Here is a 72,089-nt window from a genome sequence, read left to right as displayed (position 1 = left end):
ACTTTTTACCAAGATTCAACGGCTGAATCGCAAGAAAACAGCAGAATTCTGCACGAAATCATCAAAATTCTTACAGAAAACCGCATTTTTCGATGCAAAACGTCGATTTCTCGCCGATTTTCGTTGTTTTCTGGCTTGAATTCACAAAGAAGAGCACGAAATCTACAAAATCATGACTTTTTACCAAGATTCAACGGCTGAATTGCAAGAAAACAGCAGAATTCTGCACGAAATCATCAAAATTCTCACAGAAAACCGCATATTTCGATGCAAAACAACGATTTCTCGCCAATTTTCGTTGTTTTCTGGCTTGAATTTGCAAAGAAGAGCACGAAATCTACAAAATCATCACTTTTTACCAAGATTCTACGGTGAATTGCAAGAAAACAGCAGAATTCTGCACGAAATCATCAAAATTCTTAGAGAAAACTGCATATTTCGATGCAAAACAACGATTTCTCGCCGATTTTCGTTGTTTTCTATCTTGAATTCGCCAAGAAGAGCACGAAATCTACAAAATCGTGCCTTTTAACCAAGATTCAACGGCTGAATTGCAAGAAAACAGCAGAATTCTGCACGAAATCGTCAAAATTCTTAGAGAAAACTGCATATTTCGATGCAAAACAACGATTTCTCGCCGATTTTCGTTGTTTTCTATTTTGAATTCGCAAAGAAGAGCACGAAATCTACAAAATCATCACTTTTTACCAAGATTCTACGGCTGAATTACAAGAAAACAGCAGAATTCTGCACGAAATCATCAAAATTCTTACAGAAAACCGCATATTTCGATGCAAAACGACGATTTCTCGCCGATTTTCGTTGTTTTCTGGCTTGAATTCGCAAAGAAGAGCACGAAATCTACAAAATCATGACTTTTTACCAAGATTCAACGGCTGAATTGCAAGAAAACAGCAGAATTCTGCACGAAATCATCAAAATTCTTACAGAAAACCGCATATTTCGATGCAAAACGACGATTTCTCGCCGATTTTCGTTGTTTTCTGGCATGAATTTGCAAAGAAGAGCACGAAATCTACAAAATCATCACTTTTTACCAAGATTCAACGGCTGAATTGCAAGAAAACAGCAGAATTCTGCACGAAATCATCAAAATTCTTGGAGAAAACCGCATATTTCGATGCAAATCGACGATTTCTCGCTGATTTTCGTTGTTTTCTATCTTGAATTCGCAAAGAAGAGCACGAAATCTACAAAATCATGACTTTTTACCAAGATTCAACGGCTGAATTGCAAGAAAACAGCAGAATTCTGCACGAAATCATCAAGATTCTTAGAGAAAACCGCATATTTCGATGCAAAACGACGATTTCTCGCCGATTTTCGTTGTTTTCTGACTTGAATTCGCAAAGAAGAGCACGAAATTTACAAAATCATGACTTTTTACCAAGATTCAACAGCTGAATTGCAAGAAAACAGCAGAATTCTGCACGAAATCATCAAAATTCTTACAGAATACCGCATATTTCGATGCAAAACGACGATTTCTCGCCGATTTTCGTTGTTTTCTGGCATGAATTCGCAAAGAAGAGCACGAAATCTACAAAATCATGACTTTTTACCAAGATTCAACGGCTGAATTGCAAGAAAACAGCAGAATTCTGCACGAAATCATCAAAATTCTTACTGAAAACCGCATATTTCGATGCAAAACGACGATTTCTCGCCGATTTTCGTTGTTTTCTGGCTTGAATTCGCAAAGAAGAGCACGAAATCTACAAAATCATGACTTTTTACCAAGATTCAACGGCTGAATTGCAAGAAAACAGCAGAATTCTGCACGAAATCATCAAAATTCTTACAGAAAACCGCATATTTCGATGCAAAACGACGATTTCTCGCCGATTTTCGTTGTTTTCTGGCATGAATTTGCAAAGAAGAGCACGAAATCTACAAAATCATCACTTTTTACCAAGATTCAACGGCTGAATTGCAAGAAAACAGCAGAATTCTGCACAAAATCATCAAAATTCTTAGAGAAAATTGCATATTTCGATGCAAATCGACGATTTCTCGCTGATTTTCGTTGTTTTCTATCTTGAATTCGCAAAGAAGAGCACGAAATCTACAAAATCATGACTTTTTACCAAGATTCAACGGCTGAATTGCAAGAAAACAGCGGAATTCTGCACGAAATCGTCAAAATTCTTAGAGAAAACCGCATATTTCGATGCAAAACGACAATTTCTCGCCGATTTTCGTTGTTTTCTGGCTTGAATTCGCAAAGAAGAGCACGAAATCTACAAAATCATCACTTTTTACCAAGATTCAACGGCTGAATGCAAGAAAACAGCAGAATTCTGCACGAAATCATCAAGATTCTTAGAGAAAACCGCATATTTCGATGCAAAACGACGATTTCTCGCCGATTTTCGTTGTTTTCTGGCTTGAATTCGCAAAGAAGAGCACGAAATCTACAAAATCATGACTTTTTACCAAGATTCAACGGCTGAATTGCAAGAAAACAGCAGAATTCTGCACGAAATCATCAAAATTCTTACAGAAAACCGCATATTTCGATGCAAAACGACGATTTCTCGCCGATTTTCGTTGTTTTCTGGCTTGAATTCGCAAAGAAGAGCACGAAATCTACAAAATCATGACTTTTTACCAAGATTCAACGGCTGAATCGCAAGAAAACAGCAGAATTCTGCACGAAATCATCAAAATTCTTACAGAAAACCGCATTTTTCGATGCAAAACGTCGATTTCTCGCCGATTTTCGTTGTTTTCTGGCTTGAATTCACAAAGAAGAGCACGAAATCAACAAAATCATCACTTTTTACCAAGATTCAACGGCTGAATTGCAAGAAAACAGCAGAATTCTGCACGAAATCATCAAAATTCTTAGAGAAAACCGCATATTTCGATGCAAAACGACGATTTCTCGCCGATTTTCGTGGTTTTCTGGCTTGAATTCGCAAAGAAGAGCACGAAATCTACAAAATCATGACTTTTTATTAAGATTCAACGGCTGAAAAAATTCTTACAGAAAACCGCATATTTCGATGCAAAACAACGATTTCTCGCCGATTTTCGTTGTTTTCTATCTTGAATTCGCCAAGAAGAGCACGAAATCTACAAAATCATGACTTTTTACCTAGATTCAACGGCTGAATTACAAGAAAACAGCAGAATTCTGCACGAAATCATCAAAATTCTTACAGAAAACCGCATATTTCGATGCAAAACGACGATTTCTCGCCGATTTTCGTTGTTTTCTGGCATGAATTCGCAAAGAAGAGCACGAAATCTACAAAATCATGACTTTTTACCAAGATTCAACGGCTGAATTGCAAGAAAACAGCAGAATTCTGCACGAAATCATCAAAATTCTTACAGAAAACCGCATATTTCGATGCAAAACCACGATTTCTCGCCGATTTTCGTTGTTTTCTGGCTTGAATTCGCAAAGAAGAGCACGAAATCAACAAAATCATGACTTTTTACCAAGATTCAACGGCTAAATTGCAAGAAAACAGCAGAATTCTGCACGAAATCATCAAAATTCTTACAGAAAACCGCATATTTCGATGGAAAACGACGATTTCTCGCCGATTTTCGTTGTTTTCTGGCATGAATTCGCAAAGAAGAGCACGAAATTTACAAAATCATGACTTTTTACCAAGATTCAACGGCTGAATTGCAAGAAAACAGCAGAATTCTGCACGAAATCGTCAAAATTCTTAGAGAAAACCGCTTATTTCGATGCAAAACGACGATTTCTCGCCGATTTTCGTTGTTTTCTGGCTTGAATTCGCAAAGAAGAGCACGAAATCTACAAAATCATGACTTTTTACCAAGATTCAACGGCTGAATTGCAAGAAAACAGCAGAATTCTGCACGAAATCATCAAAATTCTTACAGAAAACCGCATATTTCGATGCAAAACGACGATTTCTCGCCGATTTTCGTTGTTTTCTGGCTTGAATTCGCAAAGAGGAGCACGAAATCTACAAAATCATGACTTTTTACCAAGATTCAACGGCTGAATCGCAAGAAAACAGCAGAATTCTGCACGAAATCATCAAAATTCTTACAGAAAACCGCATTTTTCGATGCAAAACGTCGATTTCTCGCCGATTTTCGTTGTTTTCTGGCTTGAATTCGCAAAGAAGAGCACGAAATCTACAAAATCATGACTTTTTACCAAGATTCAACGGCTGAATTGCAAGAAAACAGCAGAATTCTGCACGAAATCATCAAAATTCTTACAGAAAACCGCATATTTCGATGCAAAACGACGATTTCTCGCCGATTTTCGTTGTTTTCTGGCATGAATTCGCAAAGAAGAGCACGAAATCTACAAAATCATGACTTTTTACCAAGATTCAACGGCTGAATTGCAAGAAAACAGCAGAATTCTGCACGAAATCATCAAAATTCTTAGAGAAAACCGCATATTTCGATGCAAAACCACGATTTCTCGCCGATTTTCGTTGTTTTCTGGCTTGAATTCGCAAAGAAGAGCACGAAATCAACAAAATCATGACTTTTTACCAAGATTCAACGGCTAAATTGCAAGAAAACAGCAGAATTCTGCACGAAATCATCAAAATTCTTACAGAAAACCGCATATTTCGATGGAAATCGACGATTTCTCGCCGATTTTCGTTGTTTTCTGGCATGAATTCGCAAAGAAGAGCACGAAATCTACAAAATCATGACTTTTTACCAAGATTCAACGGCTGAATTGCAAGAAAACAGCAGAATTCTGCACGAAATCGTCAAAATTCTTAGAGAAAACCGCTTATTTCGATGCAAAACGACGATTTCTCGCCGATTTTCGTTGTTTTCTGGCTTGAATTCGCAAAGAAGAGCACGAAATCTACAAAATCATGACTTTTTACCAAGATTCAACGGCTGAATTGCAAGAAAACAGCAGAATTCTGCACGAAATCATCAAAATTCTTACAGAAAACCGCATATTTCGATGCAAAACGACGATTTCTCGCCGATTTTCGTTGTTTTTTGGCTTGAATTCGCAAAGAAGAGCACGAAATCTACAAAATCATGACTTTTTACCAAGATTCAACGGCTGAATCGCAAGAAAACAACAGAATTCTGCACGAAATCATCAAAATTCTTACAGAAAACCGCATTTTTCGATGCAAAACGTCGATTTCTCGCCGATTTTCGTTGTTTTCTGGCTTGAATTCGCAAAGAAGAGCACGGAATCTACAAAATCATGACTTTTTACCAAGATTCAACGGCTGAATTGCAAGAAAACAGCAGAATTCTGCACGAAATCATCAAAATTCTTACAGAAAACCGCATTTTTCGATGCAAAACGTCGATTTCTCGCCGATTTTCGTTGTTTTCTGGCTTGAATTCGCAAAGAAGAGCACGAAATCTACAAAATCATGACTTTTTACCAAGATTCAACGGCTGAATTGCAAGAAAACAGCAGAATTCTGCACGAAATCATCAAAATTCTTACAGAAAACCGCATATTTCGATGCAAAACGACGATTTCTCGCCGATTTTCGTTGTTTTCTGGCATGAATTCGCAAAGAAGAGCACGAAATCTACAAAATCATGACTTTTTACCAAGATTCAACGGCTGAATTGCAAGAAAACAGCAGAATTCTGCACGAAATCATCAAAATTCTTACAGAAAACCGCATATTTCGATGCAAAACCACGATTTCTCGCCGATTTTCGTTGTTTTCTGGCTTGAATTCGCAAAGAAGAGCACGAAATCAACAAAATCATGACTTTTTACCAAGATTCAACGGCTAAATTGCAAGAAAACAGCAGAATTCTGCACGAAATCATCAAAATTCTTACAGAAAACCGCATATTTCGATGGAAAACGACGATTTCTCGCCGATTTTCGTTGTTTTCTGGCATGAATTCGCAAAGAAGAGCACGAAATCTACAAAATCATGACTTTTTACCAAGATTCAACGGCTGAATTGCAAGAAAACAGCAGAATTCTGCACGAAATCGTCAAAATTCTTAGAGAAAACCGCTTATTTCGATGCAAAACGACGATTTCTCGCCGATTTTCGTTGTTTTCTGGCTTGAATTCGCAAAGAAGAGCACGAAATCTACAAAATCATGACTTTTTACCAAGATTCAACGGCTGAATTGCAAGAAAACAGCAGAATTCTGCACAAAATCATCAAAATTCTTACAGAAAACCGCATATTTCGATGCAAAACGACGATTTCTCGCCGATTTTCGTTGTTTTCTGGCTTGAATTCGCAAAGAAGAGCACGAAATCTACAAAATCATGACTTTTTACCAAGATTCAACGGCTGAATCGCAAGAAAACAGCAGAATTCTGCACGAAATCATCAAAATTCTTACAGAAAACCGCATTTTTCGATGCAAAACGTCGATTTCTCGCCGATTTTCGTTGTTTTCTGGCTTGAATTCGCAAAGAAGAGCACGAAATCTACAAAATCATGACTTTTTACCAAGATTCAACGGCTGAATTGCAAGAAAACAGCAGAATTCTGCACGAAATCATCAAAATTCTTACAGAAAACCGCATATTTCGATGCAAAACAACGATTTCTCGCCAATTTTCGTTGTTTTCTGGCTTGAATTCGCAAAGAAGAGCACGAAATCTACAACACTTTTTACCAAAATTCTACGGCTGAATTGCAAGAAAACAGCAGAATTCTGCAAGAAATCATCAAAATTCTTACAGAAAACCGCATATTTCGATGCAAAACGACGATTTCTCGCCGATTTTCGTTGTTTTCTGGCTTGAATTCGCAAAGAAGAGCACGAAATCTACAAAATCATGACTTTTTACCAAGATTCAACGGCTGAATTGCAAGAAAACAGCAGAATTCTGCACGAAATCATCAATATTCTTACAGAAAACCGCATATTTCGATGCAAAACCACGATTTCTCGCCGATTTTCGTTGTTTTCTGGCTTGAATTCGCAAAGAAGAGCACGAAATCTACAAAATCATCACTTTTTACCAAGATTCTACGGCTGAATTGCAAGAAAACAGCAGAATTCTGCACGAAATCATCAAAATTCTTACAGAAAACCGCATATTTCGATGGAAAACGACGATTTCTCGCCGATTTTCGTTGTTTTCTATCTTGAATTCGCAAAGAAGAGCACGAAATCTACAAAATCATGACATTTTACCAAGATTCAACGGCTGAATTGCAAGAAAACAGCAGAATTCTGCACGAAATCATCAAAATTCTTAGAGAAAACTGCATATTTCGATGCAAAACAACGATTTCTCGCCGATTTTCGTTGTTTTCTATCTTGAATTCGCCAAGAAGAGCACGAAATCTACAAAATCATGACTTTTTACCAAGATTCAACGGCTGAATTGCAAGAAAACAGCAGAATTCTGCACGAAATCGTCAAAATTCTTAGAGAAAACCGCATATTTCGATGCAATACGACGATTTCTCGCCGATTTTCGTTGTTTTCTGGCTTGAATTCGCAAAGAAGAGCACGAAATCTACAAAATCATGACTTTTTATTAAGATTCAACGGCTGAAAAAATTCTTACAGAAAACCGCATATTTCGATGCAAAACAACGATTTCTCGCCGATTTTCGTTGTTTTCTATCTTGAATTCGCCAAGAAGAGCACGAAATCTACAAAATCATGACTTTTTACCTAGATTCAACGGCTGAATTACAAGAAAACAGCAGAATCCTGCACGAAATCATCAAAATTCTTACAGAAAACCGCATATTTCGATGCAAAACGACGATTTCTCGCCGATTTTCGTTGTTTTCTAGCTTGAATTCCCAAAGAAGAGAACGAAATCTACAAAATCATGACTTTTTACCAAGATTCAACGGCTGAATTGCAAGAAAACAGCAGAATTCTGCACAAAATCATCAAAATTCTTACAGAAAACCGCATATTTCGATGCAAAACGACGATTTCTCGCCGATCTTCGTTGTTTTCTGGCATGAATTTGCAAAGAGGAGCACGAAATCTACAAAATCATGACTTTTTACCAAGATTCAACGGCTGAATTGCAAGAAAACAGCAGAATTCTGCACGAAATCATCAAAATTCTTATAGAAAATCGCATATTTCGATGCAAAACGACGATTTCTCGCCGATTTTCGTTGTTTTCTGGCTTGAATTTGCAAAGAAGAGCACAAAATCTACAAAATCATGACTTTTTACCAAGATTCAACTGCTGAATTGCAAGAAAACAGCAGAATTCTGCACGAAATCATCAAAATTCTTAGAGAAAACCGCATATTTCGATGCAAAACGACGGTTTCTCGGCGATTTTTGTTGTTTTCTGGCATGAATTTGCAAAGAAGAGCACGAAATCTACAAAATCATGACTTTTTACTAAGATTCAACTGCTGAATTGCAAGAAAACAGCAGAATTCTGCACGAAATCATCAAAATTCTTAGAGAAAACCGCATATTTCGATGCAAAACGACGATTTCTCGCTGATTTTCGTTGTTTTCTATCTTGAATTCGCAAAGAAGAGCACGAAATCTACAAAATCATGACTTTTTACCAAGATTCAACGGCTGAATTGCAAGTAAACAGCAGAATTCTGCACGAAATCTTCAAAATTCTTACAGAAAACCGCATATTTCGATGCAAAACGACGATTTCTCGCCGATTTTCGTTGTTTTCTGGCTTGAATTCGCAAAGAAGAGCACGAAATCTACAAAATCATCACTTTTTACCAAGATTCAACGGCTGAATTGCAAGAAAACAGCAGAATTCTGCACGAAATCATCAAAATTCTTACAGAAAACCGCATATTTCGATGCAAAACGACGATTTCTCGCCGATTTTCGTTGTTTTCTGGCTTGAATTCGCAAAGAAGAGCACGAAATCTACAAAATCATGACTTTTTACCAAGATTCAACTGCTGAATTGCAAGAAAACAGCAGAATTCTGCACGAAATCATCAAAATTCTTAGAGAAAACCGCATATTTCGATGCAAAACGACGATTTCTCGCTGATTTTCGTTGTTTTCTATCTTGAATTCGCAAAGAAGAGCACGAAATCTACAAAATCATGACTTTTTACCAAGATTCAACGGCTGAATTGCAAGTAAACAGCAGAATCCTGCACGAAATCGTCAAAATTCTTAGAGAAAACCGCATATTTCGATGCAAAACGACGATTTCTCGCCGATTTTCGTTGTTTTCTGGCTTGAATTCGCAAAGAAGAGCACGAAATCTACAAAATCATCACTTTTTACCAAGATTCAACGGCTGAATTGCAAGAAAACAGCAGAATTCTGCACGAAATCATCAAAATTCTTAGAGAAAACCGCATATTTCGATGCAAAACGACGATATCTCGCCGATTTTCGTTGTTTTCTGGCTTGAATTCGCAAAGAAGAGCACGAAATCTACAAAATCATGACTTTTTACCAAGATTCAACGGCTGAATTGCAAGAAAACAGCAGAATTCTGCACGAAATCAACAAAATTCTTACAGAAAACCGCATTTGTCGATGCAAAACGACGATTTCTCGCCGATTTTCGTTGTTTTCTGGCTTGAATTCGCAAAGAAGAGCACGAAATCTACAAAATCATGACTTTTTACCAAGATTCAACGGCTGAATTGCAAGAAAACAGCAGAATTCTGCACGAAATCAACAAAATTCTTACAGAAAACCGCATATTTCGATGCAAAACGACGATTTCTCGCCGATTTTCGTTGTTTTCTGGCTTGAATTTGCAAAGAAGAGCACGAAATTTACAAAATCATCACTTTTTACCAAGATTCAACGGCTGAATTGCAAGAAAACAGCAGAATTCTGCACGAAATCATCAAAATTCTTAGAGAAAACCGCATATTTCGATGCAAAACGACGATTTCTCGCCGATTTTCGTTGTTTTCTATCTTGAATTCGCCAAGAAGAGCACGAAATCTACAAAATCATGACTTTTTACCTAGATTCAACGGCTGAATTGCAAGAAAACAGCAGAATTCTGCACGAAATCATCAAAATTCTTACAGAAAACCGCATATTTCGATGCAAAGCGACGATTTCTCGCCGATTTTCGTTGTTTTCTGGCTTGAATTCGCAAAGAAGAGCATGAAATCTACAAAATCATGACTTTTACCAAGATTCAACAGCTGAATTGCAAGAAAACAGCAGAATTCTGCACGAAATCATCAAAATTCTTACAGAAAACCGCATATTTCGATGCAAAACGACGATTTCTCGCCGATTTTCGTTGTTTTCTAGCATGAATTTGCAAAGAAGAGCACGAAATCTACAAAATCATGACTTTTTACCAAGATTCAACGGCTGAATTGCAAGAAAACAGCAGAATTCTGCACGAAATCATCAAAATTCTTAGAGAAAACCGCATATTTCGATGCAAAACGACGATTTCTCGCTGATTTTCGTTGTTTTCTAACTTGAATTCGCAAAGAAGAGCACAAAATCTACAAAATCATGACTTTTTACCAAGATTCAACGGCTGAATTGCAAGAAAACAGCAGAATTCTGCACGAAATCATCAAAATTCTTAGAGAAAACCGCATATTTCGATGCAAAACGACGATTTCTCGCCGATTTTCGTTGTTTTCTGGCTTGAATTCGCAAAGAAGAGCACGAAATCTACAAAATCATCACTTTTTACCAAGATTCAACGGCTGAATTGCAAGAAAACAGCAGAATTCTGCACGAAATCATCAAAATTCTTACAGAAAACCGCATATTTCGATGCAAAGCGACGATTTCTCGCCGATTTTCGTTGTTTTCTGGCTTGAATTCGCAAAGAAGAGCATGAAATCTACAAAATCATGACTTTTTACCAAGATTCAACGGCTGAATTGCAAGAAAACAGCAGAATTCTGCACGAAATCATCAAAATTTTTACAGAAAACCGCATATTTCGATGCAAAACGACGATTTCTCGCCGATTTTCGTTGTTTTCTAGCATGAATTTGCAAAGAAGAGCACGAAATCTACAAAATCATGACTTTTTACCAAGATTCAACGGCTGAATTGCAAGAAAACAGCAGAATTCTGCACGAAATCATCAAAATTCTTAGAGAAAACCGCATATTTCGATGCAAAACGACGATTTCTCGCTGATTTTCGTTGTTTTCTATCTTGAATTCGCAAAGAAGAGCACAAAATTTACAAAATCATGACTTTTTACCAAGATTCAACGGCTGAATTGCAAGAAAACAGCAGAATTCTGCACGAAATCATCAAAATTCTTAGAGAAAACCGCATATTTCGATGCAAAACGACGATTTCTCGCTGATTTTCGTTGTTTTCTATCTTGAATTCGCAAAGAAGAGCACGGAATCTACAAAATCATTACTTTTTACCAAGATTCAACGGCTGAATTGCAAGAAAACAGCAGAATTCTGCACGAAATCATCAAAATTCTTAGAGAAAACCGCATATTTCGATGCAAAACGACGATTTCTCGCTGATTTTCGTTGTTTTCTATCTTGAATTCGCAAAGAAGAGCACGGAATCTACAAAATCATCACTTTTTACCAAGATTCTACGGCTGAATTGCAAGAAAACAGCAGAATTCTGCACGAAATCATCAAAATTCTTACAGAAAACCGCATATTTCGATGCAAAACGACGATTTCTCGCCGATTTTCGTTGTTTTCTGGCTTGAATTCGCAAAGAAGAGCATGAAATCTACAAAATCATGACTTTTTACCAAGATTCAACGGCTGAATTGCAAGAAAACAGCAGAATTCTGCACGAAATCATCAAAATTCTTACAGAAAACCGCATATTTCGATGCAAAACGACGATTTCTCGCCGATTTTCGTTGTTTTCTAGCATGAATTTGCAAAGAAGAGCACGAAATCTACAAAATCATGACTTTTTACCAAGATTCAACGGCTGAATTCCAAGAAAACAGCAGAATTCTGCACGAAATCATCAAAATTCTTAGAGAAAACCGCATATTTCGATGCAAAACGACGATTTCTCGCTGATTTTCGTTGTTTTCTATCTTGAATTCGCAAAGAAGAGCACAAAATCTACAAAATCATGACTTTTTACCAAGATTCAACGGCTGAATTGCAAGAAAACAGCAGAATTCTGCACGAAATCTTCAAAATTCTTAGAGAAAACCGCATATTTCGATGCAAAACGACGATTTCTCGCTGATTTTCGTTGTTTTCTATCTTGAATTCGCAAAGAAGAGCACGGAATCTACAAAATCATTACTTTTTACCAAGATTCAACGGCTGAATTGCAAGAAAACAGCAGAATTCTGCACGAAATCATCAAAATTCTTAGAGAAAACCGCATATTTCGATGCAAAACGACGATTTCTCGCTGATTTTCGTTGTTTTCTATCTTGAATTCGCAAAGAAGAGCACGGAATCTACAAAATCATCACTTTTTACCAAGATTCTACGGCTGAATTGCAAGAAAACAGCAGAATTCTGCACGAAATCATCAAAATTCTTACAGAAAACCGCATATTTCGATGCAAAACGACGATTTCTCGCCGATTTTCGTTGTTTTCTGGCTTGAATTCGCAAAGAAGAGCACGAAATCTACAAAATCATCACTTTTTACCAAGATTCAACGGCTGAATTGTATGAAAACAGCAGAATTTTGCACGAAATCATCAAAATTCTTAGAGAAAACCGCATATTTCGATGCAAAACAACGATTTCTCGCTGATTTTCGTTGTTTTCTATCTTGAATTCGCAAAGAAGAGCACGGAATCTACAAAATCATCACTTTTTACCAAGATTCTACGGCTGAATTGCAAGAAAACAGCAGAATTCTGCACGAAATCATCAAAATTCTTACAGAAAACCGCATATTTCGATGCAAAACGACGATTTCTCGCCGATTTTCGTTGTTTTCTAGCATGAATTTGCAAAGAAGAGCACGAAATCTACAAAATCATGACTTTTTACCAAGATTCAACGGCTGAATTCCAAGAAAACAGCAGAATTCTGCACGAAATCATCAAAATTCTTAGAGAAAACCGCATATTTCGATGCAAAACGACGATTTCTCGCTGATTTTCGTTGTTTTCTATCTTGAATTCGCAAAGAAGAGCACAAAATCTACAAAATCATGACTTTTTACCAAGATTCAACGGCTGAATTGCAAGAAAACAGCAGAATTCTGCACGAAATCATCAAAATTCTTAGAGAAAACCGCATATTTCGATGCAAAACGACGATTTCTCGCTGATTTTCGTTGTTTTCTATCTTGAATTCGCAAAGAAGAGCACGGAATCTACAAAATCATTACTTTTTACCAAGATTCAACGGCTGAATTGCAAGAAAACAGCAGAATTCTGCACGAAATCATCAAAATTCTTAGAGAAAACCGCATATTTCGATGCAAAACGACGATTTCTCGCTGATTTTCGTTGTTTTCTATCTTGAATTCGCAAAGAAGAGCACGGAATCTACAAAATCATCACTTTTTACCAAGATTCTACAGCTGAATTGCAAGAAAACAGCAGAATTCTGCACGAAATCATCAAAATTCTTATAGAAAACCGCATATTTCGATGCAAAACGACGATTTCTCGCCGATTTTCGTTGTTTTCTGGCTTGAATTCGCAAAGAAGAGCACGAAATCTACAAAATCATCACTTTTTACCAAGATTCAACGGCTGAATTGTATGAAAACAGCAGAATTTTGCACGAAATCATCAAAATTCTTAGAGAAAACTGCATATTTCGATGCAAAACAACGATTTCTCGCCGATTTTCGTTGTTTTCTATCTTGAATTCGCCAAGAAGAGCACGAAATCTACAAAATCATGACTTTTTACCTAGATTCAACGGCTGAATTGCAAGAAAACAGCAGAATTCTGCACGAAATCATCAAAATTCTTACAGAAAACCGCATATTTCGATGCAAAACGACGATTTCTCGCCGATTTTCGTTGTTTTCTGGCTTGAATTCGCAAAGAAGAGCACGAAATCTTCAAAATCATGACTTTTTACCAAGATTCAACGGCTGAATTGCAAGAAAACAGCAGAATTCTGCACGAAATCATCAAAATTCTTACAGAAAACCGTATATTTCGATGCAAAACGACGATTTCTCGCTGATTTTCGTTGTTTTCTATCTTGAATTCGCAAAGAAGAGCACGGAATCTACAAAATCATTACTTTTTACCAAGATTCAACGGCTGAATTGCAAGAAAACAGCAGAATTCTGCACGAAATCATCAAAATTCTTAGAGAAAACCGCATATTTCGATGCAAAACGACGATTTCTCGCTGATTTTCGTTGTTTTCTATCTTGAATTCGCAAAGAAGAGCACGGAATCTACAAAATCACCACTTTTTACCAAGATTCTACGGATGAATTGCAAGAAAACAGCAGAATTCTGCACAAAATCATCAAAATTCTTACAGAAAACTGCATATTTCGATGCAAAACGACGATTTCTCGCCGATTTTCGTTGTTTTCTGGCTTGAATTCGCAAAGAAGAGCACGAAATCTACAAAATCATGACTTTTTACCAAGATTCAACGGTTGAATTGCAAGAAAACAGCAGAATTCTGCACGAAATCATCAAAATTCTTACAGAAAACCGCATATTTCGATGCAAAACGACGATTTCTCGCCGATTTTCGTTGTTTTCTGGCTTGAATTCGCAAAGAAGAGCATGAAATCTACAAGATCATGACTTTTTACCAAGATTCAACGGCTGAATTGCAAGAAAACAGCAGAATTCTGCACGAAATCATCAAAATTCTTACAGAAAACCGCATATTTCGATGCAAAGCGACGATTTCTCGCCGATTTTCGTTGTTTTCTGGCTTGAATTCGCAAAGAAGAGCATGAAATCTACAAAATCATGACTTTTTACCAAGATTCAACGGCTGAATTGCAAGAAAACAGCAGAATTCTGCACGAAATCATCAAAATTTTTACAGAAAACCGCATATTTCGATGCAAAACGACGATTTCTCGCCGATTTTCGTTGTTTTCTAGCATGAATTTGCAAAGAAGAGCACGAAATCTACAAAATCATGACTTTTTACCAAGATTCAACGGCTGAATTGCAAGAAAACAGCAGAATTCTGCACGAAATCATCAAAATTCTTAGAGAAAACCGCATATTTCGATGCAAAACGACGATTTCTCGCTGATTTTCGTTGTTTTCTATCTTGAATTCGCAAAGAAGAGCACAAAATTTACAAAATCATGACTTTTTACCAAGATTCAACGGCTGAATTGCAAGAAAACAGCAGAATTCTGCACGAAATCATCAAAATTCTTAGAGAAAACCGCATATTTCGATGCAAAACGACGATTTCTCGCTGATTTTCGTTGTTTTCTATCTTGAATTCGCAAAGAAGAGCACGGAATCTACAAAATCATTACTTTTTACCAAGATTCAACGGCTGAATTGCAAGAAAACAGCAGAATTCTGCACGAAATCATCAAAATTCTTAGAGAAAACCGCATATTTCGATGCAAAACGACGATTTCTCGCTGATTTTCGTTGTTTTCTATCTTGAATTCGCAAAGAAGAGCACGGAATCTACAAAATCATCACTTTTTACCAAGATTCTACGGCTGAATTGCAAGAAAACAGCAGAATTCTGCACGAAATCATCAAAATTCTTACAGAAAACCGCATATTTCGATGCAAAACGACGATTTCTCGCCGATTTTCGTTGTTTTCTGGCTTGAATTCGCAAAGAAGAGCATGAAATCTACAAAATCATGACTTTTTACCAAGATTCAACGGCTGAATTGCAAGAAAACAGCAGAATTCTGCACGAAATCATCAAAATTCTTACAGAAAACCGCATATTTCGATGCAAAACGACGATTTCTCGCCGATTTTCGTTGTTTTCTAGCATGAATTTGCAAAGAAGAGCACGAAATCTACAAAATCATGACTTTTTACCAAGATTCAACGGCTGAATTCCAAGAAAACAGCAGAATTCTGCACGAAATCATCAAAATTCTTAGAGAAAACCGCATATTTCGATGCAAAACGACGATTTCTCGCTGATTTTCGTTGTTTTCTATCTTGAATTCGCAAAGAAGAGCACAAAATCTACAAAATCATGACTTTTTACCAAGATTCAACGGCTGAATTGCAAGAAAACAGCAGAATTCTGCACGAAATCATCAAAATTCTTAGAGAAAACCGCATATTTCGATGCAAAGCGACGATTTCTCGCTGATTTTCGTTGTTTTCTATCTTGAATTCGCAAAGAAGAGCACGGAATCTACAAAATCATTACTTTTTACCAAGATTCAACGGCTGAATTGCAAGAAAACAGCAGAATTCTGCACGAAATCATCAAAATTCTTAGAGAAAACCGCATATTTCGATGCAAAACGACGATTTCTCGCTGATTTTCGTTGTTTTCTATCTTGAATTCGCAAAGAAGAGCACGGAATCTACAAAATCATCACTTTTTACCAAGATTCTACGGCTGAATTGCAAGAAAACAGCAGAATTCTGCACGAAATCATCAAAATTCTTACAGAAAACCGCATATTTCGATGCAAAACGACGATTTCTCGCCGATTTTCGTTGTTTTCTGGCTTGAATTCGCAAAGAAGAGCACGAAATCTACAAAATCATCACTTTTTACCAAGATTCAACGGCTGAATTGTATGAAAACAGCAGAATTTTGCACGAAATCATCAAAATTCTTAGAGAAAACCGCATATTTCGATGCAAAACAACGATTTCTCGCTGATTTTCGTTGTTTTCTATCTTGAATTCGCAAAGAAGAGCACGGAATCTACAAAATCATCACTTTTTACCAAGATTCTACGGCTGAATTGCAAGAAAACAGCAGAATTCTGCACGAAATCATCAAAATTCTTACAGAAAACCGCATATTTCGATGCAAAACGACGATTTCTCGCCGATTTTCGTTGTTTTCTAGCATGAATTTGCAAAGAAGAGCACGAAATCTACAAAATCATGACTTTTTACCAAGATTCAACGGCTGAATTCCAAGAAAACAGCAGAATTCTGCACGAAATCATCAAAATTCTTAGAGAAAACCGCATATTTCGATGCAAAACGACGATTTCTCGCTGATTTTCGTTGTTTTCTATCTTGAATTCGCAAAGAAGAGCACAAAATCTACAAAATCATGACTTTTTACCAAGATTCAACGGCTGAATTGCAAGAAAACAGCAGAATTCTGCACGAAATCATCAAAATTCTTAGAGAAAACCGCATATTTCGATGCAAAACGACGATTTCTCGCTGATTTTCGTTGTTATCTATCTTGAATTCGCAAAGAAGAGCACGGAATCTACAAAATCATTACTTTTTACCAAGATTCAACGGCTGAATTGCAAGAAAACAGCAGAATTCTGCACGAAATCATCAAAATTCTTAGAGAAAACCGCATATTTCGATGCAAAACGACGATTTCTCGCTGATTTTCGTTGTTTTCTATCTTGAATTCGCAAAGAAGAGCACGGAATCTACAAAATCATCACTTTTTACCAAGATTCTACGGCTGAATTGCAAGAAAACAGCAGAATTCTGCACGAAATCATCAAAATTCTTATAGAAAACCGCATATTTCGATGCAAAACGACGATTTCTCGCCGATTTTCGTTGTTTTCTGGCTTGAATTCGCAAAGAAGAGCACGAAATCTACAAAATCATCACTTTTTACCAAGATTCAACGGCTGAATTGTATGAAAACAGCAGAATTTTGCACGAAATCATCAAAATTCTTAGAGAAAACTGCATATTTCGATGCAAAACAACGATTTCTCGCCGATTTTCGTTGTTTTCTATCTTGAATTCGCCAAGAAGAGCACGAAATCTACAAAATCATGACTTTTTACCTAGATTCAACGGCTGAATTGCAAGAAAACAGCAGAATTCTGCACGAAATCATCAAAATTCTTACAGAAAACCGCATATTTCGATGCAAAACGACGATTTCTCGCCGATTTTCGTTGTTTTCTGGCTTGAATTCGCAAAGAAGAGCACGAAATCTACAAAATCATGACTTTTTACCAAGATTCAACGGCTGAATTGCAAGAAAACAGCAGAATTCTGCACGAAATCATCAAAATTCTTACAGAAAACCGTATATTTCGATGCAAATCGACGATTTCTCGCTGATTTTCGTTGTTTTCTATCTTGAATTCGCAAAGAAGAGCACGGAATCTACAAAATCATTACTTTTTACCAAGATTCAACGGCTGAATTGCAAGAAAACAGCAGAATTCTGCACGAAATCATCAAAATTCTTAGAGAAAACCGCATATTTCGATGCAAAACGACGATTTCTCGCTGATTTTCGTTGTTTTCTATCTTGAATTCGCAAAGAAGAGCACAAAATCTACAAAATCATGACTTTTTACCAAGATTCAACGGCTGAATTGCAAGAAAACAGCAGAATTCTGCACGAAATCATCAAAATTCTTAGAGAAAACCGCATATTTCGATGCAAAACGACGATTTCTCGCTGATTTTCGTTGTTATCTATCTTGAATTCGCAAAGAAGAGCACGGAATCTACAAAATCATTACTTTTTACCAAGATTCAACGGCTGAATTGCAAGAAAACAGCAGAATTCTGCACGAAATCATCAAAATTCTTAGAGAAAACCGCATATTTCGATGCAAAACGACGATTTCTCGCTGATTTTCGTTGTTTTCTATCTTGAATTCGCAAAGAAGAGCACGGAATCTACAAAATCATCACTTTTTACCAAGATTCTACGGCTGAATTGCAAGAAAACAGCAGAATTCTGCACGAAATCATCAAAATTCTTATAGAAAACCGCATATTTCGATACAAAACGACGATTTCTCGCCGATTTTCGTTGTTTTCTGGCTTGAATTCGCAAAGAAGAGCACGAAATCTACAAAATCATCACTTTTTACCAAGATTCAACGGCTGAATTGTATGAAAACAGCAGAATTTTGCACGAAATCATCAAAATTCTTAGAGAAAACTGCATATTTCGATGCAAAACAACGATTTCTCGCCGATTTTCGTTGTTTTCTATCTTGAATTCGCCAAGAAGAGCACGAAATCTACAAAATCATGACTTTTTACCTAGATTCAACGGCTGAATTGCAAGAAAACAGCAGAATTCTGCACGAAATCATCAAAATTCTTACAGAAAACCGCATATTTCGATGCAAAACGACGATTTCTCGCCGATTTTCGTTGTTTTCTGGCTTGAATTCGCAAAGAAGAGCACGAAATCTACAAAATCATGACTTTTTACCAAGATTCAACGGCTGAATTGCAAGAAAACAGCAGAATTCTGCACGAAATCATCAAAATTCTTACAGAAAACCGTATATTTCGATGCAAATCGACGATTTCTCGCTGATTTTCGTTGTTTTCTATCTTGAATTCGCAAAGAAGAGCACGGAATCTACAAAATCATTACTTTTTACCAAGATTCAACGGCTGAATTGCAAGAAAACAGCAGAATTCTGCACGAGATCATCAAAATTCTTAGAGAAAACCGCATATTTCGATGCAAAACGACGATTTCTCGCTGATTTTCGTTGTTTTCTATCTTGAATTCGCAAAGAAGAGCACGGAATCTACAAAATCATCACTTTTTACCAAGATTCTACGGATGAATTGCAAGAAAACAGCAGAATTCTGCACAAAATCATCAAAATTCTTACAGAAAACTGCATATTTCGATGCAAAACGACGATTTCTCGCCGATTTTCGTTGTTTTCTGGCTTGAATTCGCAAAGAAGAGCACGAAATCTACAAAATCATGACTTTTTACCAAGATTCAACGGTTGAATTGCAAGAAAACAGCAGAATTCTGCACGAAATCATCAAAATTCTTACAGAAAACCGCATATTTCGATGCAAAACAACGATTTCTCGCCGATTTTCGTTGTTTTCAATCTTGAATTCGCCAAGAAGAGCACGAAATCTACAAAATCATGACTTTTTACCTAGATTCAACAGCTGAATTGCAAGAAAACAGCAGAATTCTGCACGAAATCATCAAAATTCTTACAGAAAACCGCATATTTCGATGCAAAACGACGATTTCTCGCCGATTTTCGTTGTTTTCTGGCTTGAATTCGCAAAGAAGAGCACGAAATCTACAAAATCATCACTTTTTACCAAGATTCAACGGCTGAATTGCATGAAAACAGCAGAATTCTGCACGAAATCATCAAAATTCTTAGAGAAAACTGCATATTTCGATGCAAAACAACGATTTCTCGCCGATTTTCGTTGTTTTCTATCTTGAATTCGCCAAGAAGAGCATGAAATCTACAAAATCATGACTTTTTACCTAGATTCAACGGCTGAATTGCAAGAAAACAGCAGAATTCTGCACGAAATCATCAAAATTCTTACAGAAAACCGCATATTTCGATGCAAAGCGACGATTTCTCGCCGATTTTCGTTGTTTTCTGGCTTGAATTCGCAAAGAAGAGCATGAAATCTACAAAATCATGACTTTTTACCAAGATTCAACAGCTGAATTGCAAGAAAACAGCAGAATTCTGCACGAAATCATCAAAATTCTTACAGAAAACCGCATATTTCGATGCAAAACGACGATTTCTCGCCGATTTTCGTTGTTTTCTAGCATGAATTTGCAAAGAAGAGCACGAAATCTACAAAATCATGACTTTTTACCAAGATTCAACGGCTGAATTCCAAGAAAACAGCAGAATTCTGCACGAAATCATCAAAATTCTTAGAGAAAACCGCATATTTCGATGCAAAACGACGATTTCTCGCTGATTTTCGTTGTTTTCTATCTTGAATTCGCAAAGAAGAGCACAAAATCTACAAAATCATGACTTTTTACCAAGATTCAACGGCTGAATTGCAAGAAAACAGCAGAATTCTGCACGAAATCATCAAAATTCTTAGAGAAAACCGCATATTTCGATGCAAAACGACGATTTCTCGCTGATTTTCGTTGTTTTCTATCTTGAATTCGCAAAGAAGAGCACGGAATCTACAAAATCATTACTTTTTACCAAGATTCAACGGCTGAATTGCAAGAAAACAGCAGAATTCTGCACGAAATCATCAAAATTCTTAGAGAAAACCGCATATTTCGATGCAAAACGACGATTTCTCGCTGATTTTCGTTGTTTTCTATCTTGAATTCGCAAAGAAGAGCACGGAATCTACAAAATCATCACTTTTTACCAAGATTCTACGGCTGAATTGCAAGAAAACAGCAGAATTCTGCACGAAATCATCAAAATTCTTATAGAAAACCGCATATTTCGATGCAAAACGACGATTTCTCGCCGATTTTCGTTGTTTTCTGGCTTGAATTCGCAAAGAAGAGCACGAAATCTACAAAATCATCACTTTTTACTAAGATTCAACGGCTGAATTGTATGAAAACAGCAGAATTTTGCACGAAATCATCAAAATTCTTAGAGAAAACTGCATATTTCGATGCAAAACAACGATTTCTCGCCGATTTTCGTTGTTTTCTATCTTGAATTCGCCAAGAAGAGCACGAAATCTACAAAATCATGACTTTTTACCTAGATTCAACGGCTGAATTGCAAGAAAACAGCAGAATTCTGCACGAAATCATCAAAATTCTTACAGAAAACCGCATATTTCGATGCAAAACGACGATTTCTCGCCGATTTTCGTTGTTTTCTGGCTTGAATTCGCAAAGAAGAGCACGAAATCTACAAAATCATGACTTTTTACCAAGATTCAACGGCTGAATTGCAAGAAAACAGCAGAATTCTGCACGAAATCATCAAAATTCTTACAGAAAACCGTATATTTCGATGCAAAACGACGATTTCTCGCTGATTTTCGTTGTTTTCTATCTTGAATTCGCAAAGAAGAGCACGGAATCTACAAAATCATTACTTTTTACCAAGATTCAACGGCTGAATTGCAAGAAAACAGCAGAATTCTGCACGAAATCATCAAAATTCTTAGAGAAAACCGCATATTTCGATGCAAAACGACGATTTCTCGCTGATTTTCGTTGTTTTCTATCTTGAATTCGCAAAGAAGAGCACGGAATCTACAAAATCATCACTTTTTACCAAGATTCTACGGATGAATTGCAAGAAAACAGCAGAATTCTGCACAAAATCATCAAAATTCTTACAGAAAACTGCATATTTCGATGCAAAACGACGATTTCTCGCCGATTTTCGTTGTTTTCTGGCTTGAATTCGCAAAGAAGAGCACGAAATCTACAAAATCATGACTTTTTACCAAGATTCAACGGTTGAATTGCAAGAAAACAGCAGAATTCTGCACGAAATCATCAAAATTCTTACAGAAAACCGCATATTTCGATGCAAAACAACGATTTCTCGCCGATTTTCGTTGTTTTCAATCTTGAATTCGCCAAGAAGTGCACGAAATCTACAAAATCATGACTTTTTACCTAGATTCAACAGCTGAATTGCAAGAAAACAGCAGAATTCTGCACGAAATCATCAAAATTCTTACAGAAAACCGCATATTTCGATGCAAAACGACGATTTCTCGCCGATTTTCGTTGTTTTCTGGCTTGAATTCGCAAAGAAGAGCACGAAATCTACAAAATCATCACTTTTTACCAAGATTCAACGGCTGAATTGCATGAAAACAGCAGAATTCTGCACGAAATCATCAAAATTCTTAGAGAAAACTGCATATTTCGATGCAAAACAACGATTTCTCGCCGATTTTCGTTGTTTTCTATCTTGAATTCGCCAAGAAGAGCATGAAATCTACAAAATCATGACTTTTTACCTAGATTCAACGGCTGAATTGCAAGAAAACAGCAGAATTCTGCACGAAATCATCAAAATTCTTACAGAAAACCGCATATTTCGATGCAAAGCGACGATTTCTCGCCGATTTTCGTTGTTTTCTGGCTTGAATTCGCAAAGAAGAGCATGAAATCTACAAAATCATGACTTTTTACCAAGATTCAACAGCTGAATTGCAAGAAAACAGCAGAATTCTGCACGAAATCATCAAAATTCTTACAGAAAACCGCATATTTCGATGCAAAACGACGATTTCTCGCCGATTTTCGTTGTTTTCTAGCATGAATTTGCAAGGAAGAGCACGAAATCTACAAAATCATGACTTTTTACCAAGATTCAACGGCTGAATTGCAAGAAAACAGCAGAATTCTGCACGAAATCATCAAAATTCTTAGAGAAAACCGCATATTTCGATGCAAAACGACGATTTCTCGCTGATTTTCGTTGTTTTCTATCTTAAATTCGCAAAGAAGAGCACAAAATCTACAAAATCATGACTTTTTAACAAGATTCAACGGCTGAATTGCAAGAAAACAGCAGAATTCTGCACGAAATCATCAAAATTCTTAGAGAAAACCGCATATTTCGATGCAAAACGACGATTTCTCGCTGATTTTCGTTGTTTTCTATCTTGAATTCGCAAAGAAGAGCACGGAATCTACAAAATCATTACTTTTTACCAAGATTCAACGGCTGAATTGCAAGAAAACAGCAGAATTCTGCACGAAATCATCAAAATTCTTAGAGAAAACCGCATATTTCGATGCAAAACGACGATTTCTCGCTGATTTTCGTTGTTTTCTATCTTGAATTCGCAAAGAAGAGCACGGAATCTACAAAATCATCACTTTTTACCAAGATTCTACGGCTGAATTGCAAGAAAACAGCAGAATTCTGCACGAAATCATCAAAATTCTTACAGAAAACCGCATATTTCGATGCAAAACGACGATTTCTCGCCGATTTTCGTTGTTTTCTGGCTTGAATTCGCAAAGAAGAGCACGAAATCTACAAAATCATCACTTTTTACCAAGATTCAACGGCTGAATTGTATGAAAACAGCAGAATTTTGCACGAAATCATCAAAATTCTTAGAGAAAACTGCATATTTCGATGCAAAACAACGATTTCTCGCCGATTTTCGTTGTTTTCTATCTTGAATTCGCCAAGAAGAGCACGAAATCTACAAAATCATGACTTTTTACCTAGATTCAACGGCTGAATTGCAAGAAAACAGCAGAATTCTGCACGAAATCATCAAAATTCTTACAGAAAACCGCATATTTCGATGCAAAACGACGATTTCTCGCCGATTTTCGTTGTTTTCTGGCTTGAATTCGCAAAGAAGAGCACGAAATCTACAAAATCATGACTTTTTACCAAAATTCAACGGCTGAATTGCAAGAAAACAGAAGAATTCTGCACGAAATCATCAAAATTCTTACAGAAAACCGTATATTTCGATGCAAAACGACGATTTCTCGCTGATTTTCGTTGTTTTCTATCTTGAATTTGCAAAGAAGAGCACGGAATCTACAAAATCATTACTTTTTACCAAGATTCAACGGCTGAATTGCAAGAAAACAGCAGAATTCTGCACGAAATCATCAAAATTCTTACAGAAAACCGCATATCTCGATGCAAAACGACGATTTCTCGCCGATTTTCGTTGTTTTCTATCTTGAATTCGCCAAGAAGAGCACGAAATCTACAAAATCATGACTTTTTACCTAGATTCAACACTGAATTGCAAGAAAACAGCAGAATTCTGCACGAAATCATCAAAATTCTTACAGAAAACCGCATATCTCGATGCAAAACGACGATTTCTCGCCGATTTTCGTTGTTTTCTGGCTTGAATTCGCAAAGAAGAGCACGAAATCTACAAAATCATGACTTTTTACCTAGATTCAACGGCTGAATTGCAAGAAAACAGCAGAATTCTGCACGAAATCATCAAAATTCTTACAGAAAACCGCATATTTCGATGCAAAACGACGATTTCTCGCCGATTTTCGTTGTTTTCTGGCTTGAATTCGCAAAGAAGAGAACGAAATCTACAAAATCATGACTTTTTACCAAGATTCAACGGCTGAATTGCAAGAAAACAGCAGAATTCTGCACGAAATCATCAAAATTCTTACAGAAAACCGCATATTTCGATGCAAAACAACGATTTCTCGCCGATTTTCGTTGTTTTCTATCTTGAATTCGCCAAGAAGAGCACGAAATCTACAAAATTATGACTTTTTACCTAGATTCAACAGCTGAATTGCAAGAAAACAGCAGAATTCTGCACGAAATCATCAAAATTCTTACAGAAAACCGCATATCTCGATGCAAAACGACGATTTCTCGCCGATTTTCGTTGTTCTCTGGCTTGAATTCGCAAAGAAGAGCACGAAATCTACAAAATCATGACTTTTTACCAAGATTCAACGGCTGAATTGCAAGAAAACAGCAGAATTCTGCACGAAATCATCAAAATTCTTAGAGAAAACCGCATATTTCGATGCAAAACGACGATTCATCAAAATTCTTAGAGAAAACCGCATATTTCGATGCAAAACGACGATTTCTCGCTGATTTTCGTTGTTTTCTATCTTGAATTCGCAAAGAAGAGCACAAAATCTACAAAATCATGACTTTTTACCAAGATTCAACGGCTGAATTGCAAGAAAACAGCAGAATTCTGCACGAAATCGTCAAAATTCTTAGAGAAAACCGCATATTTCGATGCAAAACGACGATTTCTCGCCGACTTTCGTTGTTTTCTGGCTTGAATTCGCAAAGAAGAGCACGAAATCTACAAAATCATTACTTTTTACCAAGATTCAACGGCTGAATTGCAAGAAAACAGCAGAATTCTGCACGAAATCATCAAAATTCTTACAGAAAACCGCATTTTTCGATGCAAAACGACGATTTCTCGCCGATTTTCGTTGTTTTCTGGCTTGAATTCGCAAAGAAGAGCACGAAATCTACAAAATCATGACTTTTACCAAGATTCAACGGCTGAATTGCAAGAAAACAGCAGAATTCTGCACGAAATCATCAAAATTCTTACAGAAAACCGCATATTTCGATGCAAAACGACGATTTCTCGCCGATTTTCGTTGTTTTCTGGCTTGAAGTCGCAAAGAAGAGCACGAAATCTACAAAATCATGACTTTTTACCAAGACTCAACGGCAGAATTGCAAGAAAACAGCAGAATTCTGCACGAAATCATCAAAATTCTTACAGAAAACCGCATATTTCGATGCAAAACAACGATTTCTCGCCGATTTTCGTTGTTTTCTGGCTTGAATTCGCAAAGAAGAGCACGAAATCTACAAAATCATCACTTTTTACCAATATTCTACAACTGAATTGCAAGAAAACAGCAGAATTCTGCACGAAATCATCAAAATTCTTACAGAAAACCGCATATTTCGATGCAAAACGACGATTTCTCGCCGATTTTCGTTGTTTTCTGGCTTGAATTCGCAAAGAAGAGCACGAAATCTACAAAATCATGACTTTTTACCAAGATTCTACGGCTGAATTGCAAGAAAACAGCAGAATTCTGCACGAAATCATCAAAATTCTTACAGAAAACCGCATATTTCGATGCAAAACAACGATTTTTCGCCGATTTTCGTTGTTTTCTATCTTGAATTCGCCAAGAAGAGCACGAAATCTACAAAATCATGACTTTTTACCAAGATTCAACGGCTGAATTGCAAGAAAACAGCAGAATTCTGCACGAAATCATCAAAATTCTTAGAGAAAACTGCATATTTCGATACAAAACAACGATTTCTCGCCGATTTTCGTTGTTTTCTATCTTGAATTCGCCAAGAAGAGCACGAAATCTACAAAATCATGACTTTTTACATAGGTTCAACGGCTGAATTGCAAGAAAACAGCAGAATTCTGCACGAAATCATCAAAATTCTTACAGAAAACCGCATTTTTCGATGCAAAACGACGATTTCTCGCCGATTTTCGTTGTTTTCTGGCTTGAATTCGCAAAGAAGAGCACGAAATCTACAAAATCATGACTTTTTACCAAGATTCAACGGCTGAATTGCAAGAAAACAGCAGAATTCTGCACGAAATCATCAAAATTCTTACAGAAAACCGCATATTTCGATGCAAAACGACGATTCCTCGCCGATTTTCGTTGTTTTCTGGCTTGAATTCGCAAAGAAGAGCACGAAATCTACAAAATCATGACTTTTTACCAAGATTCAACGGCTGAATTGCAAGAAAACAGCAGAATTCTGCACGAAATCATCAAAATTCTTACAGAAAACCGCATATTTCGATGCAAAACAACGATTTCTCGCCGATTTTCGTTGTTTTCTCTCTTGAATTCGCAAAGAAGAGCACGAAATCTACAAAATCATCACTTTTTACCAAGATTCTACGGCTGAATTGCAAGAAAACAGCAGAATTCTGCACGAAATCATCAAAATTCTTACAGAAAACCGCATATTTCGATGCAAAACGACGATTTCTGGCCGATTTTTGTTGTTTTCTGGCTTGAATTCGCAAAGAAGAGCACGAAATCTACAAAATCATGACTTTTTACCAAGATTCAACGGCTGAATTGCAAGAGAACAGCAGAATTCTGCACGAAATCATCAAAATTCTTAGAGAAAACCGCATATTTCGATGCAAAACGACGATTTCTCGCTGATTTTCGTTGTTTTCTATCTTGAATTCGCAAAGATGAGCACAAAATCTACAAAATCATGACTTTTTACCAAGATTCAACGGCTGAATTGCAAGAAAACAGCAGAATTCTGCACGAAATCGTCAAAATTCTTAGAGAAAACCGCATATTTCGATGCAAAACGACGATTTCTCGCCGATTTTCGTTGTTTTCTGGCTTGAATTCGCAAAGAAGAGCACGAAATCTACAAAATCATTACTTTTTACCAAGATTCAAGGGCTGAATTGCAAGAAAACATCAGAATTCTGCACGAAATCATCAAAATTCTTACAGAAAACCGCATTTTTCGATGCAAAACGACGATTTCTCGCCGATTTTCGTTGTTTTCTGGCTTGAATTCGCAAAGAAGAGCACGAAATCTACAAAATCATGACTTTTTACCAAGATTCAACGGCTGAATTGCAAGAAAACAGCAGAATTCTGCACGAAATCATCAAAATTCTTACAGAAAACCGCATATTTCGATGCAAAACAACGATTTCTCGCCGATTTTCGTTGTTTTCTGGCTTGAATTCGCAAAGAAGAGCACGAAATCTACAAAATCATCACTTTTTACCAAGATTCTACGGCTGAATTGCAAGAAAACAGCAGAATTCTGCACGAAATCATCAAAATTCTTACAGAAAACCGCATATTTCGATGCAAAACGACGATTTCTCGCCGATTTTCGTTGTTTTCTGGCTTGAATTTGCCAAGAAGAGCACGAAATCTACAAAATCATGACTTTTTACATAGATTCAACGGCTGAATTGCAAGAAAACAGCAGAATTCTGCACGAAATCATCAAAATTCTTACAGAAAACCGCATATTTCGATGCAAAACGACGATTTCTCGCCGATTTTCGTTGTTTTCTGGCTTGAATTCGCAAAGAAGAGCACGAAATCTACAAAATCATGACTTTTTACCAAGATTCAACGGCTGAATTGCAAGAAAACAGCAGAATTCTGCACGAAATCATCAAAATTCTTAGAGAAAACCGCATTTTTCGATGCAAAACGACGATTTCTCGCTGATTTTCGTTGTTTTCTATCTTGAATTCGCAAAGAAGAGCACGGAATCTACAAAATCATCACTTTTTACCAAGATTCTACGGCTGAATTGCAAGAAAACAGCAGAATTCTGCACGAAATCATCAAAATTCTTAGAGAAAACTGCATATTTCGATGCAAAACAACGATTTCTCGCCGATTTTCGTTGTTTTCTATCTTGAATTCGCCAAGAAGAGCACGAAATCTACAAAATCATGACTTTTTACCTAGATTCAACGGCTGAATTGCAAGAAAACAGCAGAATTCTGCACGAAATCATCAAAATTCTTACAGAAAACAGCATATCACGATGCAAAACGACGATTTCTCGCCGATTTTCGTTTTCTGGCTTGAATTCGCAAAGAAGAGCACGAAATCTACAAAATCATCACTTTTTACCAAGATTCAACGGCTGAATTGCAAGAAAACAGCAGAATTCTGCACGAAATCATCAAAATTCTTACAGAAAACCGCATATTTCGATGCAAAACGACGATTTCTCGCCGATTTTCGTTGTTTTCTGGCTTGAATTCGCAAAGAAGAGCACGAAATCTACAAAATCATCACTTTCTGCCAAGATTCAACGGCTGAATTGCAAGAAAACGGCAGAATTCTGCACGAAATCATCAAAATTCTTACAGAAAACCGCATATTTCGATGCAAAACGACGATTTCTCGCCGATTTTCGTTTTTTTCTGGCTTGAATTCGCAAAGAAGAACACGAAATCTACAAAATCATGACTTTTTACCAAAAGTCAACGGCTGAATTGCAAGAAAACAGCAGAATTCTGCACGAAATCATCAAAATTCTTAGAGAAAACTGCATATTTCGATGCAAAACAACGATTTCTCGCCGATTTTCGTTGTTTTCTATCTTGAATTCGCCAAGAAGAGCACGAAATCTACAAAATCATGACTTTTTACATAGATTCAACGGCTGAATTGCAAGAAAACAGCAGAATTCTGCACGAAATCATCAAAATTCTTACAGAAAACCGCATATTTCGATGCAAAACAACGATTTCTCGCCGATTTTCGTTGTTTTCTATCTTGAATTCGCCAAGAAGAGCACGAAATCTACAAAATCATGACTTTTTACCTAGATTCAACGGCTGAATTGCAAGACAACAGCAGAATTCTGCACGAAATCATCAAAATTCTTACAGAAAACCGCATATCTCGATGCAAAACGACGATTTCTCGCTGATTTTCGTTGTTTTCTATCTTGAATTCGCAAAGAAGAGCACGAAATCTACAAAATCATTACTTTTTACCAAGATTCAACGGCTGAATTGCAAGAAAACAGCAGAATTCTGCACGAAATCGTCAAAATTCTTAGAGAAAACCGCATATTTCGATGCAAAACGACGATTTCTCGTCGATTTTCGTTGTTTTCTGGCTTGAATTCGCAAAGAAGAGCACGAAATCTACAAAATCATCACTTTTTACCAAGATTCAACGGCTGAATTGCAAGAAAACAGCAGAATTCTGCACGAAATCATCAAAATTCTTAGAGAAAACCGCATATTTCGATGCAAAACGACGATTTCTCGCCGATTTTCGTTGTTTTCTGGCTTGAATTCGCAAAGAAGAGCACGAAATCTACAAAATCATCACTTTTTACCAAGATTCAACGGCTTAATTGCATGAAAACAGCAGAATTCTGCACGAAATCATCAAAATTCTTAGAGAAAACTGCATATTTCGATGCAAAACAACGATTTCTCGCCGATTTTCGTTGTTTTTTATCGTGAATTCGCCAAGAAGAGCACGAAATCTACAAAATCATGACTTTTTACCTAGATTCAACGGCTGAATTGCAAGAAAACAGCAGAATTCTGCACGAAATCATCAAAATTCTTACAGAAAACCGCATTTTTCGATGCAAAACGACGATTTCTCGCCGATTTTCGTTGTTTTCTGGCTTGAATTCGCAAAGAAGAGCACGAAATCTACAAAATCATGACTTTTTACCAAGATTTAACGGCTGAATTGCAAGAAAACAGCAGAATTCTGCACGAAATCATCAAAATTCTTACAGAAAACCGCATATTTCGATGCAAAACAACGATTTCTCGCCGATTTTCGTTGTTTTCTGGCTTGAATTCGCAAAGAAGAGCACGAAATCTACAAAATCATGCCTTTTTACCAAGATTCAACCGCTGAATTGCAAGAAAACAGCAGAATTTTGCACGAAATCATCAAAATTCTTACAGAAAACCGCATATTTCGATGCAAGACGACGATTTCTCGTCGATTTTCGTTGTTTTCTGGCTTGAATTCGCAAAGAAGAGCACGAAATCTACAAAATCATGACTTTTTACCAAGATTCAACAGCTAAATTGCAAGAAAACAGCAGAATTCTGCACGAAATCATCAAAATTCTTAGAGAAAACTGCATATTTCGATGCAAAACAACGATTTCTCGCCGATTTTCGTTGTTTTCTATCTTGAATTTGCCAAGAAGAGCACGAAATCTACAAAATCATGACTTTTTACATAGATTCAACGGCTGAATTGCAAGAAAACAGCAGAATTCTGCACGAAATCATCAAAATTCTTACAGAAAACCGCATATTTCGATGCAAAACAACGATTTCTCGCCGATTTTCGTTGTTTTCTGGCTTGAATTCGCAAAGAAGAGCACGAAATCTACAAAATCATCACTTTTTACCAAGATTCAACGGCTTAATTGCATGAAAACAGCAGAATTCTGCACGAAATCATCAAAATTCTTAGAGAAAACTGCATATTTCGATGCAAAACAACGATTTCTCGCCGATTTTCGTTGTTTTTTATCGTGAATTCGCCAAGAAGAGCACGAAATCTACAAAATCATGACTTTTTACCTAGATTCAACGGCTGAATTGCAAGAAAACAGCAGAATTCTGCACGAAATCATCAAAATTCTTACAGAAAACCGCATTTTTCGATGCAAAACGACGATTTCTCGCCGATTTTCGTTGTTTTCTGGCTTGAATTCGCAAAGAAGAGCACGAAATCTACAAAATCATGACTTTTTACCAAGATTTAACGGCTGAATTGCAAGAAAACAGCAGAATTCTGCACGAAATCATCAAAATTCTTACAGAAAACCGCATATTTCGATGCAAAACAACGATTTCTCGCCGATTTTCGTTGTTTTCTGGCTTGAATTCGCAAAGAAGAGCACGAAATCTACAAAATCATGCCTTTTTACCAAGATTCAACCGCTGAATTGCAAGAAAACAGCAGAATTTTGCACGAAATCATCAAAATTCTTACAGAAAACCGCATATTTCGATGCAAGACGACGATTTCTCGTCGATTTTCGTTGTTTTCTGGCTTGAATTCGCAAAGAAGAGCACGAAATCTACAAAATCATGACTTTTTACCAAGATTCAACAGCTAAATTGCAAGAAAACAGCAGAATTCTGCACGAAATCATCAAAATTCTTAGAGAAAACTGCATATTTCGATGCAAAACAACGATTTCTCGCCGATTTTCGTTGTTTTCTATCTTGAATTTGCCAAGAAGAGCACGAAATCTACAAAATCATGACTTTTTACATAGATTCAACGGCTGAATTGCAAGAAAACAGCAGAATTCTGCACGAAATCATCAAAATTCTTACAGAAAACCGCATATTTCGATGCAAAACAACGATTTCTCGCCGATTTTCGTTGTTTTCTATCTTGAATTCGCCAAGAAGAGCACGAAATCTACAAAATCATGACTTTTTACCTAGATTCAACGGCTGAATTGCAAGAAAACAGCAGAATTCTGCACGAAATCATCAAAATTCTTACAGAAAACCGCATATTTCGATGCAAAACGACGATTTCTCGCCGATTTTCGTTGTTTTCTGGCTTGAATTCGCAAAGAAGAGAACGAAATCTACAAAATCATGACTTTTTACCAAGATTCAACGGCTGAATTGCAAGAAAACAGCAGAATTCTGCACGAAATCATCAAAATTCTTACAGAAAACCGCATTTTTCGATGCAAAACGACGATTTCTCGCCGATTTTCGTTGTTTTCTGGCTTGAATTCGCAAAGAAGAGCACGAAATCTACAAAATCATGACTTTTTACCAAGATTCAACGGCTGAATTGCAAGAAAACAGCAGAATTCTGCACGAAATCATCAAAATTCTTACAGAAAACCGCATATTTCGATGCAAAACAACGATTTCTCGCCGATTTTCGTTGTTTTCTGGCTTGAATTCGCAAAGAAGAGCACGAAATCTACAAAATCATCACTTTTTACCAAGATTCAACGGCTGAATTGCAAGAAAACAGCAGAATTCTGCACGAAATCATCAAAATTCTTACAGGAAACCGCATATTTCGATGCAAAACAACGATTTCTCGCCGATTTTCGTTGTTTTCTGGCTTGAATTTGCAAAGAAGAGCACGAAATCTACAAAATCATGCCTTTTTACCAAGATTCAACGGCTGAATTGCAAGAAAACAGCAGAATTTTGCACGAAATCATCAAAATTCTTACAGAAAACCGCATATTTCGATGCAAGACGACGATTTCTCGCCGATTTTCGTTGTTTTCTGGCTTGAATTCGCAAAGAAGAGCACGAAATCTACAAAATCATGACTTTTTACCAAGATTCAACAGCTAAATTGCAAGAAAACAGCAGAATTCTGCACGAAATCATCAAAATTCTTAGAGAAAACTGCATATTTCGATGCAAAACAACGATTTCTCGCCGATTTTCGTTGTTTTCTATCTTGAATTTGCCAAGAAGAGCACGAAATCTACAAAATCATGACTTTTTACATAGATTCAACGGCTGAATTGCAAGAAAACAGCAGAATTCTGCACGAAATCATCAAAATTCTTACAGAAAACCGCATATTTCGATGCAAAACAACGATTTCTCGCCGATTTTCGTTGTTTTCTATCTTGAATTCGCCAAGAAGAGCACGAAATCTACAAAATCATGACTTTTTACATAGATTCAACGGCTGAATTGCAAGAAAACAGCAGAATTCTGCACGAAATCATCAAAATTCTTACAGAAAACCGCATATTTCGATGCAAAACAACGATTTCTCGCCGATTTTCGTTGTTTTCTATCTTGAATTCGCCAAGAAGAGCACGAAATCTAGAAAATCATGACTTTTTACCTAGATTCAACGGCTGAATTGCAAGACAACAGCAGAATTCTGCACGAAATCATCAAAATTCTTACAGAAAACCGCATATCTCGATGCAAAACGACGATTTCTCGCTGATTTTCGTTGTTTTCTATCTTGAATTCGCAAAGAAGAGCACGAAATCTACAAAATCATTACTTTTTACCAAGATTCAACGGCTGAATTGCAAGAAAACAGCAGAATTCTGCACGAAATCGTCAAAATTCTTAGAGAAAACCGCATATTTCGATGCAAAACGACGATTTCTCGCCGATTTTCGTTGTTTTCTGGCTTGAATTCGCAAAGAAGAGCACGAAATCTACAAAATCATCACTTTTTACCAAGATTCAACGGCTGAATTGCAAGAAAACAGCAGAATTCTGCACGAAATCATCAAAATTCTTAGAGAAAACCGCATATTTCGATGCAAAACGACGATTTCTCGCCGATTTTCGTTGTTTTCTGGCTTGAATTCGCAAAGAAGAGCACGAAATCTACAAAATCATCACTTTTTACCAAGATTCAACGGCTGAATTGCATGAAAACAGCAGAATTCTGCACGAAATCATCAAAATTCTTAGAGAAAACTGCATATTTCGATGCAAAACAACGATTTCTCGCCGATTTTCGTTGTTTTCTATCGTGAATTCGCCAAGAAGAGCACGAAATCTACAAAATCATGACTTTTTACCTAGATTCAACGGCTGAATTGCAAGAAAACAGCAGAATTCTGCACGAAATCATCAAAATTCTTACAGAAAACCGCATTTTTCGATGCAAAACGACGATTTCTCGCCGATTTTCGTTGTTTTCTGGCTTGAATTCGCAAAGAAGAGCACGAAATCTACAAAATCATGACTTTTTACCAAGATTTAACGGCTGAATTGCAAGAAAACAGCAGAATTCTGCACGAAATCATCAAAATTCTTACAGAAAACCGCATATTTCGATGCAAAACAACGATTTCTCGCCGATTTTCGTTGTTTTCTGGCTTGAATTCGCAAAGAAGAGCACGAAATCTACAAAATCATGCCTTTTTACCAAGATTCAACCGCTGAATTGCAAGAAAACAGCAGAATTTTGCACGAAATCATCAAAATTCTTACAGAAAACCGCATATTTCGATGCAAGACGACGATTTCTCGCCGATTTTCGTTGTTTTCTGGCTTGAATTCGCAAAGAAGAGCACGAAATCTACAAAACCATGACTTTTTACCAAGATTCAACAGCTAAATTGCAAGAAAACAGCAGAATTCTGCACGAAATCATCAAAATTCTTACAGAAAACTGCATATTTCGATGCAAAACAACGATTTCTCGCCGATTTTCGTTGTTTTCTGGCTTGAATTCGCCAAGAAGAGCACGAAATCTACAAAATCATGACTTTTTACCTAGATTCAACTGCTGAATTGCAAGAAAACAGCAGAATTCTGCACGAAATCATCAAAATTCTTACAGAAAACCGCATATTTCGATGCAAAACGACGATTTCTCGCCGATTTTCGTTGTTTTCTGGCTTGAATTCGCAAAGAAGAGAACGAAATCTACAAAATCATGACTTTTTACCAAGATTCAACGGCTGAATTGCAAGAAAACAGCAGAATTTTGCACGAAATCATCAAAATTCTTACAGAAAACCGCATATTTCGATGCAAGACGACGATTTCTCGCCGATTTTCGTTGTTTTCTGGCTTGAATTCGCAAAGAAGAGCACGAAATCTACAAAATCATGACTTTTTACCAAGATTCAACAGCTAAATTGCAAGAAAACAGCAGAATTCTGCACGAAATCATCAAAATTCTTAGAGAAAACTGCATATTTCGATGCAAAACAACGATTTCTCGCCGATTTTCGTTGTTTTCTATCTTGAATTTGCCAAGAAGAGCACGAAATCTACAAAATCATGACTTTTTACATAGATTCAACGGCTGAATTGCAAGAAAAGAGCAGAATTCTGCACGAAATCATCAAAATTCTTACAGAAAACCGCATATTTCGATGCAAAACAACGATTTCTCGCCGATTTTCGTTGTTTTCTATCTTGAATTCGCCAAGAAGAGCACGAAATCTACAAAATCATGACTTTTTACCTAGATTCAACGGCTGAATTGCAAGAAAACAGCAGAATTCTGCACAAAATCATCAAAATTCTTACAGAAAACCGCATATTTCGATGCAAATCGACGATTTCTCGCCGATTTTCGTTGTTTTCTGGCTTGAATTCGCAAAGAAGAGAACGAAATCTACAAAATCATGACTTTTTACCAAGATTCAACGGCTGAATTGCAAGAAAACAGCAGAATTCTGCACGAAATCATCAAAATTCTTAGAGAAAACTGCATATTTCGAAGCAAAACAACGATTTCTCGCCGATTTTCGTTGTTTTCTATCTTGAATTTGCCAAGAAGAGTACGAAATCTACAAAATCATGACTTTTTACCAAGATTCAACGGCTGAATGCAAGAAAACAGCAGAATTCTGCACGAAATCATTAAAATTCTTAGAGAAAACCGCATATTTCGATGCAAAACGACGATTTCTCGCTGATTTTCGTTGTTTTCTATCTTGAATTTGCCAAGAAGAGCACGAAATCTACAAAATCATGACTTTTTACCAAGATTCAACGGCTGAATTGCAAGAAAACAGCAGAATTCTGCACGAAATCATCAAAATTCTTAGAGAAAACCGCATATTTCGATGCAAAACGACGATTTCTCGCTGATTTTCGTTGTTTTCTATCTTGAATTCGCAAAGAAGAGCACAAAATCTACAAAATCACGACTTTTTACCAAGATTCAACGGCTGAATTGCAAGAAAACAGCAGAATTCTGCACGAAATCGTCAAAATTCTTAGAGAAAACCGCATATTTCGATGCAAAACGACGATTTCTCGCCGATTTTCGTTGTTTTCTGGCTTGAATTCGCAAAGAAGAGCACGAAATCTACAAAATCATTACTTTTTACCAAGATTCAACGGCTGAATTGCAAGAAAACAGCAGAATTCTGCACGAAATCATCAAAATTCTTACAGAAAACCGCATTTTTCGATGCAAAACGACGATTTCTCGCCGATTTTCGTTGTTTTCTGGCTTGAATTCGCAAAGAAGAGCACGAAATCTACAAAATCATGACTTTTTACCAAGATTCAACGGCTGAATTGCAAGAAAACAGCAGAATTCTGCACGAAATCGTCAAAATTCTTAGAGAAAACCGCTATTTCGATGCAAAACGACGATTTCTCGCCGATTTTCGTTGTTTTCTGGCTTGAATTCGCAAAGAAGAGCACGAGATGTACAAAATCATCACTTTTTACCAAGATTCAACGGCTGAATTGCAAGAAAACAGCAGAATTCTGCACGAAATCATCAAAATTCTTAGAGAAAACCGCATATTTCGATGCAAAACGACGATTTCTCGCCGATTTTCGTTGTTTTCTGGCTTGAATTCGCAAAGAAGAGCACGAAATCTACAAAATCATCACTTTTTACCAAGATTCAACGGCTGAATTGCATGAAAACAGCAGAATTCTGCACGAACTCATCAAAATTCTTAGAGAAAACTGCATATTTCGATGCAAAACAACGATTTCTCGCCGATTTTCGTTGTTTTCTATCGTGAATTCGCCATGAAGAGCACGAAATCTACAAAATCATGACTTTTTACCTAGATTCAACGGCTGAATTGCAAGAAAACAGCAGAATTCTGCAGGAAATCATCAAAATTCTTACAGAAAACCGCATTTTTCGATGCAAAACGACGATTTCTCGCCGATTTTCGTTGTTTTCTGGCTTGAATTCGCAAAGAAGAGCACGAAATCTACAAAATCATGATTTTTTACCAAGATTCAACTGCTGAACTGCAAGAATACAGCAGAATTCTGCACGAAATCATCAAAATTCTTACAGAAAACCGCATATTTCGATGCAAAACAACGATTTCTCGCCGATTTTCGTTGTTTTCTGGCTTGAATTCGCAAAGAAGAGCACGAAATCTACAAAATCATCACTTTTTACCAAGATTCTACGGCTGAATTGCAAGAAAACAGCAGAATTCTGCACGAAATCATCAAAATTCTTACAGAAAACCGCATATTTCGATGCAAAACGACGATTTCTCGCCGATTTTCGTTGTTTTCTGGCTTGAATTCGCAAAGAAGAGCACGAAATCTACAAAATCATGACTTTTTACCAAGATTCAACGGCTGAATTGCAAAAAAACAGCAGAATTCTGCACGAAATCATCAAAATTCTTAGAGAAAACTGCATATTTCGATGCAAAACAACGATTTCTCGCCGATTTTCGTTGTTTTCTATCTTGAATTTGCCAAGAAGAGCACGAAATCTACAAAATCATGACTTTTTACCAAGATTCAACGGCTGAATTGCAAGAAAACAGCAGAATTCTGCACGAAATCATCAAAGTTCTTAGAGAAAACCGCATATTTCGATGCAAAACGACGATTTCTCGCTGATTTTCGTTGTTTTCTATCTTGAATTCGCAAAGAAGAGCACAAAATCTACCAAATCATGACTTTTTACCAAGATTCAACGGCTGAATTGCAAGAAAATAGCAGAATTCTGCACGAAATCGTCAAAATTCTTAGAGAAAACCGCATATTTCGATGCAAAACGACGATTTCTCGCCGATTTTCGTTGTTTTCTGGCTTGAATTCGCAAAGAAGAGCACGAAATCTACAAAATCATTACTTTTTACCAAGATTCAACGGCTGAATTGCAAGAAAACAGCAGAATTCTGCACGAAATCATCAAAATTCTTACAGAAAACCGCATTTTTCGATGCAAAACGACGATTTCTCGCCGATTTTCGTTGTTTTCTGGCTTGAATTCGCAAAGAAGAGCACGAAATCTACAAAATCATGACTTTTTACCAAGATTCAACGGCTGAATTGCAAGAAAACAGCAGAATTCTGCACGAAATCATCAAAATTCTTACAGAAAACCGCATATTTCGATGCAAAACAACGATTTCTCGCCGATTTTCGTTGTTTTCTCTCTTGAATTCGCAAAGAAGAGCACGAAATCTACAAAATCATCACTTTTTACCAAGATTCTACGGCTGAATTGCAAGAAAACAGCAGAATTCTGCACGAAATCATCAAAATTCTCACAGAAAACCGCATATTTCGATGCAAAACGACGATTTCTCGCCGATTTTCGTTGTTTTCTGGCTTGAATTCGCAAAGAAGAGCACGAAATCTACAAAATCATGACTTTTTACCAAGATTCAACGGCTGAATTGCAAGAAAACAGCAGAATTCTGCACGAAATCATCAAAATTCTTAGAGAAAACTGCATATTTCGATGCAAAACAACGATTTCTCGCCGATTTTCGTTGTTTTCTATCTTGAATTTGCCAAGAAGAGCACGAAATCTACAAAATCATGACTTTTTACCAAGATTCAACGGCTGAATGCAAGAAAACAGCAGAATTCTGCACGAAATCATCAAAATTCTTAGAGAAAACTGCATATTTCGATGCAAAACAACGATTTCTCGCCGATTTTCGTTGTTTTCTATCTTGAATTTGCCAAGAAGAGCACGAAATCTACAAAATCATGACTTTTTACATAGATTCAACGGCTGAATTGCAAGAAAACTGCAGAATTCTGCACGAAATCATCAAAATTCTTACAGAAAACCGCATATTTCGATGCAAAACAACGATTTTTCGCCGATTTTCGTTGTTTTCTATTTTGAATTCGCCAAGAAGAGCACGAAATCTACAAAATCATGACTTTTTACCTAGATTCAACGGCTGAATTGCAAGAAAACAGCAGAATTCAGCACGAAATCATCAAAATTCTTAGGGAAAGCAGCATATTTCGATGCAAAACAACGATTTCTCGCCGATTTTCGTTGTTTTCTATCTTGAATTTGCCAAGAAGAGCACGAAATCTACAAAATCATGACTTTTTACCAAGATTCAACGGCTGAATTGCAAGAAAACAGCAGAATTCTGCACGAAATCATCAAAATTCTTACAGAAAACCGCATTTTTCGATGCAAAACGACGATTTCTCGCCGATTTTCGTTGTTTTCTGGCTTGAATTCGCAAATAAGAGCACGAAATCTACAAAATCATGACTTTTTACCAAGATTCAACGGCTGAATTGCAAGAAAACAGCAGAATTCTGCACGAAATCATCAAAATTCTTACAGAAAACCGCATATTTCGATGGAAAACAACGATTTCTCGCCGATTTTCGTTGTTTTCTGGCTTGAATTCGCAAAGAAGAGCACGAAATCTACAAAATCATCACTTTTTACCAAGATTCTACGGCTGAATTGCAAGAAAACAGCAGAATTCTGCACGAAATCATCAAAATTCTTACAGAAAACCGCATATTTCGATGCAAAACGACGATTTCTCGCCGATTTTCGTTGTTTTCTGGCTTGAATTCGCAAAGAAGAGCACGAAATCTACGAAATCATGACTTTTTACCAAGATTCAACGGCTGAATTGCAAGAAAACAGCAGAATTCTGCACGAAATCATCAAAATTCTTAGAGAAAACTGCATATTTCGATGCAAAACAACGATTTCTCGCCGATTTTCGTTGTTTTCTATCTTGAATTTGCCAAGAAGAGCACGAAATCTACAAAATCATGACTTTTTACCAAGATTCAACGGCTGAATTGCAAGAAAACAGCAGAATTCTGCACGAAATCATCAAAATTCTTAGAGAAAACTGCATATTTCGATGCAAAACAACGATTTTTCGCCGATTTTCGTTGTTTTCTATCTTGTATTTGCCAAGAAGAGCACGAAATCTACAAAATCATGACTTTTTACATAGATTCAACGGCTGAATTTCAAGAAAACAGCAGAATTCTGCACGAAATCATCAAAATTCTTAGAGAAAACCGCATATTTCGATGCAAAACAACGATTTTTCGCCGATTTTCGTTGTTTTCTATCTTGAATTCGCAAAGAAGAGCATGAAATCTACAAAATCATGACTTTTTACCAAGATTCAACGGCTGAATTGCAAGAAAACAGCAGAATTCTGCACGAAATCATCAAAATTCTTAGAGAAAACCGCATTTTTCGATGCAAAACGACGATTTCTCGCCGATTTTCGTTGTTTTCTGGCTTGAATTCGCAAAGAAGAGCACGAAATCTACAAAATCATCACTTTCTACCAAGATTCAACGGCTGAATTGCAAGAAAACGGCAGAATTCTGCACGAAATCATCAAAATTCTTACAGAAAACCGCATCTTTCGATGCAAAACGACGATTTCTCGCCGATTTTCGTTGTATTCTGGCTTGAATTCGCAAAGAAGAGCACGAAATCTACAAAATCATGACTTTTTACCAAGATTCAACGGCTGAATTGCAAGAAAACAGCAGAATTCTGCACGAAATCATCAAAATTCTTACAGAAAACCGCATTTTTCGATGCAAAACGACGATTTCTCGCCGATTTTCGTTGTTTTCTGGCTTGAAGTCGCAAAGAAGAGCACGAAATCTACAAAATCATGACTTTTTACCAAGATTCAACGGCAGAATTGCAAGAAAACAGCAGAATTCTGCACGAAATCATCAAAATTCTTACAGAAAACCGCATATTTCGATGCAAAACAACGATTTCTCGCCGATTTTCGTTGTTTTCTGGCTTGAATTCGCAAAGAAGAGCACGAAATCTACAAAATCATCACTTTTTACCAATATTCTACAACTGAATTGCAAGAAAACAGCAGAATTCTGCACGAAATCATCAAAATTCTTACAGAAAACCGCATATTTCGATGCAAAACGACGATTTCTCGCCGATTTTCGTTGTTTTCTGGCTTGAATTCGCAAAGAAGAGCACGAAATCTACAAAATCATGACTTTTTACCAAGATTCAACGGCTGAATTGCAAGAAAACAGCAGAATTCTGCACGAAATCATCAAAATTCTTACAGAAAACCGCATTTTTCGATGCAAAACGACGATTTTTCGCCGATTTTCGTTGTTTTCTGGCTTGAATTCGCAAATAAGAGCACGAAATCTACAAAATCATGACTTTTTACCAAGATTCAACGGCTGAATTGCAAGAAAACAGCAGAATTCTGCACGAAATCATCAAAATTCTTAGAGAAAACTGCATATTTCGATGCAAAACAACGATTTCTCGCCGATTTTCGTTGTTTTCTATCTTGAATTTGCCAAGAAGAGCACGAAATCTACAAAATCATGACTTTTTACCAAGATTCAACGGCTGAATTGCAAGAAAACAGCAGAATTCTGCACGAAATCATCAAAATTCTTACAGAAAACCGCATTTTTCGATGCAAAACGACGATTTCTCGCCGATTTTCGTTGTTTTCTGGCTTGAATTCGCAAATAAGAGCACGAAATCTACAAAATCATGACTTTTTACCAAGATTCAACGGCTGAATTGCAAGAAAACAGCAGAATTCTGCACGAAATCATCAAAATTCTTACAGAAAACCGCATATTTCGATGGAAAACAACGATTTCTCGCCGATTTTCGTTGTTTTCTGGCTTGAATTCGCAAAGAAGAGCACGAAATCTACAAAATCATCACTTTTTACCAAGATTCTACGGCTGAATTGCAAGAAAACAGCAGAATTCTGCACGAAATCATCAAAATTCTTACAGAAAACCGCATATTTCGATGCAAAACGACGATTTCTCGCCGATTTTCGTTGTTTTCTGGCTTGAATTCGCAAAGAAGAGCACGAAATCTACGAAATCATGACTTTTTACCAAGATTCAACGGCTGAATTGCAAGAAAACAGCAGAATTCTGCACGAAATCATCAAAATTCTTAGAGAAAACTGCATATTTCGATGCAAAACAACGATTTCTCGCCGATTTTCGTTGTTTTCTATCTTGAATTTGCCAAGAAGAGCACGAAATCTACAAAATCATGACTTTTTACCAAGATTCAACGGCTGAATTGCAAGAAAACAGCAGAATTCTGCACGAAATCATCAAAATTCTTAGAGAAAACTGCATATTTCGATGCAAAACAACGATTTTTCGCCGATTTTCGTTGTTTTCTATCTTGTATTTGCCAAGAAGAGCACGAAATCTACAAAATCATGACTTTTTACATAGATTCAACGGCTGAATTGCAAGAAAACAGCAGAATTCTGCACGAAATCATCAAAATTCTTAGAGAAAACCGCATATTTCGATGCAAAACAACGATTTTTCGCCGATTTTCGTTGTTTTCTATCTTGAATTCGCCAAGAAGAGCACGAAATCTACAAAATCATGACTTTTTACCTAGATTCAACGGCTGAATTGCAAGAAAACAGCAGAATTCTGCACGAAATCGTCAAAATTCTTAGAGAAAACCGCATATTTCGATGCAAAACGACGATTTCACGCCGATTTTCGTTGTTTTCTGGCTTGAATTCGCAAAGAAAAGCACGAAATCTACAAAATCATCACTTGTTACCAAGATTCAACGGCTGAATTGCAAGAAAACAGCAGAATTCTGCACGAAATCATCAAAATTCTTCAGAAAACCGCATATTTCGATGCAAAACGACGATTTCTCGCCGATTTTCGTTGTATTCTGGCTTGAATTCGCAAAGAAGAGCATGAAATCTACAAAATCATGACTTTTTACCAAGATTCAACGGCTGAATTGCAAGAAAACAGCAGAATTCTGCACGAAATCATCAAAATTCTTAGAGAAAACCGCATTTTTCGATGCAAAACGACGATTTCTCGCCGATTTTCGTTGTTTTCTGGCTTGAATTCGCAAAGAAGAGCACGAAATCTACAAAATCATCACTTTCTACCAAGATTCAACGGCTGAATTGCAAGAAAACGGCAGAATTCTGCACGAAATCATCAAAATTCTTACAGAAAACCGCATCTTTCGATGCAAAACGACGATTTCTCGCCGATTTTCGTTGTATTCTGGCTTGAATTCGCAAAGAAGAGCACGAAATCTACAAAATCATGACTTTTTACCAAGATTCAACAGCTGAATTGCAAGAAAACAGCAGAATTCTGCACGAAATCATCAAAATTCTTACAGAAAACCGCATTTTTCGATGCAAAACGACGATTTCTCGCCGATTTTCGTTGTTTTCTGGCTTGAAGTCGCAAAGAAGAGCACGAAATCTACAAAATCATGACTTTTTACCAAGATTCAACGGCAGAATTGCAAGAAAACAGCAGAATTCTGCACGAAATCATCAAAATTCTTACAGAAAACCGCATATTTCGATGCAAAACAACGATTTCTCGCCGATTTTCGTTGTTTTCTGGCTTGAATTCGCAAAGAAGAGCACGAAATCTACAAAATCATCACTTTTTACCAATATTCTACAACTGAATTGCAAGAAAACAGCAGAATTCTGCACGAAATCATCAAAATTCTTACAGAAAACCGCATATTTCGATGCAAAACGACGATTTCTCGCCGATTTTCGTTGTTTTCTGGCTTGAATTCGCAAAGAAGAGCACGAAATCTACAAAATCATGACTTTTTACCAAGATTCAACGGCTGAATTGCAAGAAAACAGCAGAATTCTGCACGAAATCATCAAAATTCTTAGAGAAAACTGCATATTTCGATGCAAAACAACGATTTCTCGCCGATTTTTGTTGTTTTCTGTCTTGAATTTGCCAAGAAGAGCACGAAATCTACAAAATCATGACTTTTTACATAGGTTCAACGGCTGAATTGCAAGAAAACAGCAGAATTCTGCACGAAATCATCAAAATTCTTACAGAAAACCTCATATTTCGATGCAAAACAACGATTTCTCGCCGATTTTCGTTGTTTTCTATCTTGAATTCGCCAAGAGGAGCACGAAATCTACAAAATCATGACTTTTAACCTACATTCAACGGCTGAATTGCAAGAAAACAGCAGAATTCTGCACGAAATCATCAAAATTCTTACAGAAAACCGCATATTTCGATGCAAAACGACGATTTCTCGCCGATTTTCGTTGTATTCTGGCTTGAATTCGCAAAGAAGAGCACGAAATCTACAAAATCATGACTTTTTGCCAAGATTCAACAGCTGAATTGCAAGAAAACAGCAGAATTCTGCACGAAATCATCAAATTTCTTACAGAAAACCGCATATTTCGATGCAAAACGACGATTTCTCGCCGATTTTCGTTGTATTCTGGCTTGAATTCGCAAAGAAGAGCACGAAATCTACAAAATCATGACTTTTTACCAAGATTCAACGGCTGAATTGCAAGAAAACAGCAGAATTCTGCACGAAATCATCAAAATTCTTAGAGAAAACCGCATTTTTCGATGCAAAACGACGATTTCTCGCCGATTTTCGTTGTTTTCTGGCTTGAATTCGCAAAGAAGAGCACAAAATCTACAAAATCATCACTTTTTACCAAGATTCAACGGCTGAATTGCAAGAAAACAGCAGAATTCTGCACGAAATCATCAAAATTCTTACAGAAAACCGCATATTTCGATGCAAAACGACGATTTCTCGCCGATTTTCGTTGTTTTCTGGCTTGAATTCGCAAAGAAGAGCACGAAATCTACAAAATCATCACTTTTTACCAAGATTCTACGGCTGAATTGCAAGAAAACAGCAGAATTCTGCACGAAATCATCAAAATTCTTACAGAAAACCGCATATTTCGATGCAAAACGACGATTTCTCGCCGATTTTCGTTGTTTTCTGGCTTGAATTCGCAAAGAAGAGCACGAAATCTACGAAATCATGACTTTTTACCAAGATTCAACGGCTGAATTGCAAGAAAACAGCAGAATTCTGCACGAAATCATCAAAATTCTTAGAGAAAACTGCATATTTCGATGCAAAACAACGATTTCTCGCCGATTTTCGTTGTTTTCTATCTTGAATTTGCCAAGAAGAGCACGAAATCTACAAAATCATGACTTTTTACCAAGATTCAACGGCTGAATTGCAAGAAAACAGCAGAATTCTGCACGAAATCATCAAAATTCTTAGAGAAAACTGCATATTTCGATGCAAAACAACGATTTCTCGCCGATTTTCGTTGTTTTCTATCTTGAATTTGCCAAGAAGAGCACGAAATCTACAAAATCATGACTTTTTACATAGATTCAACGGCTGAATTGCAAGAAAACAGCAGAATTCTGCACGAAATCATCAAAATTCTTAGAGAAAACCGCATATTTCGATGCAAAACAACGATTTTTCGCCGATTTTCGTTGTTTTCTATCTTGAATTCGCCAAGAAGAGCACGAAATCTACAAAATCATGACTTTTTACCTAGATTCAACGGCTGAATTGCAAGAAAACAGCAGAATTCTGCACGAAATCGTCAAAATTCTTAGAGAAAACCGCATATTTCGATGCAAAACGACGATTTCACGCCGATTTTCGTTGTTTTCTGGCTTGAATTCGCAAAGAAAAGCACGAAATCTACAAAATCATCACTTTTTACCAAGATTCAACGGCTGAATTGCAAGAAAACAGCAGAATTCTGCACGAAATCATCAAAATTCTTCAGAAAACCGCATATTTCGATGCAAAACGACGATTTCTCGCCGATTTTCGTTGTATTCTGGCTTGAATTCGCAAAGAAGAGCATGAAATCTACAAAATCATGACTTTTTACCAAGATTCAACGGCTGAATTGCAAGAAAACAGCAGAATTCTGCACGAAATCATCAAAATTCTTAGAGAAAACCGCATTTTTCGATGCAAAACGACGATTTCTCGCCGATTTTCGTTGTTTTCTGGCTTGAATTCGCAAAGAAGAGCACGAAATCTACAAAATCATCACTTTCTACCAAGATTCAACGGCTGAATTGCAAGAAAACGGCAGAATTCTGCACGAAATCATCAAAATTCTTACAGAAAACCGCATCTTTCGATGCAAAACGACGATTTCTCGCCGATTTTCGTTGTATTCTGGCTTGAATTCGCAAAGAAGAGCACGAAATCTACAAAATCATGACTTTTTACCAAGATTCAACGGCTGAATTGCAAGAAAACAGCAGAATTCTGCACGAAATCATCAAAATTCTTACAGAAAACCGCATTTTTCGATGCAAAACGACGATTTCTCGCCGATTTTCGTTGTTTTCTGGCTTGAAGTCGCAAAGAAGAGCACGAAATCTACAAAATCATGACTTTTTACCAAGATTCAACGGCAGAATTGCAAGAAAACAGCAGAATTCTGCACGAAATCATCAAAATTCTTACAGAAAACCGCATATTTCGATGCAAAACAACGATTTCTCGCCGATTTTCGTTGTTTTCTGGCTTGAATTCGCAAAGAAGAGCACGAAATCTACAAAATCATCACTTTTTACCAATATTCTACAACTGAATTGCAAGAAAACAGCAGAATTCTGCACGAAATCATCAAAATTCTTACAGAAAACCGCATATTTCGATGCAAAACGACGATTTCTCGCCGATTTTCGTTGTTTTCTGGCTTGAATTCGCAAAGAAGAGCACGAAATCTACAAAATCATGACTTTTTACCAAGATTCAACGGCTGAATTGCAAGAAAACAGCAGAATTCTGCACGAAATCATCAAAATTCTTAGAGAAAACTGCATATTTCGATGCAAAACAACGATTTCTCGCCGATTTTTGTTGTTTTCTATCTTGAATTTGCCAAGAAGAGCACGAAATCTACAAAATCATGACTTTTTACATAGATTCAACGGCTGAATTGCAAGAAAACAGCAGAATTCTGCACGAAATCATCAAAATTCTTACAGAAAACCTCATATTTCGATGCAAAACAACGATTTCTCGCCGATTTTCGTTGTTTTCTATCTTGAATTCGCCAAGAGGAGCACGAAATCTACAAAATCATGACTTTTAACCTACATTCAACGGCTGAATTGCAAGAAAACAGCAGAATTCTGCACGAAATCATCAAAATTCTTACAGAAAACCGCATATTTCGATGCAAAACGACGATTTCTCGCCGATTTTCGTTGTATTCTGGCTTGAATTCGCAAAGAAGAGCACGAAATCTACAAAATCATGACTTTTTGCCAAGATTCAACAGCTGAATTGCAAGAAAACAGCAGAATTCTGCACGAAATCATCAAATTTCTTACAGAAAACCGCATATTTCGATGCAAAACGACGATTTCTCGCCGATTTTCGTTGTATTCTGGCTTGAATTCGCAAAGAAGAGCACGAAATCTACAAAATCATGACTTTTTACCAAGATTCAACGGCTGAATTGCAAGAAAACAGCAGAATTCTGCACGAAATCATCAAAATTCTTAGAGAAAACCGCATTTTTCGATGCAAAACGACGATTTCTCGCCGATTTTCGTTGTTTTCTGGCTTGAATTCGCAAAGAAGAGCACAAAATCTACAAAATCATCACTTTTTACCAAGATTCAACGGCTGAATTGGAAGAAAACAGCAGAATTCTGCACGAAATCATCAAAATTCTTACAGAAAACCGCATATTTCGATGCAAAACGACGATTTCTCGCCGATTTTCGTTGTATTCTGGCTTGAATTCGCAAAGAAGAGCACGAAATCTACAAAATCATGACTTTTTACCAAGATTCAACGGCTGAATTGCAAGAAAACAGCAGAATTCTGCACGAAATCATCAAAATTCTTAGAGAAAACTGCATATTTCGATGCAAAACAACGATTTCTCGCCGATTTTCGTTGTTTGCTATCTTGAATTTGCCAAGAAGTGCACGAAATCTACAAAATCATGACTTTTTACCAAGATTCAACGGCTGAATTGCAAGAAAACAGCAGAATTCTGCACGAAATCATCAAAATTCTTAGAGAAAACTGCATATTTCGATGCAAAACAACGATTTCTCGCCGATTTTCGTTGTTTTCTATCTTGAATTTGCCAAGAAGAGCACGAAATCTACAAAATCATGACTTTTTACATAGATTCAACGGCTGTATTGCAAGAAAACAGCAGAATTCTGCACGAAATCATCAAAATCCTTACAGAAAACCGCATATTTCGATGCAAAACAACGATTTCTCGCCGATTTTCGTTGTATTCTGGCTTGAATTTGCAAAGAAGAGCACGAAATCTACAAAATCATGACTTTTTACCAAGATTCAACGGCTGAATTGCAAGAAAACAGCAGAATTCTGCACGAAATCATCAAAATTCTTAGAGAAAACCGCATATTTCGATGCAAAACAACGATTTCTCGCCGATTTTCGTTGTTTTCTATATTGAATTCGCCAAGAAGAGCACGAAATCTACAAAAAAATGACTTCTTACCTAGATTCAACGGCTGAATTGCAAGAAAACAGCAGAATTCTGCACGAAATCATCAAAATTCTTACAGAAAACCGCATATTTCGATGCAAAACGACGATTTCTCGCCGATTTTCGTTGTTTTCTTTCATGAATTTGCAAAGAAGAGCACGAAATCTACAAAATCATGACTTTTTACCAAGATTCAACGGCTGAATTGCAAGAAAACAGCAGAATTCTGCACGAAATCATCAAAATTCTTAGAGAAAACCGCATATTTCGATGCAAAACGACGATTTCTCGCAGATTTTCGTTGTTTTCTATCTTGAATTCGCAAAGAAGAGCACAAAATCTACAAAATCATGACTTTTTACCAAGATTCAACGGCTGAATTGCAAGAAAACAGCAGAATTCTGCACGAAATCGTCAAAATTCTTAGAGAAAACCGCATATTTCGATGCAAAACGACGATTTCTCGCCGATTTTCGTTGTTTTCTATCTTGAATTCGCAAGAAAGAGCACGAAATCTACAAAATCATGACTTTTTACCAAGATTCAACAGCTGAGTTGCAAGAAAACAGCAGAATTCTGCACGAAATCGTCAAAATTCTTAGAGAAAACTGCATATTTCGATGCAAAACAACGATTTCTCGCCGATTTTCGTTGTTTTCTATCTTGAATTTGCCAAGAAGAGCACGAAATCTACAAAATCATGACTTTTTACATAGATTCAACGGCTGAATTGCAAGAAAACAGCAGAATTCTGCACGAAATCATCAAAATTCTTAGAGAAAACTGCATATTTCGATGCAAAACAACGATTTCTCGCCGATTTTCGTTGTTTTCTATCTTGAATTTGCCAAGAAGAGCACGAAATCTACAAAATCATGACTTTTTACATAGATTCAACGGCTGAATTGCAAGAAAACAGCAGAATTCTGCACGAAATCATCAAAATCCTTACAGAAAACCGCATATTTCGATGCAAAACAACGATTTCTCGCCGATTTTCGTTGTATTCTGGCTTGAATTTGCAAAGAAGAGCACGAAATCTACAAAATCATGACTTTTTACCAAGATTCAACGGCTGAATTGCAAGAAAACAGCAGAATTCTGCACGAAATCATCAAAATTCTTAGAGAAAACCGCATATTTCGATGCAAAACAACGATTTCTCGCCGATTTTCGTTGTTTTCTATATTGAATTCGCCAAGAAGAGCACGAAATCTACAAAATAATGACTTCTTACCTAGATTCAACGGCTGAATTGCAAGAAAACAGCAGAATTCTGCACGAAATCATCAAAATTCTTACAGAAAACCGCATATTTCGATGCAAAACGACGATTTCTCGCCGATTTTCGTTGTTTTCTTTCATGAATTTGCAAAAAAGAGCACGAAATCTACAAAATCATGACTTTTTACCAAGATTCAACGGCTGAATTGCAAGAAAACAGCAGAATTCTGCACGAAATCATCAAAATTCTTAGAGAAAACCGCATATTTCGATGCAAAACGACGATTTCTCGCTGATTTTCGTTGTTTTCTATCTTGAATTCGCAAAGAAGAGCACAAAATCTACAAAATCATGACTTTTTACCAAGATTCAACGGCTGAATTGCAAGAAAACAGCAGAATTCTGCACGAAATCGTCAAAATTCTTAGAGAAAACCGCATATTTCGATGCAAAACGACGATTTCTCGCTGATTTTCGTTGTTTTCTATCTTGAATTCGCAAAGAAGAGCACAAAATCTACAAAATCATGACTTTTTACCAAGATTCAACGGCTGAATTGCAAGAAAACAGCAGAATTCTGCACGAAATCATCAAAATTCTTACAAAAAACCGCATTTTTCGATGCAAAACGACGATTTCTCGCCGATTTTCGTTGTTTTCTGGCTTGAATTCGCAAAGAAGAGCACGAAATCTACAAAATCATGACTTTTCACCAAGATTCAACGGCTGAAATGCAAGAAAACAGCAGAATTCTGCACGAAATCATCAGAATTCTTACAGAAAACCGCATTTTTCGATGCAAAACGACGATTTCTCGCCGATTTTCGTTGTTTTCTGGCTTGAATTCGCAAAGAAGAGCACGAAATCTACAAAATCATGACTTTTTACCAAGATTCAACGGCTGAATTGCAAGAAAACAGCAGAATTCTGCACGAAATCATCAAAATTTTTACAGAAAACCGCATATTTCGATGCAAAACAACGATTTCTCGCCGATTTTCGTTGTTTTCTGGCTTGAATTCGCAAAGAAGAGCACGAAATCTACAAAATCATCACTTTTTACCAAGATTCTACGGCTGAATTGCAAGAAAACAGCAGAATTCTGCACGAAATCATCAAAATTCTTAGAGAAAACCGCATATTTCGATGCAAAACGACGATTCTCGCTGATTTTCGTTGTTTTCTATCTTGAATTCGCAAGAAAGAGCACGAAATCTACAAAATCATGACTTTTTACCAAGATTCAACAGCTGAATTGCAAGAAAACAGCAGAATTCTGCACGAAATCGTCAAAATTCTTAGAGAAAACCGCACATTTCGATGCAAAACGACGATTTCTCGCCGATTTTCGTTGTTTTCTGGCTTGAATTCGCAAAGAAGAGCACGCAATCTACAAAATCATCACTTTTTACCAAGATTCAACAGCTGAATTGCAAGAAAACAGCAGAATTCTGCACGAAATCATCAAAATTCTTAGAGAAAACCGCATATTTCGATGCAAAACAACAATTTCTCGCCGATCTTCGTTGTTTTCTATCTTGAATTCGCCAAGAAGAGCACGAAATCTACAAAATCATGACTTTTTACCTAGATTCAACGGCTGAATTGCAAGAAAACAGCAGAATTCTGCACGAAATCATCAAAATTCTTACAGAAAACCGCATATTTCGATGCAAAACGACGATTTCTCGCCGATTTTCGTTGTTTTCTTTCATGAATTTGCAAAGAAGAGCACGAAATCTACAAAATCATGACTTTTTACCAAGATTCAACGGCTGAATTGCAAGAAAACAGCAGAATTCTGCACGAAAACATCAAAATTCTTAGAGAAAACCGCATATTTCGATGCAAAACGACGATTTCTCGCTGATTTTCGTTGTTTTCTATCTTGAATTCGCAAAGAAAAGCACAAAATCTACAAAATCTTGACTTTTTACCAAGATTCAACGGCTGAATTGCAAGAAAACAGCAGAATTCTGCACGAAATCGTCAAAATTCTTAGAGAAAACCGCATATTTCGATGCAAAACGACGATTTCTCGCCGATTTTCGTTGTTTTCTGGCTTGAATTCGCAAAGAAGAGCACGAAATCTACAAAATCATGACTTTTTACTAAGATTCAACGGCTGAATTGCAAGAAAACAGCAGAATTCTGCACGAAATCATCAAAATTCTTAGAGAAAGCTGCATATTTCGATGCAAAACAACGATTTCTCGCCGATTTTCGTTGTTTTCTGGCTTGAATTCGCAAAGAAGAGCACGAAATCTACAAAATCATTACTTTTTACCAAGATTCAACGGCTGAATTGCAAGAAAACAGCAGAATTCTGCACGAAATCATCAAAATTCTTACAAAAAACCGCATTTTTCGATGCAAAACGACGATTTCTCGCCGATTTTCGTTGTTTTCTGGCTTGAATTCGCAAAGAAGAGCACGAAATCTACAAAATCATGACTTTTCACCAAGATTCAACGGCTGAAATGCAAGAAAACAGCAGAATTCTGCACGAAATCATCAAAATTCTTACAGAAAACCGCATTTTTCGATGCAAAACGACGATTTCTCGCCGATTTTCGTTGTTTTCTGGCTTGAATTCGCAAAGAAGAGCACGAAATCTACAAAATCATGACTTTTTACCAAGATTCAACGGCTGAATTGCAAGAAAACAGCAGAATTCTGCACGAAATCATCAAAATTCTTACAGAAAACCGCATATTTCGATGCAAAACAACGATTTCTCGCCGATTTTCGTTGTTTTCTGGCTTGAATTCGCAAAGAAGAGCACGAAATCTACAAAATCATCACTTTTTACCAAGATTCTACGGCTGAATTGCAAGAAAACAGCAGAATTCTGCACGAAATCATCAAAATTCTTAGAGAAAACCGCATATTTCGATGCAAAACAACGATTTCTCGCCGATTTTCGTTGTTTTCTGGCTTGAATTCGCAAAGAAGAGCACGAAATCTACAAAATCATCACTTTTTACCAATATTCTACGGCTGAATTGCAAGAAAACAGCAGAATTCTGCACGAAATCATCAAAATTCTTACAGAAAACCGCATTTTTCGATGCAAAACGACGATTTCTCGCTGATTTTCGTTGTTTTCTATCTTGAATTCGCAAGAAAGAGCACGAAATCTACAAAATCATGACTTTTTACCAAGATTCAACAGCTGAATTGCAAGAAAACAGCAGAATTCTGCACGAAATCGTCAAAATTCTTAGAGAAAACCGCACATTTCGATGCAAAACGACGATTTCTCGCCGATTTTCGTTGTTTTCTGGCTTGAATTCGCAAAGAAGAGCACCCAATCTACAAAATCATCACTTTTTACCAAGATTCAACGGCTGAATTGCAAGAAAACAGCAGAATTCTGCACGAAATCATCAAAATTCTTAGAGAAAACCGCATATTTCGATGCAAAACAACAATTTCTCGCCGATCTTCGTTGTTTTCTATCTTGAATTCGCCAAGAAGAGCACGAAATCTACAAAATCATGACTTTTTACCTAGATTCAACGGCTGAATTGCAAGAAAACAGCAGAATTCTGCACGAAATCATCAAAATTCTTACAGAAAACCGCATATTTCGATGCAAAACGACGATTTCTCGCCGATTTTCGTTGTTTTCTTTCATGAATTTGCAAAGAAGAGCACGAAATCTACAAAATCATGACTTTTTACCAAGATTCAACGGCTGAATTGCAAGAAAACAGCAGAATTCTGCACGAAAACATCAAAATTCTTAGAGAAAACCGCATATTTCGATGCAAAACGACAATTTCTCGCTGATTTTCGTTGTTTTCTATCTTGAATTCGCAAAGAAGAGCACAAAATCTACAAAATCATGACTTTTTACCAAGATTCAACGGCTGAATTGCAAGAAAACAGCAGAATTCTGCACGAAATCGTCAAAATTCTTAGAGAAAACCGCATATTTCGATGCAAAACGACGATTTCTCGCCAATTTTCGTTGTTTTCTGGCTTGAATTCGCAAAGAAGAGCACGAAATCTACAAAATCATTACTTTTTACCAAGATTCAACGGCTGAATTGCAAGAAAACAGCAGAATTCTGCATGAAATCATCAAAATTCTTACAGAAAACCGCATATTTCGATGCAAAACAACGATTTCTCGCCGATTATCGTTGTTTTCTGGCTTGAATTCGCAAAGAAGAGCACGAAATCTACAAAATCATCACTTTTTACCAATATTCTACGGCTGAATTGCAAGAAAACAGCAGAATTCTGCACGAAATCATCAAAATTCTTACAGAAAACCGCATAATTCGATGCAAAACGACGATTTCTCGCCGATTTTCGTTGTTTTCTGGCTTGAATTCGCAAAGAAGAGCACGAAATCTACAAAATCATGACTTTTTACCAAGATTCAACGGCTGAATTGCAAGAAAACAGCAGAATTCTGCACGAAATCATCAAAATTCTTAGAGAAAGCTGCATATTTCGATGCAAAACAACGATTTCTCGCCGATTTTCGTTGTTTTCTATCTTGAATTCGCCAAGAAGAGCACGAAATCTACAAAATCATGACTTTTCATCAAGATTCAACGGCTGAAATGCAAGAAAACAGCAGAATTCTGCACGAAATCATCAAAATTCTTACAGAAAACCGCATTTTTCGAGGCAAAACGACGATTTCTCGCCGATTTTCGTTGTTTTCTGGCTTGAATTCGCAAAGAAGAGCACGAAATCTGCAAAATCATGACTTTTTACCAAGATTCAACGGCTGAATTGCAAGAAAACAGCAGAATTCTGCACGAAATCATCAAAATTCTTACAGAAAACCGCATATTTCGATGCAAAACAACGATTTCTCGCCGATTTTCGTTGTTTTCTGGCTTGAATTCGCAAAGAAGAGCACGAAATCTACAAAATCATCAGTTTTTACCAAGATTCTACGGCTGAATTGCAAGAAAACAGCAGAATTCTGCACGAAATCATCAAAATTCTTAGAGAAAACCGCATATTTCGATGCAAAACGACGATTTCTCGCTGATTTTCGTTGTTTTCTATCTTGAATTCGCAAGAAAGAGCACGAAATCTACAAAATCATGACTTTTTACCAAGATTCAACAGCTGAATTGCAAGAAAACAGCAGAATTCTGCACGAAATCGTCAAAATTCTTAGAGAAAACCGCACATTTCGATGCAAAACGACGATTTCTCGCCGATTTTCGTTGTTTTCTGGCTTGAATTCGCAAAGAAGAGCACCCAATCTACAAAATCATCACTTTTTACCAAGATTCAACGGCTGAATTGCAAGAAAACAGCAGAATTCTGCACGAAATCATCAAAATTCTTAGAGAAAACCGCATATTTCGATGCAAAACAACAATTTCTCGCCGATCTTCGTTGTTTTCTATCTTGAATTCGCCAAGAAGAGCACGAAATCTACAAAATCATGACTTTTTACCTAGATTCAACGGCTGAATTGCAAGAAAACAGCAGAATTCTGCACGAAATCATCAAAATTCTTACAGAAAACCGCATATTTCGATGCAAAACGACGATTTCTCGCCGATTTTCGTTGTTTTCTTTCATGAATTTGCAAAGAAGAGCACGAAATCTACAAAATCATGACTTTTTACCAAGATTCAACGGCTGAATTGCAAGAAAACAGCAGAATTCTGCACGAAAACATCAAAATTCTTAGAGAAAACCGCATATTTCGATGCAAAACGACGATTTCTCGCTGATTTTCGTTGTTTTCTATCTTGAATTCGCAAAGAAGAGCACAAAATCTACAAAATCATGACTTTTTACCAAGATTCAACGGCTGAATTGCAAGAAAACAGCAGAATTCTGCACGAAATCGTCAAAATTCTTAGAGAAAACCGCATATTTCGATGCAAAACGACGATTTCTCGCCAATTTTCGTTGTTTTCTGGCTTGAATTCGCAAAGAAGAGCACGAAATCTACAAAATCATTACTTTTTACCAAGATTCAACGGCTGAATTGCAAGAAAACAGCAGAATTCTGCATGAAATCATCAAAATTCTTACAGAAAACCGCATATTTCGATGCAAAACAACGATTTCTCGCCGATTATCGTTGTTTTCTGGCTTGAATTCGCAAAGAAGAGCACGAAATCTACAAAATCATCACTTTTTACCAATATTCTACGGCTGAATTGCAAGAAAACAGCAGAATTCTGCACGAAATCATCAAAATTCTTACAGAAAACCGCATAATTCGATGCAAAACGACGATTTCTCGCCGATTTTCGTTGTTTTCTGGCTTGAATTCGCAAAGAAGAGCACGAAATCTACAAAATCATGACTTTTTACCAAGATTCAACGGCTGAATTGCAAGAAAACAGCAGAATTCTGCACGAAATCATCAAAATTCTTAGAGAAAGCTGCATATTTCGATGCAAAACAACGATTTCTCGCCGATTTTCGTTGTTTTCTATCTTGAATTCGCCAAGAAGAGCACGAAATCTACAAAATCATGACTTTTTACATAGATTCAACGGCTGAATTGCAAGAAAACAGCAGAATTCTGCACGAAATCATCAAAATTCTTACAGAAAACCGCATATTTCGATGCAAAACGACGATTTCTCGCCGATTTTCGTTGTATTCTGGCTTGAATTCGCAAAGAAGAGCACGAAATCTACAAAATCATGACTTTTTACCAAGATTCAACAGCTGAATTGCAAGAAAACAGCAGAATTCTGCACGAAATCTTCAAAATTCTCACAGAAAACCGCATATTTCGATGCAAAACGACGATTTTTCGCCGATTTTCGTTGTATTCTGGCTTGAATTCGCAAAGAAGAGCACGAAATCTACAAAATCATGACTTTTTACCAAGATTCAACGGCTGAATTGCAAGAAAACAGCAGAATTCTGCACGAAATCATCAAAATTCTTAGAGAAAACCGCATTTTTCGATGCAAAACGACGATTTCTCGCCGATTTTGGTTGTTTTCTGGCTTGAATTCGCAAAGAAGAGCACGAAATCTACAAAATCATGACTTTTTACCAAGATTCAACGGCTGAATTGCAAGAAAACAGCAGAATTCTGCACGAAATCATCAAAATTCTTAGAGAAAACCGCATATTTCGATGCAAAACGACGATTTCTCGCTGATTTTCGTTGTTTTCTATCTTGAATTCGCAAGAAAGAGCACGAAATCTACAAAATCATGACTTTTTACCAAGATTCAACAGCTGAATTGCAAGAAAACAGCAGAATTCTGCCCGAAATCGTCAAAATTCTTAGAGAAAACCGCACATTTCGATGCAAAACGACGATTTCTCGCCGATTTTCGTTGTTTTCTGGCTTGAATTCGCAAAGAAGAGCACCCAATCTACAAAATCATCACTTTTTACCAAGATTCAACGGCTGAATTGCAAGAAAACAGCAGAATTCTGCACGAAATCATCAAAATTCTTAGAGAAAACCGCATATTTCGATGCAAAACAACAATTTCTCGCCGATCTTCGTTGTTTTCTATCTTGAATTCGCCAAGAAGAGCACGAAATCTACAAAATCATGACTTTTTACCTAGATTCAACGGCTGAATTGCAAGAAAACAGCAGAATTCTGCACGAAATCATCAAAATTCTTACAGAAAACCGCATATTTCGATGCAAAACGACGATTTCTCGCCGATTTTCGTTGTTTTCTTTCATGAATTTGCAAAGAAGAGCACGAAATCTACAAAATCATGACTTTTTACCAAGATTCAACGGCTGAATTGCAAGAAAACAGCAGAATTCTGCACGAAAACATCAAAATTCTTAGAGAAAACCGCATATTTCGATGCAAAACGACGATTTCTCGCTGATTTTCGTTGTTTTCTATCTTGAATTTGCAAAGAAGAGCACAAAATCTACAAAATCATGACTTTTTACCAAGATTCAACGGCTGAATTGCAAGAAAACAGCAGAATTCTGCACGAAATCGTCAAAATTCTTAGAGAAAACCGCATATTTCGATGCAAAACGACGATTTCTCGCCAATTTTCGTTGTTTTCTGGCTTGAATTCGCAAAGAAGAGCACGAAATCTACAAAATCATCACTTTTTACCAAGATTCAACGGCTGAATTGCAAGAAAACAGCAGAATTCTGCACGAAATCATCAAAATTCTTAGAGAAAACCGCATATTTCGATGCAAAACAACAATTTCTCGCCGATCTTCGTTGTTTTCTATCTTGAATTCGCCAAGAAGAGCACGAAATCTACAAAATCATGACTTTTTACCTAGATTCAACGGCTGAATTGCAAGAAAACAGCAGAATTCTGCACGAAATCATCAAAATTCTTACAGAAAACCGCATATTTCGATGCAAAACGACGATTTCTCGCCGATTTTCGTTGTTTTCTTTCATGAATTTGCAAAGAAGAGCACGAAATCTACAAAATCATGACTTTTTACCAAGATTCAACGGCTGAATTGCAAGAAAACAGCAGAATTCTGCACGAAAACATCAAAATTCTTAGAGAAAACCGCATATTTCGATGCAAAACGACAATTTCTCGCTGATTTTCGTTGTTTTCTATCTTGAATTCGCAAAGAAGAGCACAAAATCTACAAAATCATGACTTTTTACCAAGATTCAACGGCTGAATTGCAAGAAAACAGCAGAATTCTGCACGAAATCGTCAAAATTCTTAGAGAAAACCGCATATTTCGATGCAAAACGACGATTTCTCGCCAATTTTCGTTGTTTTCTGGCTTGAATTCGCAAAGAAGAGCACGAAATCTACAAAATCATTACTTTTTACCAAGATTCAACGGCTGAATTGCAAGAAAACAGCAGAATTCTGCATGAAATCATCAAAATTCTTACAGAAAACCGCATATTTCGATGCAAAACAACGATTTCTCGCCGATTATCGTTGTTTTCTGGCTTGAATTCGCAAAGAAGAGCACGAAATCTACAAAATCATCACTTTTTACCAATATTCTACGGCTGAATTGCAAGAAAACAGCAGAATTCTGCACGAAATCATCAAAATTCTTACAGAAAACCGCATAATTCGATGCAAAACGACGATTTCTCGCCGATTTTCGTTGTTTTCTGGCTTGAATTCGCAAAGAAGAGCACGAAATCTACAAAATCATGACTTTTTACCAAGATTCAACGGCTGAATTGCAAGAAAACAGCAGAATTCTGCACGAAATCATCAAAATTCTTAGAGAAAGCTGCATATTTCGATGCAAAACAACGATTTCTCGCCGATTTTCGTTGTTTTCTATCTTGAATTCGCCAAGAAGAGCACGAAATCTACAAAATCATGACTTTTCATCAAGATTCAACGGCTGAAATGCAAGAAAACAGCAGAATTCTGCACGAAATCATCAAAATTCTTACAGAAAACCGCATTTTTCGAGGCAAAACGACGATTTCTCGCCGATTTTCGTTGTTTTCTGGCTTGAATTCGCAAAGAAGAGCACGAAATCTGCAAAATCATGACTTTTTACCAAGATTCAACGGCTGAATTGCAAGAAAACAGCAGAATTCTGCACGAAATCATCAAAATTCTTACAGAAAACCGCATATTTCGATGCAAAACAACGATTTCTCGCCGATTTTCGTTGTTTTCTGGCTTGAATTCGCAAAGAAGAGCACGAAATCTACAAAATCATCAGTTTTTACCAAGATTCTACGGCTGAATTGCAAGAAAACAGCAGAATTCTGCACGAAATCATCAAAATTCTTAGAGAAAACCGCATATTTCGATGCAAAACGACGATTTCTCGCTGATTTTCGTTGTTTTCTATCTTGAATTCGCAAGAAAGAGCACGAAATCTACAAAATCATGACTTTTTACCAAGATTCAACAGCTGAATTGCAAGAAAACAGCAGAATTCTGCACGAAATCGTCAAAATTCTTAGAGAAAACCGCACATTTCGATGCAAAACGACGATTTCTCGCCGATTTTCGTTGTTTTCTGGCTTGAATTCGCAAAGAAGAGCACCCAATCTACAAAATCATCACTTTTTACCAAGATTCAACGGCTGAATTGCAAGAAAACAGCAGAATTCTGCACGAAATCATCAAAATTCTTAGAGAAAACCGCATATTTCGATGCAAAACAACAATTTCTCGCCGATCTTCGTTGTTTTCTATCTTGAATTCGCCAAGAAGAGCACGAAATCTACAAAATCATGACTTTTTACCTAGATTCAACGGCTGAATTGCAAGAAAACAGCAGAATTCTGCACGAAATCATCAAAATTCTTACAGAAAACCGCATATTTCGATGCAAAACGACGATTTCTCGCCGATTTTCGTTGTTTTCTTTCATGAATTTGCAAAGAAGAGCACGAAATCTACAAAATCATGACTTTTTACCAAGATTCAACGGCTGAATTGCAAGAAAACAGCAGAATTCTGCACGAAAACATCAAAATTCTTAGAGAAAACCGCATATTTCGATGCAAAACGACGATTTCTCGCTGATTTTCGTTGTTTTCTATCTTGAATTCGCAAAGAAGAGCACAAAATCTACAAAATCATGACTTTTTACCAAGATTCAACGGCTGAATTGCAAGAAAACAGCAGAATTCTGCACGAAATCGTCAAAATTCTTAGAGAAAACCGCATATTTCGATGCAAAACGACGATTTCTCGCCAATTTTCGTTGTTTTCTGGCTTGAATTCGCAAAGAAGAGCACGAAATCTACAAAATCATTACTTTTTACCAAGATTCAACGGCTGAATTGCAAGAAAACAGCAGAATTCTGCATGAAATCATCAAAATTCTTACAGAAAACCGCATATTTCGATGCAAAACAACGATTTCTCGCCGATTATCGTTGTTTTCTGGCTTGAATTCGCAAAGAAGAGCACGAAATCTACAAAATCATCACTTTTTACCAATATTCTACGGCTGAATTGCAAGAAAACAGCAGAATTCTGCACGAAATCATCAAAATTCTTACAGAAAACCGCATAATTCGATGCAAAACGACGATTTCTCGCCGATTTTCGTTGTTTTCTGGCTTGAATTCGCAAAGAAGAGCACGAAATCTACAAAATCATGACTTTTTACCAAGATTCAACGGCTGAATTGCAAGAAAACAGCAGAATTCTGCACGAAATCATCAAAATTCTTAGAGAAAGCTGCATATTTCGATGCAAAACAACGATTTCTCGCCGATTTTCGTTGTTTTCTATCTTGAATTCGCCAAGAAGAGCACGAAATCTACAAAATCATGACTTTTTACATAGATTCAACGGCTGAATTGCAAGAAAACAGCAGAATTCTGCACGAAATCATCAAAATTCTTACAGAAAACCGCATATTTCGATGCAAAACGACGATTTCTCGCCGATTTTCGTTGTATTCTGGCTTGAATTCGCAAAGAAGAGCACGAAATCTACAAAATCATGACTTTTTACCAAGATTCAACAGCTGAATTGCAAGAAAACAGCAGAATTCTGCACGAAATCTTCAAAATTCTCACAGAAAACCGCATATTTCGATGCAAAACGACGATTTTTCGCCGATTTTCGTTGTATTCTGGCTTGAATTCGCAAAGAAGAGCACGAAATCTACAAAATCATGACTTTTTACCAAGATTCAACGGCTGAATTGCAAGAAAACAGCAGAATTCTGCACGAAATCATCAAAATTCTTAGAGAAAACCGCATTTTTCGATGCAAAACGACGATTTCTCGCCGATTTTGGTTGTTTTCTGGCTTGAATTCGCAAAGAAGAGCACGAAATCTACAAAATCATGACTTTTTACCAAGATTCAACGGCTGAATTGCAAGAAAACAGCAGAATTCTGCACGAAATCATCAAAATTCTTAGAGAAAACCGCATATTTCGATGCAAAACGACGATTTCTCGCTGATTTTCGTTGTTTTCTATCTTGAATTCGCAAGAAAGAGCACGAAATCTACAAAATCATGACTTTTTACCAAGATTCAACAGCTGAATTGCAAGAAAACAGCAGAATTCTGCCCGAAATCGTCAAAATTCTTAGAGAAAACCGCACATTTCGATGCAAAACGACGATTTCTCGCCGATTTTCGTTGTTTTCTGGCTTGAATTCGCAAAGAAGAGCACCCAATCTACAAAATCATCACTTTTTACCAAGATTCAACGGCTGAATTGCAAGAAAACAGCAGAATTCTGCACGAAATCATCAAAATTCTTAGAGAAAACCGCATATTTCGATGCAAAACAACAATTTCTCGCCGATCTTCGTTGTTTTCTATCTTGAATTCGCCAAGAAGAGCACGAAATCTACAAAATCATGACTTTTTACCTAGATTCAACGGCTGAATTGCAAGAAAACAGCAGAATTCTGCACGAAATCATCAAAATTCTTACAGAAAACCGCATATTTCGATGCAAAACGACGATTTCTCGCCGATTTTCGTTGTTTTCTTTCATGAATTTGCAAAGAAGAGCACGAAATCTACAAAATCATGACTTTTTACCAAGATTCAACGGCTGAATTGCAAGAAAACAGCAGAATTCTGCACGAAAACATCAAAATTCTTAGAGAAAACCGCATATTTCGATGCAAAACGACGATTTCTCGCTGATTTTCGTTGTTTTCTATCTTGAATTTGCAAAGAAGAGCACAAAATCTACAAAATCATGACTTTTTACCAAGATTCAACGGCTGAATTGCAAGAAAACAGCAGAATTCTGCACGAAATCGTCAAAATTCTTAGAGAAAACCGCATATTTCGATGCAAAACGACGATTTCTCGCCAATTTTCGTTGTTTTCTGGCTTGAATTCGCAAAGAAGAGCACGAAATCTACAAAATCATTACTTTTTACCAAGATTCAACGGCTGAATTGCAAGAAAACAGCAGAATTCTGCATGAAATCATCAAAATTCTTACAGAAAACCGCATATTTCGATGCAAAACAACGATTTCTCGCCGATTATCGTTGTTTTCTGGCTTGAATTCGCAAAGAAGAGCACGAAATCTACAAAATCATCACTTTTTACCAATATTCTACGGCTGCATTGCAAGAAAACAGCAGAATTCTGCACGAAATCATCAAAATTCTTACAGAAAACCGCATAATTCGATGCAAAACGACGATTTCTCGCCGATTTTCGTTGTTTTCTGGCTTGAATTCGCAAAGAAGAGCACGAAATCTACAAAATCATGACTTTTTACCAAGATTCAACGGCTGAATTGCAACAAAACAGCAGAATTCTGCACGAAATCATCAAAATTCTTAGAGAAAGCTGCATATTTCGATGCAAAACAACGATTTCTCGCCGATTTTCGTTGTTTTCTATCTTGAATTCGCCAAGAGGAGCACGAAATCTACAAAATCATGACTTTTTACATAGATTCAACGGCTGAATTGCAAGAAAACAGCAGAATTCTGCACGAAATCATCAAAATTCTTACAGAAAACCGCATATTTCGATGCAAAACAACGATTTCTCGCCGATTTTCGTTGTTTTCTATCTTGAATTCGCCAAGAAGAGCACGAAATCTACAAAATCATGACTTTTTACCTAGATTCAACGGCTGAATTGCAAGAAAACAGCTAAATTCTGCACGAAATCATCAAAATTCTTACAGAAAACCGCATATTTCGATGCAAAACGACGATTTCTCGCCGATTTTCGTTGTATTCTGGCTTGAATTCGCAAAGAAGAGCACGAAATCTACAAAATCATGACTTTTTACCAAGATTCAACAGCTGAATTGCAAGAAAACAGCAGAATTCTGCACGAAATCATCAAAATTCTTAGAGAAAACCCCATTTTTCGATGCAAAACGACGATTTCTCGCCGATTTTGGTTGTTTTCTGGCTTGAATTCGCAAAGAAGAGCACGAAATCTACAAAATCATGACTTTTTACCAAGATTCAACGGCTGAATTGCAACAAAACAGCAGAATTCTGCACGAAATCATCAAAATTCTTACAGAAAACCGCATATTTCGATGCAAAACAACGATTTCTCGCCGATTTTCGTTGTTTTCTGGCTTGAATTCGCAAAGAAGAGCACGAAATCTACAAAATCATCACTTTTTACCAATATTCTACGGCTGAATTGCAAGAAAACAGCAGAATTCTGCACGAAATCATCAAAATTCTTACAGAAAACCGCATATTTCGATGCAAAACGACGATTTCTCGCCGATTTTCGTTGTTTTCTGGCTTGAATTCGCAAAGAAGAGCACGAAATCTACAAAATCATGACTTTTTACCAAGATTCAACGGCTGAATTGCAAGAAAACAGCAGAATTCTGCACGAAATCATCAAAATTCTTACAGAAAACCGCATATTTCGATGCAAAACAACGATTTCTCGCCGATTTTCGTTGTTTTCTATATTGAATTCGCCAAGAAGAGCACGAAATCTACAAAATCATGACTTTTTACCTAGATTCAACGGCTGAATTGCAAGAAAACAGCAGAATTCTGCACGAAATCATCAAAATTCTTACAGAAAACCGCATATTTCGATGCAAAACGACGATTTCTCGCCGATTTTCGTTGTTTTCTGGCTTGAATTCGCAAAGAAGAGCACGAAATCTACAAAATCATCACTTTTTACCAATATTCTACGGCTGAATTGCAAGAAAACAGCAGAATTCTGCACGAAATCATCAAAATTCTTACAGAAAACCGCATATTTCGATGCAAAACGACGATTTCTCGCCGATTTTCGTTGTTTTCTGGCTTGAATTCGCAAAGAAGAGCACGAAATCTACAAAATCATGACTTTTTACTAAGATTCAACGGCTGAATTGCAAGAAAACAGCAGAATTCTGCACGAAATCATCAAAATTCTTAGAGAAAACTGCATATTTCGATGCAAAACAACGATTTCTCGCCGATTTTCGTTGTTTTCTATCTTGAATTCGCCAAGAAGAGCACGAAATCTACAAAATCATGACTTTTTACATAGATTCAACGGCTGAATTGCAAGAAAACAGCAGAATTCTGCACGAAATCATCAAAATTCTTACAGAAAACCGCATATTTCGATGCAAAACGACGATTTCTCGCCGATTTTCGTTGTATTCTGGCTTGAATTCGCAAAGAAGAGCACGAAATCTACAAAATCATGACATTTTACCACGATTCAACAGCTGAATTGCAAGAAAACAGCAGAATTCTGCACGAAATCATCAAAATTCTTACAGAAAACCGCATATTTCGATGCAAAACAACGATTTCTCGCCGATTTTCGTTGTTTTCTGGCTTGAATTTGCAAAGAAGAGCACGAAATCTACAAAATCATCACTTTTTACCAATATTCTACGGCTGAATTGCAAGAAAACAGCAGAATTCTGCACGAAATCATCAAAATTCTTACAGAAAACCGCATATTTCGATGCAAAACGACGATTTCTCGCCGATTTTCGTTGTTTTCTATCTTGAATTCGCCAAGAAGAGCACGAAATCTACAAAATCATGACTTTTTACATAGATTCAACGGCTGAATTGCAAGAAAACAGCAGAATTCTGCACGAAATCATCAAAATTCTTACAGAAAACCGCATATTTCGATGCAAAACGACGATTTCTCGCCGATTTTCGTTGTTTTCTGGCTTGAATTCGCAAAGAAGAGCACGAAATCTACAAAATCATGACTTTTTACCAAGATTCAACGGCTGAATTGCAACAAAACAGCAGAATTCTGCACGAAATCATCAAAATTCTTAGAGAAAGCTGCATATTTCGATGCAAAACAACGATTTCTCGCCGATTTTCGTTGTTTTCTATCTTGAATTCGCCAAGAGGAGCACGAAATCTACAAAATCATGACTTTTTACATAGATTCAACGGCTGAATTGCAAGAAAACAGCAGAATTCTGCACGAAATCATCAAAATTCTTACAGAAAACCGCATATTTCGATGCAAAACAACGATTTCTCGCCGATTTTCGTTGTTTTCTATCTTGAATTCGCCAAGAAGAGCACGAAATCTACAAAATCATGACTTTTTACCTAGATTCAACGGCTGAATTGCAAGAAAACAGCTAAATTCTGCACGAAATCATCAAAATTCTTACAGAAAACCGCATATTTCGATGCAAAACGACGATTTCTCGCCGATTTTCGTTGTATTCTGGCTTGAATTCGCAAAGAAGAGCACGAAATCTACAAAATCATGACTTTTTACCAAGATTCAACAGCTGAATTGCAAGAAAACAGCAGAATTCTGCACGAAATCATCAAAATTCTTAGAGAAAACCCCATTTTTCGATGCAAAACGACGATTTCTCGCCGATTTTGGTTGTTTTCTGGCTTGAATTCGCAAAGAAGAGCACGAAATCTACAAAATCATGACTTTTTACCAAGATTCAACGGCTGAATTGCAAGAAAACAGCAGAATTCTGCACGAAATCATCAAAATTCTTACAGAAAACCGCATATTTCGATGCAAAACAACGATTTCTCGCCGATTTTCGTTGTTTTCTGGCTTGAATTCGCAAAGAAGAGCACGAAATCTACAAAATCATCACTTTTTACCAATATTCTACGGCTGAATTGCAAGAAAACAGCAGAATTCTGCACGAAATCATCAAAATTCTTACAGAAAACCGCATATTTCGATGCAAAACGACGATTTCTCGCCGATTTTCGTTGTTTTCTGGCTTGAATTCGCAAAGAAGAGCACGAAATCTACAAAATCATGACTTTTTACCAAGATTCAACGGCTGAATTGCAAGAAAACAGCAGAATTCTGCACGAAATCATCAAAATTCTTACAGAAAACCGCATATTTCGATGCAAAACAACGATTTCTCGCCGATTTTCGTTGTTTTCTATATTGAATTCGCCAAGAAGAGCACGAAATCTACAAAATCATGACTTTTTACCTAGATTCAACGGCTGAATTGCAAGAAAACAGCAGAATTCTGCACGAAATCATCAAAATTCTTACAGAAAACCGCATATTTCGATGCAAAACGACGATTTCTCGCCGATTTTCGTTGTTTTCTGGCTTGAATTCGCAAAGAAGAGCACGAAATCTACAAAATCATCACTTTTTACCAATATTCTACGGCTGAATTGCAAGAAAACAGCAGAATTCTGCACGAAATCATCAAAATTCTTACAGAAAACCGCATATTTCGATGCAAAACGACGATTTCTCGCCGATTTTCGTTGTTTTCTGGCTTGAATTCGCAAAGAAGAGCACGAAATCTACAAAATCATGACTTTTTACTAAGATTCAACGGCTGAATTGCAAGAAAACAGCAGAATTCTGCACGAAATCATCAAAATTCTTAGAGAAAACTGCATATTTCGATGCAAAACAACGATTTCTCGCCGATTTTCGTTGTTTTCTATCTTGAATTCGCCAAGAAGAGCACGAAATCTACAAAATCATGACTTTTTACATAGATTCAACGGCTGAATTGCAAGAAAACAGCAGAATTCTGCACGAAATCATCAAAATTCTTACAGAAAACCGCATATTTCGATGCAAAACGACGATTTCTCGCCGATTTTCGTTGTATTCTGGCTTGAATTCGCAAAGAAGAGCACGAAATCTACAAAATCATGACATTTTACCACGATTCAACAGCTGAATTGCAAGAAAACAGCAGAATTCTGCACGAAATCATCAAAATTCTTACAGAAAACCGCATATTTCGATGCAAAACAACGATTTCTCGCCGATTTTCGTTGTTTTCTGGCTTGAATTTGCAAAGAAGAGCACGAAATCTACAAAATCATCACTTTTTACCAATATTCTACGGCTGAATTGCAAGAAAACAGCAGAATTCTGCACGAAATCATCAAAATTCTTACAGAAAACCGCATATTTCGATGCAAAACGACGATTTCTCGCCGATTTTCGTTGTTTTCTGGCTTGAATTCGCAAAGAAGAGCACGAAATCTACAAAATCATGACTTTTTTACCAAGATTCAACGGCTGAATTGCAAGAAAACAGCAGAATTCTGCACGAAATCATCAAAATTCTTAGAGAAAGCTGCATATTTCGATGCAAAACAACGATTTCTCGCCGATTTTCGTTGTTTTCTATCTTGAATTCGCCAAGAAGAGCACGAAATCTACAAAATCATAACTTTTTACATAGATTCAACGGCTGAATTGCAAGAAAACAGCAGAATTCTGCACGAAATCATCAAAATTCTTACAGAAAACCGCATATTTCGATGCAAAACAACGATTTCTCGCCGATTTTCGTTGTTTTCTATCTTGAATTCGCCAAGAAGAGCACGAAATCTACAAAATCATGACTTTTTACCTAGATTCAACGGCTGAATTGCAAGAAAACAGCAGAATTCTGCACGAAATCATCAAAATTCTTACAGAAAACCGCATATTTCGATGCAAAACGACGATTTCTCGCCGATTTTCGTTGTATTCTGGCTTGAATTCGCAAAGAAGAGCACGAAATCTACAAAATCATGACTTTTTACCAAGATTCAACAGCTGAATTGCAAGAAAACAGCAGAATTCTGCACGAAATCTTCAAAATTCTTACAGAAAACCGCATATTTCGATGCAAAACGACGATTTTTCGCCGATTTTCGTTGTATTCTGGCTTGAATTCGCAAAGAAGAGCACGAAATCTACAAAATCATGACTTTTTACCAAGATTCAACTGCTGAATTGCAAGAAAACAGCAGAATTCTGCACGAAATCATCAAAATTCTTAGAGAAAACCGCATTTTTCGATGCAAAACGACGATTTCTCGCCGATTTTCGTTGTTTTCTGGTTTGAATTCGCAAAGAAGAGCACGAAATCTACAAAATCATGACTTTTTACCAAGATTCAACGGCTGAATTGCAAGAAAACAGCAGAATTCTGCACGAAATCATCAAAATTCTTACAGAAAACCGCATATTTCGATGCAAAACGACGATTTCTCGCCGATTTTCGTTGTTTTCTGGCTTGAATTCGCAAAGAAGAGCACGAAATCTACAAAATCATGACTTTTTACCAAGATTCAACGGCTGAATTTCAAGAAAACAGCAGAATTCTGCACGAAATCATCAAAATTCTTACTGAAAACCGCATATTTCGATGCAAAACAACGATTTCTCGCCGATTTTCGTTGTTTTCTATATTGAATTCGCCAAGAAGAGCACGAAATCTACAAAATCATGACTTTTTACCTAGATTCAACGGCTGAATTGCAAGAAAACAGCAGAATTCTGCACGAATTCATCAAAATTCTTACAGAAAACCGCATATTTCGATGCAAAACGACGATTTCTCGCCGATTTTCGTTGTTTTCTGGCTTGAATTCGCAAAGAAGAGCACGAAATCTACAAAATCATCACTTTTTACCAATATTCTACGGCTGAATTGCAAGAAAACAGCAGAATTCTGCACGAAATCATCAAAATTCTTAGAGAAAACCGCATATTTCGATGCAAAACGACGATTTCTCGCTGATTTTCGTTGTTTTCTATCTTGAATTCGCAAGAAAGAGCACGAAATCTACAAAATCATGACTTTTTACCAAGATTCAACAGCTGAATTGCAAGAAAACAGCAGAATTCTGCACGAAATCGTCAAAATTTTTAGAGAAAACCGCACATTTCGATGCAAAACGACGATTTCTCGCCGATTTTCGTTGTTTTCTGGCTTGAATTCGCAAAGAAGAGCACGCAATCTACAAAATCATCACTTTTTACCAAGATTCAACGGCTGAATTGCAAGAAAACAGCAGAATTCTGCACGAGATCATCAAAATTCTTAGAGAAAACCGCATATTTCGATGCAAAACAACAATTTCTCGCCGATCTTCGTTGTTTTCTATCTTGAATTCGCCAAGAAGAGCACGAAATCTACAAAATCATGGCTTTTTACCTAGATTCAACGGCTGAATTGCAAGAAAACAGCAGAATTCTGCACGAAATCATCAAAATTCTTACAGAAAACCGCATATTTCGATGCAAAACGACGATTTCTCGCCGATTTTCGTTGTTTTCTTTCATGAATTTGCAAAGAAGAGCACGAAATCTACAAAATCATCACTTTTTACCAATATTCTACGGCTGAATTGCAAGAAAACAGCAGAATTCTGCACGAAATCATCAAAATTCTTACAGAAAACCGCATATTTCGATGCAAAACGACGATTTCTCGCCGATTTTCGTTGTTTTCTGGCTTGAATTCGCAAAGAAGAGCACGAAATCTACAAAATCATGACTTTTTACCAAGATTCAACGGCTGAATTGCAAGAAAACAGCAGAATTCTGCACGAAATCATCAAAATTCTTAGAGAAAGCTGCATATTTCGATGCAAAACAACGATTTCTCGCCGATTTTCGTTGTTTTCTGGCTTGAATTCGCAAAGAAGAGCACGAAATCTACAAAATCATTACTTTTTACCAAGATTCAACGGCTGAATTGCAAGAAAACAGCAGAATTCTGCACGAAATCATCAAAATTCTTACAAAAAACCGCATTTTTCGATGCAAAACGACGATTTCTCGCCGATTTTCGTTGTTTTCTGGTTTGAATTCGCAAAGAAGAGCACGAAATCTACAAAATCATGACTTTTTACCAAGATTCAACGGCTGAATTGCAAGAAAACAGCAGAATTCTGCACGAAATCATCAAAATTCTTACAGAAAACCGCATATTTCGATGCAAAACGACGATTTCTCGCCGATTTTCGTTGTTTTCTGGCTTGAATTCGCAAAGAAGAGCACGAAATCTACAAAATCATGACTTTTTACCAAGATTCAACGGCTGAATTTCAAGAAAACAGCAGAATTCTGCACGAAATCATCAAAATTCTTACTGAAAACCGCATATTTCGATGCAAAACAACGATTTCTCGCCGATTTTCGTTGTTTTCTATATTGAATTCGCCAAGAAGAGCACGAAATCTACAAAATCATGACTTTTTACCTAGATTCAACGGCTGAATTGCAAGAAAACAGCAGAATTCTGCACGAATTCATCAAAATTCTTACAGAAAACCGCATATTTCGATGCAAAACGACGATTTCTCGCCGATTTTCGTTGTTTTCTGGCTTGAATTCGCAAAGAAGAGCACGAAATCTACAAAATCATCACTTTTTACCAATATTCTACGGCTGAATTGCAAGAAAACAGCAGAATTCTGCACGAAATCATCAAAATTCTTAGAGAAAACCGCATATTTCGATGCAAAACGACGATTTCTCGCTGATTTTCGTTGTTTTCTATCTTGAATTCGCAAGAAAGAGCACGAAATCTACAAAATCATGACTTTTTACCAAGATTCAACAGCTGAATTGCAAGAAAACAGCAGAATTCTGCACGAAATCGTCAAAATTTTTAGAGAAAACCGCACATTTCGATGCAAAACGACGATTTCTCGCCGATTTTCGTTGTTTTCTGGCTTGAATTCGCAAAGAAGAGCACGCAATCTACAAAATCATCACTTTTTACCAAGATTCAACGGCTGAATTGCAAGAAAACAGCAGAATTCTGCACGAGATCATCAAAATTCTTAGAGAAAACCGCATATTTCGATGCAAAACAACAATTTCTCGCCGATCTTCGTTGTTTTCTATCTTGAATTCGCCAAGAAGAGCACGAAATCTACAAAATCATGGCTTTTTACCTAGATTCAACGGCTGAATTGCAAGAAAACAGCAGAATTCTGCACGAAATCATCAAAATTCTTACAGAAAACCGCATATTTCGATGCAAAACGACGATTTCTCGCCGATTTTCGTTGTTTTCTTTCATGAATTTGCAAAGAAGAGCACGAAATCTACAAAATCATCACTTTTTACCAATATTCTACGGCTGAATTGCAAGAAAACAGCAGAATTCTGCACGAAATCATCAAAATTCTTACAGAAAACCGCATATTTCGATGCAAAACGACGATTTCTCGCCGATTTTCGTTGTTTTCTGGCTTGAATTCGCAAAGAAGAGCACGAAATCTACAAAATCATGACTTTTTACCAAGATTCAACGGCTGAATTGCAAGAAAACAGCAGAATTCTGCACGAAATCATCAAAATTCTTAGAGAAAGCTGCATATTTCGATGCAAAACAACGATTTCTCGCCGATTTTCGTTGTTTTCTGGCTTGAATTCGCAAAGAAGAGCACGAAATCTACAAAATCATTACTTTTTACCAAGATTCAACGGCTGAATTGC

Source organism: Gnatocerus cornutus, chromosome 8, assembly GCF_029298725.1.
Source record: "Gnatocerus cornutus isolate USDA-ARS CGAHR chromosome 8, icGnaCorn1.1, whole genome shotgun sequence".
Classification (NCBI taxonomy): Eukaryota; Metazoa; Arthropoda; class Insecta; order Coleoptera; family Tenebrionidae; genus Gnatocerus; species Gnatocerus cornutus.
This window is presented reverse-complemented; position numbering follows the sequence as displayed.